At 43.1% G+C, this 71,361-nt stretch overlaps 3 protein-coding genes across 4 annotated transcripts; 1 reads left to right on the top strand and 2 right to left on the bottom strand.

Annotated features, from left to right (window-relative positions):
• Positions 1–1,601: 1,601 nt before the first annotated feature.
• On the bottom strand, positions 1,602–3,544 carry LOC105040656 (magnesium-chelatase subunit ChlI, chloroplastic). Its single transcript, XM_010917291.4, has 3 exons — positions 3,292–3,544; positions 3,044–3,159; positions 1,602–2,866 (listed from the first exon to the last, which is right to left on the bottom strand). Exons 1-3 carry the CDS (start codon positions 3,404–3,406, stop codon positions 1,814–1,816), a joined length of 1,284 nt encoding a protein of 427 aa, XP_010915593.1. The 5' UTR covers positions 3,407–3,544; the 3' UTR covers positions 1,602–1,813.
• A 19,744-nt stretch (positions 3,545–23,288) lies between these two features.
• Positions 23,289–36,836, top strand: LOC105040657 (protein SEEDLING PLASTID DEVELOPMENT 1). 2 transcript variants are annotated; one of them, XM_019848894.3, is made up of 9 exons: positions 23,289–23,858; positions 23,997–24,211; positions 24,966–25,116; positions 25,845–26,036; positions 27,042–27,204; positions 27,314–27,558; positions 34,832–35,008; positions 35,120–35,242; positions 36,447–36,836. In XM_019848894.3, exons 1-9 carry the CDS (start codon positions 23,418–23,420, stop codon positions 36,603–36,605), a joined length of 1,866 nt encoding a protein of 621 aa, XP_019704453.3. In that variant the 5' UTR covers positions 23,289–23,417; the 3' UTR covers positions 36,606–36,836. The 2 variants fall into 2 exon arrangements, with proteins under 2 accessions (XP_019704453.3, XP_010915594.3); XM_010917292.4 differs by lacking the exon at positions 36,447–36,836 and adding an exon at positions 35,354–35,806.
• Positions 36,837–52,108: 15,272 nt separating this feature from the next.
• Positions 52,109–60,759, bottom strand: LOC105040658 (GDSL esterase/lipase At5g45920). The gene is made up of 5 exons (XM_010917294.4): positions 60,513–60,759; positions 60,177–60,401; positions 58,878–58,945; positions 53,402–53,566; positions 52,109–52,449 (listed from the first exon to the last, which is right to left on the bottom strand). Exons 1-5 carry the CDS (start codon positions 60,609–60,611, stop codon positions 52,290–52,292), a joined length of 717 nt encoding a protein of 238 aa, XP_010915596.1. The 5' UTR covers positions 60,612–60,759; the 3' UTR covers positions 52,109–52,289.
• Positions 60,760–71,361: the final 10,602 nt, after the last annotated feature.

The following is a 71,361-nucleotide window of genomic DNA, read 5'->3' as shown; positions in this document are numbered from 1 at the left end:
CTTGTATTGACAGCTAAACTCCATTAATCTGCAAGATATGTAATGATATTAACAGCATCACAAACGTTAGCTTGGCAGCAGTGACAGCTTACAGCGACGACCTTCACGGAGCAGTTACCCATCGGTGCCAAACTGGTCTTCTCCTCTGGAGTCTGTTGTATGTAAGCAGGAGGATCCGAGAAGCTACCAAGGCTAGAGAAAGCAGGAAAAATGTGTAATTATGGGAGTGTGCTTTGAAGATTGGAAAGCGGAACACATCACTAATTTGTGGTTCTCTATTCTTATTCTTTTTAGCATACTATTCTCTCATATGAAACACCGGACATTGTTTCTGTGTTATTTGAATCCAGAAGGTACTGGCAGCTTATGCTGGGAGAGACCTGTTAAGTGAAAGGATTGGGAGGAGTACAAGAGCTAAAATTTTTGGCTCTGTGATCTGTGAATAATATAATTTATAAGTTGAATATGTGGTGGTATACCTTGAAACAAATCTCAAAAGAAACTGAAGTGGTATAATGGTGCGACTCATGAACTGGGTTTTGCCCCAGCAGTCATAACCCTCTGCATAACAACCCAAGATTCTGGGTTTGAAACTTGAATAGTGCATCTTCAAGTATTGGGATTTAGGAAATTATTAGTGCATGTGAGTATATCTCCTTCTCTAAATAATAATAATAACAACAACCGTGAAGAAGCACAAACAAAGAGTCATCATAGTGACAATAATGAAAAGGAAAGAACACAGTATGCTAAAAAAAATGTAGTTTCAGTAATTCTAAAACAACTGAAATAGCTGAGTTTGAAGCATTGACTTACCATTGGATGTTTTTTGTCACTTATAAATAATTGACCCGATGAAAAATATAGATTTCCAATTCAAAGAAGTGTAGTTCAAGGCAAATCATTCCCTGACTAATTTAATTTTTGTGAACGAAAAGGTAAAACTCCACAAAACTTGATATTGATAAGAAAAATTCTTGAACAATGAACATATTAGCCATCCTCTTTCATAGAGGCAAGGCTGATCATATCATGATCGTCCAGCCATATGCCGAAAGGGCTGCTGAACTGAACTATTTTCTTAAAAAAATAAAAATAAAAAGAGTAAAATTTTCACCAAACTTCAAAGGAGGGGCCAGTGTACCATGCCAATATTGCATAGCTTTAAGATAATAGAGCTTCCTTGTGATAAGCAAATCTTAGTCAATCGGTCCAAATAGATACATCAGGAAATATTTTGTGAACAAACAGTCAAAACTCTTCAGGCTTTACTATGATTATACTTTGTTGACATACAAATACAGGTACTTGATCATTATTTCATTTGAAACTAAGACCATTTACTGTATCTCAACTATAATAGATGATTATGCTAAGGTTTATTTTTAACTTGGTATACTAAACCACCAAAACATCCACAACTGAGATAGCTGAATGAATTGAGTAGATTGTTAAGTGGTAAGCACCTTAACCTTCATACAGATTTAATATTTATACCAAACCTGTCCCTCCCTTGCACAAGAAACTTCAGATTAACTAGAATCATGCTATGAGCAAGGAGTAATTTATCATGCAATAACAGTAATGAACTAGCAGTGGTGTTTGGATTCACAAAGGTGACAACTGATTTCTTAGAGAAAAAGAGGGAAAGCTACATACTTCAAGAATCATCTCGATCCATGCAAATCTGAATTTTACATTCGCTTGAAAATTACAGAAAATTAACTGAGAAGAACAAAGAATAATTGCCGGAAAAGGCAAAAACTCCACCAAATTTTTACTAAAGTATCACGTAGTTACCTGCTGAGGTTGTTTAGCTAAAAACCTCGTAGAATTTCTCTATGACCAGCAAACCTGAGTCAATAGACTCCAGCGGGTCCTTCCGAAGCCGATGCCTCAAGCAGTTTGGAATCACAGTCGCAATATCATCTGCCGTCACTTTGTCTCTCCCCTTCAAAGAAGCCAAAGCCTTTGCAGCCCTGTTGGTTACAATATCCCCTCTCAACCCATCAACATTCAGCTCAGCACACACTTTTGATATGTTCACACGGAGGTCATGATCAATCTGAACAGAAGCAAGATTGCTCCGAGCCGATGCAATTTGCTGCCGCAGCTTCTCCTGATCGGCCTTATACGACTCCCTGAACCCCCTGGGATCCCTATCAAACATTGCCCTTTCCTCCACAATCTTAACTCTCAGCTCTGCATCTCTCACTGTCCCAACCTGAGCATGCATTCCAAACCTATCAAGAAGCTGTGGCCTGAGCTCGCCTTCTTCCGGATTCCCTGATCCAATGAGGATGAATCGAGCAGGGTGGGAAATTGAGATGCCCTCTCTCTCCACAGTGTTCCAGCCGGATGCTGCAGAGTCCAAGAGCACATCCACCAAGTGATCATCCAAGAGGTTAACTTCGTCAACATAGAGGATTCCTCTGTTAGCTTTAGCTAGAAGACCGGGCTCGAAAGCCTTGACACCCTCGGTGAGAGCCTTCTCGATGTCGATGGTCCCGCAGACCCGGTCTTCGGTGGCGCCGAGTGGGAGGTCCACCATGGTGATCTTGGTGGTCGTGATGGGAAGCTCCTCCCCCTTCGTGACGCGCTCCCTGACCTCCATGCCCATGGACTCAGGGTCCTCGGGATCGGAGTTGAAGGGATCCCCGACAACCACTCTGATCTCGGGAAGCAAGTCCACCAGGGAACGGACGGTGGTGGACTTGCCGGTCCCCCGGTCGCCCATGATCATGACGCCGCCGATCTTGGGGTCGATGACATTGAGAAGAAGGCATAATTTCATCTCGTCCTGGCCGACAATGGCCGAGAAGGGGTACACCGGTCGCTGGCTTTCCTTGTCCGTCAGCTTCTTGGCCTAGGAGTAGCAAGATTTGCCGGATAGAGATTAACTCTATTTCTATTCAAGAAACCAATTCTTACACATAAGAACAGACTTTCTACGATTTAACTATTTGATGGAATGCGGTAGCCCCGGATGTGAACAAGAAAAATTAGATGCCGAAAAAATGGGGGGATGGATAAGGGGCATTACTGCTTCAGTGGGGCTGATATCGGGGGCTGCTACATTGGAGATGATGGAGCGGCGTGCTCTCCTTCTGAAGCCGGTTCCGATTCCACCATGGAAGTTCCTTTTATGGTGAATGTGGGCTGTGGAAGACAGCAAGAAAGAAAATGATGATGGTGGAAAAGAGCTAGAGCTTGTAAAAGGGTTTCTTGGTTGGTTTTATTGATAAGTTTGTCCATTCTTTCTTTTCGCTTGAGAGATTTGAGTTAACTTACCTGGAAATGATGCAGGGGAGAGAGGGGTGGGGGAGGGAATCAGAGTTCGCGCTCGGGAAGCAAGAATGGCGGCGGATGAGGAGGAGTTGGAGGAGAGTGCGATTAGCGCCGCCATAAGAGGAGGAACTCGAGCTGTGGCGTGGTATGGATAGGTGATCCACGGCGTTCCCCAGAGTTCTGGCCTTGGGGACGGAGGCGGTAGAGAGGAGAGCACGTTGGAATGTTGGATGGAGGAGAGCAGGGGATAAGAGGATAGGAGCGCTGGGCTCTTGGAGGACTTTGCCACTTTGGTCAAGCTTGTTGGGGGGCTTGGCGGACTTGGGTCCGCTGATTTGGACCGAGACACGCATTAAGCTTCGGGTTCAGTCGCAATCACACGCTTGGATACGTTATAATATTGTTAAATTAAATATTTTTGAGCGAAGTTTTTAACCGGAGTTGGATCAGGAGATTGCGCCTTTCTTCTTTCCCAGGTTCAAGCTGGAATAGCAGCGTTCCCACCATAAGATTTATTAAAAAGTGGCTAGATTTTCGTTCCTTCTCTGGCAAGGAGGCCATCACCTTGAAACCATACCTTTTCATCCGTTTACTCTCCTGTCCTCCTCTATTGGAAGTCAATATATGACCTTTAGCAACATGATATACATACAACGCAAGCATGACCTATATATGCTTTCCAAAAAAAAAAAAAAAAAGCATGCCCCATATATACCCCATATATCTGCGTGTAAAACTTTCTGGTTTATCAAAGACTAACAGAAATGCTCATGCAATTCAAATGAGTATTACTTCGAATATGTAATTTTATTTATTTTATAATTTTATGTTTTTTTTATATTAAACTTGTTCTTAAAATGTTACCACTATTTATGTCTTTCGAGGAAGAAATGTGAACCCAGTAACGGTGGCAGTGGCAGAAAAACAGCTTGGCAAGCTGCCATCCCCTACTTTTATTAAGATCAATTTTTATGGGAGTGTACATAGGAGAAGTGCTTTTGGTGAAGCAAGTTTTGTATTAGGGTGTGTTGGTAGAATCCTTTTAACTGTTTGAGGTGCGGGTTTTTGATACTATTCTACCATGGTGGAGTTACTAGCTATCTGGAAAGGATATATTTATGCTACACAAAGATTGTGTGCTTTTCACATTTATTTAGGAGGAGATTCCGAATAGTTTTCAGATCCACCTTTTAATAATGTCAAAATCTAACATCCATCCATTATTACATGTTTGCTTGTGGATAAAACCTGCCATAATTTTTATTGAGGTTTCACACATCTACAGAAAAGCTAATTGTACTATAGACTTGATAGTGAGCTATATGGTTAATCATATTGGAGTTATACCATGAGATTCTTCTACGTATCTTCCATCAATTTTATGAATATTTTATTCTTTAATTCTCGCATATGTATATATACTCATTTTAAGTACTAAATTCATCTGTCCTATCAAAAAAAAGGGTAAAAGATTTAATGTTGATTTATCATTTCATTCATTTCCAAACCATGACCATAAAAGTATTTTTATTGTCACCAATATAATTCTAAAATATGGATCATAAAATAATTAGAAACATATTTATGAAATTTATTATTAGTTTTCATAAATTTCCATATTTTGATTATAGTGACCAATAAATGGTTCCATGGCACTATATAGGAGTGCAAAGTATGAAATAATTTTGATGTGGCATCGAATAAGCATGGTGACATGGTATAATTATATTCATCTAGCTCACAATCAATATGGCAACCTGACTCCTTGATATGATTATACTAAGTCAACTACTCTTGCTAACTAGATGGTCAAGCCAAGCAAATTAAAAGCAACTGATCTCCAGAGTTGAGTTTTCTAGCTCGATCAAACAACCACTTACCTCGGCATCATGTCAACTAGGATCTTCCACCAAGCTAGAGCTAGTGCCCATTCAGTCAGATGGCTACATCACGTCCTGTTATAAATATGACACATTTCTAGGCCGTTACAACATGATCGCAGGAGATTACAACTAAATCTCATGTAGTTATTATTGAACCTTTGATGATTACAACACTCTAGCTTGTTAGAACGTAATCTCCAAGGATTCCTATCCCTGGCCATAAATAAAGCCAAATATCCTCCATAAAAGGTAATAAATCCCCAATCCACTAAATCTCAGTTAGAACAATATTCTGTCTTTATGATTCCTTATTTGTTCCTACATAAATACTCTCATTGACTTAAACATCAGAGGGTCCATTCAAAGTAAAGCTTCGATGAATTCTCTGCCCCTCCATTGTCCTGCAGATTGACAGAAGCAATCTACATCAATGATCCAAATATTTGAAGATCAGATGAGGATGGCCCAGCTTGCATCACTATTGAAGAGGGAAGCGAGAGTACAAGGCATGGAGCATAGAATCAAAAGTTACAGGAGATGGCATTGAGTGCAACGACCGGGGCCTCACCCAAAAAGATTAGTAAAAAGATATTGTTTAGGTTCTTTAGTCCTATATATGTATCTATAATATTTCTAATAAATAACCGTTATAAGACTAAATACATGTTCATACATATCCTCACATTTTTCTTCTGTTTAAATCATAGCATCCTCATCAGGCTAAAGGTCTAAATGCATGCAAATTTATTTATAAATATCATGATCAGCCGGTAATTAGACCAATAAACTTATACTGCAGTGTCCCTCCATATAGGCTATGAGCGTAATCAATTCTAATATTATTTGTAACGATCTAAGACCTCATCTAAAAAGTATTATTTATGCTCCTTAGTTTTATATAAATATCCAAGATTTTTTGAATAAATAAAATATATCAAACTAGATATATATCTACATAGGCCACACATGGAGGATGTAAAGGTGGAGAGGGGGAAGCGAATTGCATCTATTGGAGGAGAAAGGAGAGGAGGAAGGGTAGACGAGAAAAGTCTCTATGATCTTCATTTCAATTTCTTCTATGTGGGATTTGGAGGTCGTGATTTGGATGGAGAAAAACTACTCAAGCTTCTCGTGACCTGGTAGTAGGCAACAGTCTGCCCGTAGTGATGCTGAAGGATGTTGGTTTTGGTAAATCATGTGATGGTGGAGCTGGTAAGATGGTGAAGGGTGATGTGAAAATGATTGCACCTTATTTGGATACTCCATAGATTTGTTGTTTGGACTTTAGCAACTAACAACAAACTTTGGCATCGAAAGAGATCTCAATGCTCTATTGCTTGTTGGATCCAACCATATACTATAGTACAATTGCGGAGTTCATCATACTAGCATCGATATATATTATACTTTATATTGATGAATTTCTCTTCAATATTCTTTTTATGACCTAAGATTCTCTGTGGTGCGTGGCTTGCACCAAAGAGTGTTGTGCAGTGCTTGATGGCTGCCATTAGGAGATGGATTGTTCTCAACAATGATGCATTGTGATTAAAAGATGATATGTAAAACTGTCTTGTTTGATAGTCTTTTTATCTTTTGATAGTGGCCGTCAAATATTGTACAATACTCTGGGTACAAACCATGCACTATAGAATATCTATGTTCTTTTCTTATAAATCAACAAGAATCCTTTAGTGAGGCCTGTTATTTTGGTATATGACTGATTTGGCTTTTAAGGTTTGGATTCTCACACAGTTATATTATTTTCTGTAAATCTTTTACAAGACTTGGGCCTCCATTAAATAGATCACCATAATAGCTCCAACATACTAGCATCGATATATATTATACTTTATATTGATGAATTCCTCTTTGATACTTTTCTGATGACCCAAGATCCTTTGTGGTGCATGGTTTGCACCATAGAGTGTTGTGCAGTGTTTGATGGCTGCTATTGGGGGATGGATGGTTATCAATAATGATGCATTATGATCAGAAAATGATATGTAAAGTTGTCTTATTTGATAGTCTTTCCATCCTTTGATAGTGGCCATCAAGTATTGTACAATACTCTCGGTAAAAACCACCATCATAGAAGATATATGTTCTTCTCTTATAAGCCAATAGGAATCTTTTAAGGTTTGGATTCTCGCACAATTATATTGTTTTCCATAAATCTTTTACATGACTCGGGCCTCCATTAAATAGATCACCATGGTAGCTCCAACATGTGCTTTAAAACTAACTAGACATGCTATTTGCATAATGTGTGTTTAAAACATGTGACATGGGAAATGAGAGACCATTGCATGGGTCAATTCCCCCATTTTTCAGTCATCCGTCTCTGTCCATATTGAAGACAACAAGCTAATACATGCAGCATGCACCTGGAGGAGAAATACTCGCAGTCGTGCATTGTTAAGTAAGATATACATTATTGATCCATTTTCTGTCAACTCAGACTTTGTAGAATTAAATGATCAATCAAGTGGTGTTAGAATTTAGTTTTATTGGATGCAATGAGTTGAAATCTCTCCTGTATATCATCTATTTATCAAATCCACACCACCATTTTTTCAACTGGCTTTTTATTCATCCAACCTAGTCACCATCCATAAAAGATCTCTTTGTTAGTCTAGGAGTGAATTGATAAATAACTCAAGCTTGAAACATTAGATAACTTATCCATACTCGATAGTTAGCAACCTAAAGCTTGAACCAATGTTTAAGGCTTGCCTGAATCTTGGCTATACGAAGTATCGTTCAAGTTTGATTCAGTTAAGCTACTAGCGAGTCAATCACACATCTGATTCTTTTATGAAACCAGACTCGTGATGACCTAATTCTCACCTCGACACAGCTCGCCTTCAACCTTGCCACTAGGGTCTCTGCAAAACCATTTGGCATCAAATTGAATAATGCACTTCTTTGATCTAAGTGTGTATGCTATATATTTTTAGTTACGCTTATACTTGATGTTGCAACAGAGACTTGCATTGCAGAACCACAACATAAAGGTTCACATGCCAAGACGACATTGGCATTGATCATCATGATTGAACCATGAATTTCTTTGTGGAACTGAAGAGTCCACAACACTAAATTAATTTGCTCATAGTTTCTGTGTGTCCATGAGGACTAGGACAGCCGGAAGCTCGTCTAGAATCAAAGGTGACGGAGGTACTGAACCTAGCTAGATCATTGGTATGAATCTTACTCTTGCAACTTTTGATGATGCAAGGACATGATGACATTTATCTTATTTGACATGCCCTTGCCTGATCCATCCATTCTTTCTTTTTTTCTGTCACGTTTTTAGGCAGCATAGACATGCATGGGTAGCATTAGGTCATCCGATATATGGTGGATCCGTGGCACATGCGCCCTACTTCCCATGGAACTGGATGGTCGACAGATATCCATCAAAGGGATCCCCGCGAGGTGTACAATCCAACAAGCCACGTCCCAATTACAGAGGAAGTACAAATTTTTCCTGGCTCGCATTCGGGGACACGACAAGCACTTGTAAGTTTTGGAATTCATACGAGCAATGCCGCCGCGGCGAAAGAGAACAAGAAGTACCAAGCCTAAAATGATGGTATCCTTTGAAGCCAGGTCCCTAAAATCTAAATATTTCTTGATCGCAGGAGGTTTAAAACTTCAAAATATTTCACTTCTAATTCCCGGGACGGGAGCGGGCAGCCCGGGAAAAGAGCGGACGCGCCAGGGTCCGCCAAGTGGCTCGGGCTCGCTCCTATGCATGTCTTGTTTGGGAATTTCAAATCTCCCTCCTCCACGTCGTTCTTAAAAAGTTCGCTTTTCATCTTCCGCGCATTTTCTCTCTCTCTCTTTTTTTTTCTTTTTTTCCAATTTACCTCCTAACTTCAAACCATAAATCCATTCTCTTCCCTCCTGCATCCAAATTCCAAACGTCAAAAAGAAAAAATTTATGATATTCCAGAGTCAAATCCATTTCCCCATTACAAGTACCTCTCCCCCATCCCCCAATATCGCCACCAGCTGTCCCCATTCTCTTCCTCCGAAACCTCTCATTCGGATGATCATGGACCTCCTCTACGTTGAGCACCACGACAACAAGGAGAACCTCTTCCTCTCTGCCCGCCTTTCATGCCCTTCCAAAAGTAAGAAGGGGAGATGGAGGAGGATGAGGAGAGTTCCGCTCCGAGACATAACCAACCTCTTCGCCCCGCCAGATGATCTGGTCGAGGAGCAGCCCGTTCCCTTCGGTTTGCCGAGGGTGGGATCATCGCAGCAGCAGACGAGCAACGTTGGAGCGCCTCCGAAGAGAAGGGCGGTGGATCCCTTCGAGGGGGCTCGCCGTGTGTCTCTCCGGAAGGGATTCCGTTGATTGGCTCCTCGAATTCTCTCTCCTTCGTGCACTTTTCTTGTTATCATATTCTACTGTGCGATTGTGGAAGAGTTTGGAAGAGAATTTGGCCGGAGGGCGCTGCTTTGATTTGTTTTGCAGTTTCTCTTTTTCAATATTTTCGATGAAACAGATTGCAGTTCTATAATAATAATACATACCGCGGACAACATTGTTAAATTTTTACTGTTTTCTTGTCAATAAAAAGTATATAAGAGATGTTGCGACCAATCCCCTTGTCGTCTGGTCGTCGGAAACGAGCGCCTGTAAAAGGAAGTCCACACTAATCGGAGGTGGCTCCGGTAGGGATCTTCCGACGGTCAAGTCAGAGAGGAGACTGGGCAACAATGAAATGAAGACAGAGAGCTCAATCGAGAGAGAGAAAGAGAGGGAGCAAGCCTGAAGGTTTTTCGAAAGGCCCTCAGTACTGTTACCTTCCCCGATATATATAGTGGAGCGTGGCATGGCGCTATCATTAATGGCGCAGACAATTGATGAATTGTCAATTCACTGTAGAATGTCAGAGTCGCCGTAAAGATGTCAACTCGCCGTGGGGCCGTCAAATCACTAGGGTTGATCATGTCATAGGCGGGATAATGCCGCTAGGCGGTAGCGCCGCATGCCGTTGTCAGGACTGACAACCTCTAGCGGTAGTACGGTGCCTGGAGGAGCCGTCCGACCTTGGGTCGGTGGCCAGCCGAGGGGCGCCGGGTAGAGCTTCGGACTCCTACGATCAGTCGGGCATGTCGGGGGAGTCGGGCACCGGGTAGAGCTTCGGACTCCTCCTACGATCAGTCGAGCACGTCGGGGGAGTTGGGCACCGGACCCCCTGGTGCAGTCGGTCGGCAGGGCAGAAAGGGCCTGTCCGATCGACGTACCTTCGATCGGTCGATTGGTCGGTATACCCCAACAGTTGCCCCCCCCACTCCAGAGCCTGACGTCGCGTTAGCCCGCGTCACCACGCAGGCGAAAGGAGTGGATTCCTTGCTGCGTCTTGGACCGAGTTTGCCGATCTCACCGACAGATGGTCCGGTCAGGTCGACGTCAGACATTCCGTTGTTCGATGATGGGACGTCAAACAATCTGGTGCCAGGCGATCGGATGCCGGACGATTCGATGTCAGGCGATCGGGTGCCGGACGATTCGGTGTCAGGCGGTCGGGTGCCGGACGATTCGGTGTCAAGCGATCGGGTGCCGGACGACTCGGTGTCAGGCGGTCGGATGTCCGGCGCCTTTTGGGGAACGCAAACCGCCGCCCAGCGCCGGTTCTGGGAGCACGGGGCGCTGTCAGACGTCCCATCGGGAACGCGAATCGGTGCGGGCGATTTAATTCTGAACCGCGGCCCTTTCGCCACGTGTCGGAGGTTGTTGGGCCGGCGTCCTTCGCATTAAATGAAGGCGGTGCGGCCTTCCTGGGATGGGCGCGCCGAACCACCGGGCCGAAAGGGGGGCCCGGATGCCGCCACGTGTCGCCCATCCGAGGGATCTCGGTCGGCGCGGCGTCATCTCGGCCATCGAACGGCCCTATATATATAGGGTCACTTGTGCTTGAAGCTCCATTCTTGACGATTTGCTGCGGAGATTCTGCCCAAGTGGTTCTTCCGTCGTCGCCAGCGGCTGCCTCTTCCCCCACTCTCGCAGGGGTCCACCTGGGGTTCGTGATCCTTCCCGTTTTACCGTAGTTTTCCTTTAAACCTTCTTTCCTCCCTCTTCTCCTTCTTTGGTCTTGCCTTCCACTTGGTTCCGGTGTTATGCCCGGGACCTCATCTCAGGGGGCTCGGTCGGGAAACCCGACCGATGACCCTCGGTCGACTCCGAAAGTTGAGGTTTCCTCGCTTTCGAGGCCGAACGTTGATCGGCTTCGGGATCAATATTGTATCCCGAAGCAGTTCCAACTTTCCGCCCAAGGGGTCGGCGGTCGGGTTAACAACCCTCTGCCGGGCCAGGTGGCGCTGTACGTCGAGGAATTCCGGGCTGGTCTTCGGCTTCCGATTTCGGAGTTCGTCCGGAATCTGCTGGATTATTACGGACTTTGTCCGGCGCAACTGGCGCCGAACTCTGTCTGACTAATAATCAGCTTCGCCTTGTTGTGTCAGCTTCTGCCGACCAACCCTCGTATCTCTCTCTTCCGGATATTTTTTATCCTCTGACCCCACCCTAAGGCCCGAGGGTGGTGGCTCTTCAACCCCCGGAAGGGTCTTTCCTTCATCACTGGCCTTCCATCGTCCATCCACGGGTGGAAGAACCAGTTTTTCTTTGTTTCATCTTCTTCTCCCTGGGGCCTCCCTTCTCACTGGGGCGTGCCCCGAACCGAGGCGAACGAGAACAGCCGGGTGGAGGCGGACGACCGGGAGGACTTCCACCGACTCAAGGACATGTCGGTCCCGAAGCAGAGGGAGCTTGTTATCGAACAAGCCCTCTATGACGTTGGCCTGAGCTTGGTCCCCCGTCTAGGTATCGCCCGATCCGTCGGTTGTCTTTTCATTTGGCATTCGTTCTCGTGCCTATACTAAGATTTCTGTCGGTATCGCAGGGACACCATCGAGGATGAGGCCGACCGACGCTGAAATCTGACAGTATGCGGCGAGGAAGAGGCCGGCGTCGGGGGTCGGACCCTCACGACCGTCGAAGAAACCCTCCACAGCGGTGCCGACCGTCGCGGCATCGACGACCGATCAGTCGAAGCCGGTGATCGCACTCTCAGCTCCGACAGTGCAACCGGAGGAAAGGCCGGCGGAGACAGCGGCTGAAGGAACGTCGGCGGCTTCGCTGACGGGAGTGGTGTCGGATGCAGTTTGGGAACCCGAACGCTATCCGACGGCGTCTGCAGCTGCAACGGGGGGTGCTGCGTCAAACTCGAGCATCCCATCCTTACCGGATCCACTGGCTGGGGTGGCCGATCGGGGGAAAGCCCTGATGGACCCCGCTGATGACACAAGGTCGGGGAGTCGCACTGCGGCGCTTGGCGCTCAGTTTCTCGAAGGAGCGTCGGCACTGGCCGACCACAACCTGGCCAGGAGGCTGTGCCAGGGGATCCTCCTCCCAGCCGACGTGGAGGTGCTGAAGTCTCAGCAAGTGACCGAGATGCTATCTTCGTTCCACCCGACCATGGTCGGGGTTAGTTCCACTTCGCCTCCTCTTTTCTTAGTATTTTCATTGTTTCGCTTTCCTGACGTAACGCTCACGTCGGCAGCTGATCTACACCATGTCCGAACTTGAGGCCGGGTACCGGAGGTTCGGGAACGTCCGGGCGGCTTGGAAGGACAGGGCGGCGGCCGTCGAAGCCGACAGGGCGATGCTGGTCGAACACCTGAAGCAGTCGACCGATCGGGAGGCGAAGTTGGTGGACGAGATCTCTCATCTCAGGTCCGAGCTAAAGTCGGCCCGAAAAGAAGCCAAGCGCAAGGGTCGGACTGCGCACCGTCTGCGGCGCGAGCGGGACGGCATCGCCGCCGAGCTCGAGGGCGAATGCGAGCAGCTCCGGGTCAGCCTGGAGAGTCTCGCCAAGGCCGAGGAGGACTTGTCGATTGCCCAGGCCGATGCCGACATAGCGAAGGCAGAGGCGGAGTCGGCGAAGGGCTCCCTCGATCAGGCAGAAGCGGAGGCGAGGTCGGCGAAGGAGTCGGCGAGTCGGGCGGTGGACGACTTTCGTGGCTCCGACCGGTACCGAGAGGAGCTATTGGAGTCCGGCTTCGCATCGTACCGGGTGGGGTACGAGGATGGTCGGGATGCAGTCCAAGCCCTGTACCCGGAGCTGGACCTCAGCGGCATCGTCCCGTCGGGGGTCGAGGACCAAGCCATGGAAGAGATGGCCGACCAGTCGTCGGGAGGCGTCGCCGTGGCGGGAGAGGCCATCCAGGAACAGATTGCCGAGGGAGAGACGGCCGTGACTTCCGACCAGGCCGCGACCCGTGATCCGACACCGACCGCCAGTCCATCGCCGACCGACGATCCTGTTTCGGCCGTCGACCCAGTGCCGATCGCGGTGGACACACCGGTCATCCCCGAGCTTCCATCAGTCGAGGAGATTGACTCGGAAGGATGATCGTGGCCTCGTCCTCTTTTGTCGTTTTTGTTTTTCTTAGAACACTTGTAACCGGACTTCGGCCCGATTTTATAATCGAACGAACTTAAGAACTTTTTAGTTTCTCTTTCGACTTCATTTTCCTGCCTGCTGGGATGTGCTTGTAATTGCGGGGTCATAGCGTCGAAGGGAGCAGCCTTGGCGTGCCGTATTAGGGCACCCAATCGTCACCCCGGGTCGTTAGTTGAGATAGTCGGCGGTTCAGTGTGTGATAAGCAAGATGAACCCCGACCACCAATCGCCCGTTTCAGGACCTAGACCGAACATCCGTCGTTAGGCCGCGAACCAAACGCCAGAATCGAACGTACGTCGTCCTGGCGTGGGTCGGGGGTCGACCGACTTTAAGGCACGAGCGCGCTGAGTCGGCCGCACTGGCGGAGTCGAAGGTCGCTTGTGGGGAAGAAAGTCGACCGGCTTTTGGGCGCATCCCGATGATCCGAATGTCGTCCGATGTGATCGGTCAGACTGCGTCTGCTATATTATCGTGCGCAGTCGACGCGTCTGGTCGGAAAGGTGATGGTAAGTCGAGTTTCCCTCACCCAGACTTTGGTCGAGCGATTGTGTGACGCCGTGTGACAATCGGTGATAAGCCGAATATCGTCCGGCCGTCTGTATCTCGGTCGGTGAGTCATGAATGCGACAGTGGTCGCTTCGCATGATAGACGGTGGTAAGCCAAATATCCTTCGATCGATCGTAGCTCAGTCGGTAAGTCGCGACGTCGGCCGCGTAGGCGTTACGCCTTTCTTTGATCGGGGCTCAGCCGGCAGGTTAGCCGATCATTTAGCCCGAAAGTTCGACCGTAGAAGGAGCGCTAACTCTCGTTGTTGTGGGCGATTCGGCCCTCGTGAGCATCCGATGTGTCGTCGGTGATCAGGCCGTCGGTTCCACGTGGACATTAAGTCCGAGCCGGGATGTCGGGACTCGGCCTTTTTGGCGAGCGTCGATCGTCAGTCGAAGAGTGAAAATTCCGAACCTGGGAACCTGTTTTGCATTCCAAATGAATAGGTACAAAGCTCATTGGTGATACAACTTCAAATTATCGGCATTCCAGGTCCGGAGAATGGGTTTTCCTTTGATTTATGTCACAAATTGACATAAAAAGTATCAATTAATATCTAAATTATCTAACTTTATTAAAAAATTGATACTTGTTATTATATTTTGCAGAAGAAGAGATCATCAATAGAAAGAACAAGGAAAGAGGATTCCAACGGCGTAAATTTTATGCAAAACGGAGTTAAATTGACCCAGGAATTGAAGAATAAAGAAAGAAGACTCAATTGGGTCAAACCCGAGTCAAATCAGATCAAAATTGGTCAAAAATCAACTAATTTGGTGATCTGGTTAGCCGCTTGGTCCACAGCAACAGGCGCATGGACCATGGACCCATCGGCGCATCATAAACCCCCCTAATAACCCTCTAAAACCTCTTAGTCCCACATCTAAAGTTTTGAAAACCTTATAACCCCCAAATGCCTATAAAAAGCCCCCAAAGGCCCTTGTTTTATGTATTCTTCCTTCCGATCAAGCTTGTAACCCTAGATAGTGGGATTTTTAGCTCTCTTCTCAAGCCTCGAGCTTTGAGATTTTTGTAATAATTTTTTTTTATATAAAATCTTATTTTTATGCAATTTCATCACTTTACATTATGCAATTTATTTTTCTTGCAATTAGGATAGTTTAATTTATGCAATTTAATTTTATGCAATTAGGTTAGTTTAAATTATGCAGTTTAAATTTATGCAATTAGGATAGTTTAATTTATGAAATTAGGGTAGTTTATTTTTCTGTATTTAAATTTTGCAAGTAGATTTAGATCATGTCTAGCTAAGCATCCCTTCTAGGGTTTGCGATGAAGCTAGATCATGAGTAGGGATTTTACATAGGGTTCTTTCTTTTTCTTAGAGTTTCTTTTTCTTCTTCTTTTGTCAAGAATTTTTTATGAACTACAGTTGGGTCAGAGTCCCTTCATAGTTCATGCTTGATTCAGTGCATAGGAGGAGAAAATCCTAAGGGATCCTAGTTACTACTCCCCTGTAAAGAATCTTGATGGGTTATCGTTGGGCCTTAGTCCCTTCATAATCTATGCTTGGGAAAGACAAGAGAAGTAGTCGTTAGGATCAATAAGAAAAATTCTAGGTAGAATTTTCTAATCTAGATCTAGTGGATTCAAAAACCCTAGATCCTTAGTCTTATTGTCTTTAGCAAACAACTTTCGACTTTCGATTTTTGTTAAAGCTCGCTTGAGCATAGATTTGAAAATCATTTTTAAACCAAGTCTCTGTGGGATCGACCCGTACTCGCTGGTCGTGCTACTCTGTACACCATGCGCTTGCGGTTTTATTTACAAATTTTAAGATTTGCACATCACCCTTCCAAAGTTTTCAGTCGGTAAGCCCTTGGCTCGTAGGTGTCCGCCACCATGTAGGGCCCTTCCCAGTTCGGAGCCAGCTTCCCTCGGTCTAGGGGCTTCGAGACTTCTGCCTTTCTCAGGACTAAGTCCCCAGGCCTGAAAAGCTTTGGCTTGACTTTGGCATTGTAATACCGGGCTATCCTCTGTCGGTATGAAGCCATGCAAAGTTGAGCCTGGTTTCGTAGCTCGGGGAGGAGGTCTAGGTCGGCTCTCCGGCAATCAGAGTTGTCCGACTCTTGATACCGCTCGACCCTGGTGGATGGCAGCCCAATCTCGAGTGGTATCATCGCCTCCGTCTCATAGGCTAAGCTGAAAGGCGACTCCCCGGTCAGAACGCGGGGGGTCATCCGGTAAGCCCACAGAACGGAGCCCAGCTCGTCGACCCAGAGGCCTTTGGCTTCATTTAGTCGGGTTTTGAGCCCGTGTAGTATGGTTCGGTTGGTCACCTCGACTTCGCCATTGGACTGCGGGTGCCCGACTGAAGTCAGTCGGTGCGTGATGTGAAACCTTGCACAGAAGTCTCTGAAGTCTTGGTTGTCGAATTGTCACCCATTGTCGGTGATAATGGTATGCGGCAGTCCGAACCTGAAGATGATAGATTTTTGGATGAAGTCCTCCATCTTCCGTTCGGTAATCTGCGCCAGGGGCTCGGCCTCCACCCACTTGGTGAAGTAGTCGATGGCGACGACTATGAACTTTCTTTGGCCTGATGCTGGAGGGAAAGGATCGAGAATGTCGACCTCCCACTGAGTGAAGGGCCATGGAGCGACAATAGGGGTGATCTGGCTGGCCGGTCGGTGTTGTACGTTGGCGTACTTCTGACATGGTTCACACCTCCGGACCAACTCAGTCGCGTCCTTCCTCATGGTGGGCCAATAGTAACCCTGCCGCAGGACCTTGTGGCTAAGGATTTGCCCCCCAAGTGACTCCCGCAGATTCCTTCGTACACTTCTCAGAGAACATAATCTGCGTCGGTCGGTCCCAAACACCTGAGTAAGGGAAGGGAGAACGACCTTTTGTACAGTCGGTCGTTGATCATTACGTACTGGAAAGCCGCCCACCAGAGTCATTTGGCTTCCGCAGGGTCTTCGGGGACAGATCCATCAGTCAGGTACTGAGTGATCGGGTCCATCCAGCTCTGTCCTGCCACTAATTGTAGTACTTCCTCGATCTCGTCGATGTTCGGCCGCTCAAGATTTTGCACGAAGGTCTGGCCCAAGGCGCCATAGTCAGACGTCGCGAGCTTGGAGAGCACGTCGGCCCGAGCATTTTCCGTCCTGGGGATGTGGGAGATCCCGAAGTACCCGAAGGGCGCCACAAGGTCTTTCACCTTTTGGTGGTATTTGGCCATGGTCGGATCTCGTATTTCGAACTCGCCTTTGGTCTGTCCGACGATCAGTTGGGAGTCGGAGAAGACTTTGAGACGGTCTATCCCGAGCTTCAGTGCTAATTTCAACCCCGCGACGAGCGCCTCGTACTCGGCTTGATTGTTGGAGGCCTTGAAGTCGAATCGGAGGGCGTGTTCAGTGACCACCCCCTCCGAGTTGGTGAGCAGGAAACCGGCCCCGCTCCCTTGAGCGTTGGAAGCCCCATCGATGTGCAATACCCAGGCCGGATCGGGGTCACAGTCGGAGGTCCCGACCTCCACGGGGTCCCCCTCCCCCGATGGTAGGTCGGTCATCGAGCATTCGGCGATGAAGTCGGCCAGAACCTGAGCTTTGAGGGCGGGTCATGGCCGGTACTGGATGTCGAATTCACCCAGTCTCACAGCCCATTTCGCCAGCCGTCCTGATGTGTCAGGGCGGTGCAAGATGGCCCTCAGGGGCTGGTCGGTGAGGACCATAATGGCGTGTGCTTGGAAGTACGGACAGAGTCGCTGTGCCGAAATGACTAGAGCAAAAATCATTTTCTCTGCCTTTGAGTATCGAGTCTCAGCTTCGTGGAGCACCTTGCTGATATAATATATTGGTTGATGAACCTGGTTCTCATTCTCCCGGACGAGCACAGAACTAACCGCCTCCGGAGAAGTGGCCAAGTAGAGGTACAGGACCTCCCCGACCTCCGGTCTCACAAGGAGTGGCGGAGAGGTGAGGTACTTCTTCAGTTCCTCGAAAGCCTGCCGGCACTCGTCCGGCCAAGAGAATTGCTTGGCCTACCGTAAGGTTTTGAAGAATGGGAGGCATCTTTCAGCCGACCGAGAGATGAACCGACTGAGGGCGACGATTTTTCCGTTCAGCTGCTGGACTTCCTTCTTGGTGTCCGGGTGCCGCATGTCGATGATGGCCTTGATTTTTTCGGGGTTGGCCTCGATTCTTCGTTGCGAGACGAGGAATCCGAGAAACTTCCCCGAGGTTACTCCGAAGGCGTACTTGGTTGGGTTCAGCTTCATCCGGTGTCATCGTAGAGTGCGAAAAGTTTCTTCAAGATCCCGGACATGATCCGAAATCCACGCACTTTTTACCAGCATGTCGTCGACATATACTTCCATGTTGCGCCCGATCTGATCTTTGAAGACCTTGTTGACGAGTTGTTGGTAGGTGGTGCCGGCATTTTTCAGCCCGAAGGGCATTATCCGGTAGCAGTAGAGGCCCTTGGGGTTCACGAAGACAGTGTGCTCCTCGTCTTCGGACGCCATCCGGATCTGATTGTACCCGACGAAGGCGTCCATGAAGCTGAGCAGTCAAAATCCGGATGTCGCGTCTACCAGTTGGTCGATCTTTGAAAGTGGAAAACTGTCCTTCGGACAGGCCCGATTCAAGTCGGTGTAGTCGATACAAATCCTCCACTTCCCGCTGGCCTTCTTGACCATGACAACATTGGCGAGCCACTCGGGATATGTAGCTTCTCTGATGAAGCCCGCCTCGAGTAGCTTGTCTACCTCTTCGTCGATGGCCTTCTGTCTTTCAGGAGCAAAAGATCTTTTCTTCTGCCTCACCGGCCTCACCGTCGGGTCGACGTTGAGTCGGTGCGTTATTGTCTCCGGAGGGATGCCCGACATATCTGCTGCCGATCAAGCAAATATGTCGGCGTTGGCCTTCAGCAGCTCAGCCAGCAGTCGTCGTTCTGGGTCGGGTAGCTGAGACCCGACCCATACCTGTCGGTCGGGGTTTTCCACCATCGAAATGGGAATGAGTTGTTCGGCCGGTGAACCCCGTTCTTCCTCCTCCCGTTGGTCCAATTTGTCGATCGTCAGGGAACCCTTCAGCTCATCACCTTGGGTGGAGATCTGGAAGCATCGACGGGCGAGCTGTTGATCTCCACGCATCTCTCCGACCCCGTATTTGGTTGGAAACCGAACTAGAAGGTGGTACGTCGAAACGATCGCTTTCAGGGCGTTCAGTCCGGGCCTTTCAAGTATGCCGTTGTAGGCCGAAGGCACCTGGACGACCGTGAAAGTCAAATAGACCGTGCTTTGCCGTGGTTCGGTGCCGACCGTCACGGGCAGGGTGACTTCCCCTTCTGTTGTGACAGCGTCGCCGGTGAAGCCTACCAAAGGCGTAGGGACCCTCTTGAGTCGGTCGGTTGATAGTCGCATCCGGGAGAAAGTCGAGTAAAACAAAATGTTCGTTGAACTTTCATTATCCACAAAAATTTTTTTTACATCATAATTGGCTATTGTTGCCGAGACAACAACAGCATCATCGTGGAGAGTTTGAATGCCCCGAACATCTTCTTCTGTAAAAGTAATCGCATCGTCCGGGCGTGGCTTTTTCGTCGGCTCCCCTTCAGCAGACATCTCCGGGCCCAGTCGTTTAGAAATCATATTGATGACCCCGACCGTGGGCTGATTAGTCGCCGCTTCTTCAGTCGGCTGGGGTCGTCGGTCGGCAACGGGTTGAGTCGGCGGGTTCCTCCGGAATTTATCGAGATATCCTCGGTGGATGAGAGCTTTGATCTCATCCTTAAGCTGGATGCATTACTCGATATTGTGGCTGTGGCCCCGATGGAATCGACAGTACTTCCATCGGTCGAGGCCTTTTGCCTTCAGAGGCGGAGGCCGTCGCAGGTATTGTTCTCCCTCGATCTCCATCAAAATCTGCGCACGGGGAGCAGAGAGAGGAATATAGGAGTCATACCTGGGGCGTGTCGGCCTTGGAGTCTGTCGTCGGGGTGACTTCTGGTTCCGTCGTGGAGGCGAGACCCGACCGTCGATCGGGGGCCTGCTAGGTTCGACGGTGTCCCGACCCTTCCTCCACTTTTCCTTCGGGCCCTTGAACTCGATCGAGCGCCGGTCGGAGGCTCCTTCGTCCGCACGCATGTACTTGTACGCGCGCTCCAGTAATTCAGCGTACGTTCGCGGGAGGATTTTGTCTAGGAGTAAGTGAATCGGGATGCCCTCAGTCCCCATTTCATGGCCGAGATGGCCATGTCCTCATTGAGGTCCCGAACCTCGAGCGTGGCCGCGTTGAATCGCGTCACAAAGTGTCGGAGCATCTCGTTTTCTCCCTGTTTGAGGGAGAAAAGGCTGTCCGACGTTCGCGGCGGCTTCCGACTGGTGCTGAAGTGAGCCACGAAAGAGTGCTCGAGCTGCCCGAAGGAGTGGATACTTCCCGATCGAAGATCGGAGTACCAGGCCCTGGCAGCTTTGCGGAGCGTGGCGGGGAAGCCAATGCAAAAGAGAGCGTCAGTTGCCCCCTGAATCGTCATGAGAGCTTTGTAGCTCTCCAGGTGGTCGATTGGATCGGTGGAGCCGTCGTAGGACTCCACGTGCGGCATCTTGAACCGACTGAGGATCGGTTCGTCGAGAATGTGTCGAGAGAGAGGTTGGGCGGTCTGGAAGTCGACATCGTTTGAAGACTTCTGCCCGTCCACCTGCAACTGTGCAAGCCGACGGTCGATTTTCTCGAACCTACGCTCGTAGTCGTCCGTCCGTCGGTGCTGGGAGACCCCAAGAGTGGAGTCTCCTGAAGATTCCGAGAGGGAGGCGGACGGCATCCGCGGTCGCTTCTCCTTCCTTGCTCGTTCCAGCTGGGAGGGAGAAAGCTGTTGGGACCTGTGGGCATCGCGCTGCGGCCGCCCCCCTCCTCTCTACGGGAGCACTGCGGCAGGTGCTCCTGCGAAGGCGACGGGGATCGATGCGGGCATCGACGGCTGCTCCTGGAGGGCATCGGACGTGCCGCCGGTTGCCCGGCCGGTGATGGCGGCAGCCGTACCGGCTGTTGTTGGAGGCTTTTGACCGCATCCGTCAGCACGGTCATCTGCCGCACGATCGCCGTGATTTGCACCTCCGTGGTCACCACGGGGTGTGGAGAACTAGGTTCCGCCGCGGAGGGTGGAGGAGAGGCCTTTTTCCGGCGGGAAGAGCGCCTCGCCGACCCGGTAACCCTTGATCGCTGAGCCCTTGTCTTTGTCATCTCAAATTCTGTGGGGATAGTGTACCGTAATGTCCTGTGCGTGTCTTGCTCCGTACCCCTACCTGGCGCGCCAATCTGTTGCGGCCAATCTCCTCGTCGCCTGGTCGTCGGGAACGAGCGCCTGCAAAAGAAAGTCCGCACTGACTGGAGGTGGCTCCGGCGGGGACCCTCCGACGGTCAAGTCAGAGAGAAGACTGGGCAACAATGAAATGAAGACAGAGAGCTCAATCGAGAGAGAGAAAGAGAGGGAGCAAGCCTGAAGGTTTTCCGGAAGGCCCCCAGCACTGTTGCCTTCCCTGATATATATAGTGGAGCGTGGCATGGTGCCGTCATTAATGGCGCGGACAATTGAGGAATTGTCAATTCACTGTAGAATGTCAGAGTCGCCGTAAAGATGTCAACTCGCCGTGGGGCCGTCAAATCACTAAGGTTGACCATGCCATAGGCGGGATAATGCCGCTAGGCGGTAGCGCCGCATGCCGTTGTCAGGACTGACAGCCTCTGGCGGTAGTACGGTGCCTGGAGGAGCCGTCCGATCTTGGGTCGGTGGCCAGCCGAGGGGCGCCGGGTAGAGCTTCGGACTCCTCCTACGGTCAGTCGGACACGTCGGGGGAGTCGGGCACCGGATAGAGCTTCGGACTCCTCCTACGGTCAGTCGGGCACGTCGGGGGAGTCGGGCATCGGACCCCCTGGTGCAGTCGGTCGGCAGGGCAGAAAGGGCCTGCCCGATCGACGTACCTTCGATCGGTCGATCGATCGGTCGGTCGGTCGGTCGGTCGATCGGTCGGTTACCCCAACAAGAGAATTAAATGGTTGTGATTTAGAATTTGCAGTGGTTGGATTCTGAGAGGTGTTCTTAATTGTGATGTTTTTCCTAAGTCTCTGTTCCTTTCAAGCCTCTCGGTCACACTTAACGTTTGTGAATGACATATTTTTTTAGTATTATACTTATTGATTCTACTCAAAACTTATGCCTGATCGGTCATTTTCACAAAAAAAAATTGGGATAAAACTTGATTGGTTATTGGTTTAACCCATATGACCGTGGCAATGGGGATGAGCAACAATGTCAATGCAAAGAAAGGAGGGTAACCTCTCTCACATTTATTAAAATAAAAGGAAACTGTAAAAGAAAGCCAAGCTAAGAATAGAAACAAGAAGAGAGAGTAGAAAATTAACTAGAAGGAGAAGAAAAATTAATAGTGAAGAAAGAGAGAGCTTTTTATATTTTTTCATAGAACTAAGTTTGTTTCTTTAATCAACAAAATGAAGGATGTTGTTGAGAACTTAGATGAGTTTTTTCACTGAAGAAAAACTTGAGAGTTCCATTCATTTGAAATGAGTTGATCATAGGTTCCACAAAAAATCATTCACATAGAAAAAATTCATCATTATTATTATTTTTTTTTGGGTACAACACTAGTTTTATAGGTTAGACTGTTAAGATGATATATATATATATATATATATATATATATATATATATATATATATATATATATATATATATATATATATATATATATATTAAGATAGAACATCATTCAAAATTTCAATTTGTAGTCTAGAGTGATTGAAATTAGAATCCTCAAATTTCTTTTGATCTAAAAAAAAATATTTATCTAAGCACCAAGCAATTATAAGTCAAATGAATAGCAAGTGCAAGAGATTTTTTTCATGAGAATTTAGATCTATATTCTGATACATCATCACTTCATATAAAATTTCTTCCTGATTAGTCGAACTTTATTTTTTACTAAAATTTAAATAATAAATAAATAATATTCTGGCTGTCCAGCAAGATCAAACGGCTGCAAAGCCCCGCGGACCTATAAAACAGGAGAACCGGCATCGATGCCGCGGCAGTGCCGACTATACTCACTGCCTCTAGTTGACGCGCACGAATACCACCCATCTGGCAGTGGAGGGTACAAGGCTTTGCACCAAATCTCGTCTTCCCTCCACCCCCATCGCGCGAGCAACGAGCGGCCGGACAAAGCCTGTCCAATGTTTCTTCTCCGACCATCTCCTCCCCCACCACCATCAAGAAACGCAACCGACCTTACATACCCTCTCCCTTTCCACTTTCCCACACTCGGCCCCCTTCGATTGCCTGCTCCCCAAGGGGGCCGCGCCCTTATCAAGAACTTCGCTTCCGCTCCTGACTTCACGTGGAGGCGCCCGTGCTCCATTTTCCCTCCGAGCCCTGCCTCTTGGACGGCGGCCGACGGCGACCCCGGCGGTGGATTCGACGAGGAGCTGCGGCGCCTCCTGGTCCTCCTCCCGGAGGAGATGCGGCGGAGGGTGGAGAACCACCCGGAGCTCTGCCATCTCGTCGAGATCGTCATGGATTTGGGGCGGAGGCCCCTCGCCCGCTTCCCCTCCGGCGACTTCTTCCTTTCCGACCTCCCCATCTCCGCTGAAGATCTCCACCATGCTACCTCCCAGGTTTATAGCTTCCAAACCCACCCAAGAAACTAGAATAACAACGACAACGACAACGACAACAACAACAACAACAACAACAATAATAAACTAAGAACATCAAGAACCTCTTATAAGTGGAATTACTTTCCGTTTTGTCAGGTGGGGGATTTCGCTGCGGACAACCGTGCAGGGATTAGTCGGACTTTGCATCGGATTAGTGCTATTAGGAACCGGAAGGGCGCGATCATTGGTCTCACATGCCGGGTGGGGCGTGCAGTATCTGGAAGTGCCAATTTGTTGCACGATTTGGTGAAGGATGGGGGCTCTCTCTTGCTCATTGGTCCTCCGGGAGTTGGGAAGACCACAATTATAAGGTTTCATCTTTTTCCGATGCAAATTATAAGGTTTCCTCAGATGAGATAATGTATCATTGTTATGGTCTGCAGTCTTCGGGTATCAAAATGAGCTTCAATTTTCCTTGTTTTCCTCAACAGGGTAAAGAGTAAACTGTAGATTAGTATTTTCGTAATACATTATTCAATAGGGTGTTTTTGATGTTAATACATACTTAGGGAAGCTTCCTTTTTTTCTCAGTGTAATTTGTGCTTCAGTGAGTTGTAATCTGCATGTACTTGTTTGCAATTCTTGTTCATATAATGTGCTAATTGAATTGGTGGAATGCTTGACCGTAATGGTAATAAAAATATTATGATAATGTATGCTTTGCTGTAACTTATGGTTGTTAATTTTAAATTCCATTAAAATCATGTTGTTGGTTTAATGCAGTGATTATCATTTATCACTCTATCGGCTATCCTTTATTTCCCAATATATTTTTAGAATAAAGCTTGTTGGTTATGATTATGGTCAGCAATGTTGCTTAGTTTGAATCTCTGAAACTCTCACAACATCAAGGACCTGCCTTTTAGTTAGATAAATTATTGCTCATGCAATAGAGCCAAGAGTTTGCCATTACACCAGATTGTGGAACCGTCAATAAGTGCTTCTAATGGATGAAACTTCTTAAAATACTCCATTAGAAGATGTTGGTTTCTGCTTGTTCATTGGTTTGTTGTTCTATCCGCTTTTTTAGCTACCACTGGTTAACCTAGTATTCTAATTTTCCAGAGAAATAGCTCGGATGCTTGCAGATGATTACAAGAGACGAGTTATGATAGTTGACACCTCAAACGAAATAGGTGGAGATGGTGATATTCCTCATGCTGGTATTGGCAGTGCTCGTAGATTGCAAGTACCTAATTCCGACATGCAGCACAAGGTTGGAAGATTTTTCTGAGTGTCAATGCATTCTTTCACATACAAAAGATATTGCTGTACCAACTAACGGCAGCTTCTTTCGGGTCTTTATCTGTATTTTTCCTCTAAAATAACATATGCGTTAGCTTCATGTTGTTAGTTTCATGAGTTTTTACTTATTTTTAACGTGCCGAGCTGTGTATTGTGGTTACTAACTTTCTGCTATGCTTTCTTTCAGAACCAATACTCTTCTTGCTGTATCAGAAGCTCTCTTTCTTTTCTCTTTCTTTTGACTAAGAAAAGATATGAGTTAACTTAGTGAATAGGACAATTTTGGTTTTCCTTGGGCTGCTTAATTTTGCACTTATATTTTTAATGTGCCTAATCATGTTATTAGCCGGCTTCTCTCAGAGTAACTTGAATAAACCACATCAACACTCCAAAGTTGCACTGACAATTTCTGGATGATATTGAGCATCCATGATATTCTCTCTATAATTGAGCATTTGTGATATGCGATTTTCCAATTCTTTCTAGGCATTTGTGCTTTTGTGTTCATTTTATACGCATGATTGAAGATTATTTCAAACATCTGAAGTTATGGGTGTCTGATACTGAAAGAAATATGTGCAGATAACATGTTGTTAAAGATGACCCTTATATACATACCAGATATTAGTAGTTGTTCTTAGTGTTGATTTATTGTTTATGCTAATAAAGTAATCATTATTCAATCTACGTGCTAATTAGGTATTGATTGAAGCAGTAGAAAATCACATGCCCCAAGTAATTGTAATCGATGAAATTGGGACCAAACTGGAAGCAATGGCTGCTAGCACAATTGCACAACGCGGCATTCAGCTTGTTGCCACTGCTCATGGAGTGACAATAGAGAATTTGATAATGAATCCTTCACTAGAAATGCTAGTTGGAGGAATACAGGTATGCCTTGATTCTACCATTTTCCAGCATGGTTTTTATATTATTAACAAAAACAGATCATAAGGAACAAGTCAAGAAGAAACTGGCTCTTTTGCAGTGGGCGAGATACACTGCAGCGTGCGCGATGCACCGCAGCGTGCGGTGCATCATGCTGGCCGTCCATCACACAATGGATGGCCAGCAAATAACATGCGCCGCACAGCTTGGGCCTGGCATTCCGTTATTTGCTAGCCGCCCATTGTGTGATGGATGGCCAACACTATCCACAGCATGCTGTGGTGCACTACAGAGGATCCGCGCTTGGTCAAGAAAAATAAAAGCATAACTTGGATTTCTCATACGAACGGCTAGATGTTTAAGCTAAAATGCCATGTGTGCCACAAAGCAATGCTTTGTGTATGATTGCAGTGCTTTATCCAAAAGCCAACTATTGGGTTAAGACTTCAGTTTCAAAGTTATCAAGGAGCCTCTTAATGAAGAATAAAATATCATCCCATTTGCCAGTAAAAGAGTGTTTCCTCTGGAAAAAAAAGGAAAATTTTGAAACATCAAGGAAGGTTAGTGGCATAAATTACATGAGGCAGGGGAACACTAAGACACCATTTGAGTGGTCAGAAAAACAAACAATTATACAAGGAAGAATCACGATGTTTGTGCACAAGGATGATGAATGGTTTTTATAGTGCAGCCTGTTCAAAATCATTGATACCCAAAGCAGGGTGCGAACAGAAGTGGATGGCTAGAGGGCTGACCCTTTTGATCATGTCACAATTGGCATTGTGAAAACTTGGACATTGACCGAGTAAGGTGTGACCTTGTTCATCTTTCTCTGTCAGCAGTTTCAATAAAATTGAATTATACCAGCAACACCTAAATGGATTCCTTATTATTCATCAATAGAAAATAATAGTTAATCATATTTCAATAATGATTGTTGAATATGCATTTTAAAGCTAATTCCTAATCCTCCATTTGTAATTTGCTGCATTGTTGCATGTGTTTAAGAGTGTTACCTTAGGTGATGAAGAGGCTAGCAGGAGAGGGGTCCAAAAGACTGTTCTGGAGCGAAAAGGACCTTCAACATTTACTTGTGGTGCAGAGATCATTTCAAAGACTGAATTACGAGTCCATTGTAGATTGGAGGCTACGGTGGATGCTCTTCTTGCAGGTGTCTAGTTTGTTTTCTGTCCTCAATGAGGCCTAATCTATCATATTATGTGTGAAACAATAGTAATCTTTTCACAAGTTATGATGTTTTTATAGTTTTCTTGATACAGGCCGATCTCCAAACTTTGAAGTTCGCAAGATAGGCCCAATGGGGTCCACAAAAGACATGCTTCCTGAACAGAAGGATTCTTCGAACAATCTAGTATCTTGCATGGAAGATGCAATTATCACTGATGATCATTTGACAAGGGATGATAAAAAAATTAGTGATAATGTAGTCAATCTTGAGTTTGCAGGAAAAGGAGTAGAGAGATCTCATCAACTTCGACTGGATTTTCACCTCTATGTTTATGGGGTATGAAGTCATGATTTATTATATCTTCTCTTTGAACTCATTTATACTATCTTTTTTCAAAAATAATTTGAATTTTCATGCTTGGTGGATTGTTTTGTCTTTTTTTTGTTTCATTCCTATTGTGTGATCATGTTTTAGCATTATTTCAGGTCTCTTAATGGAAGTTTTGTTATGTCTTATTGCTAAAACTTGGTTTGCTTTCTGGCTTTCTTCTTCTGATAATTATCTTAGTGACTTCACTGAGCATATTCTCTTCCTCTTGGTTTTGTTTTATGCTGTATTTGCCACCTTTTATTGTTTAGTTTCATAAAGTAGCGCATCATTTATGGGTTTGTGATTTAAGTTGAAATTCAAGTTCTTGATCTGTGCTGGAAATGATCAAATGCCTACAAGACCTTGCCATATATGTGGACTTCTTTAAAGTATAGGTTCAATCCTTAGTTTTATGATATTAAATTACAAAATTAATAAGGAAATGGTTTCTTTTTCTGTCAACTGATCTTCCAAGAATTGCTGCAGGTTTCTACTTTGTCAATACTTGGCCAAAAGTTTGGCACTAATTACAAAGTGTTTATATTTGGTTCAGAGCTGGTCTTAGAACTTTGATAGGTTATATTTTTGTACAATTAAATTGTAGCATGCAAACTAACCATAGGCACAACACTTCCAGTCTAATATGTTGATTTCACATTTTGAAATCGAGCTTGCTTTGTGAAATTATTATAACAGCAGAGTCTAGCACATGTGATGCATATTCATGTTCATTGTGTGTAGGTGACTGCAATTTTTAAGAAAAATAGATACAAAACATCCTTGATGTTTTTAAATTATAATTTTGTGCTGCTATTTTTGTGCATGAGCGTTACAAAGAGTTTGGACATGTGAGAATTCTCATTAAAGAAGGAAAGCTTATAATATATCAAAAAATCAAAAATCAGTTTTTTTTTTTTTGCTTTCTCCATGAGGTGTGGGGTTAGGGTGTCCATGGGAAAGAAAGGAAGAGAGCATTGTATTTGGGGGTGCATGGCAAAAAAAAAAAAAAAAGAGATTATTGTAAGTTTTTTTATTTTTCTTGGGAAGCACAAATGTGTACCTTTAGGCTCTAAGGTCCATGAGGCTGGCCTCGAAACCTTTTCCATTACACACATACACAACCAATGTCCGTAATATGTAGTTGATCGATGAACAGTAGATAGTTCTTATCTTATTTAAAATTATTCTTCCCAAAGAACATTGAATTTCACATTATAATCTTATATGCAAGTAATAATGTAGTGCTTACTTTGTTCATACCAAGGATGACTTCACAAAGATACATATCAGACTGAGCCCCTTTTGGTACAGAGAGGGTTGATATGGGTAGGAACCACCTGAATTACACTCAACCTACCAGAACCGACCCACATTGAGCAATTTCAGTGTAGATCAAGGTTGGTTTGACCTAAGCTGGCCCTGCACCACTCCCAGCCCAATCGATATGTCTAGTTACAGCTTAGGTTGCATTATTTTATATTGTTTCTTACTTGTGTTCCACCATTTAAATAAAGGCGGAAATGGGAGGAAGAAGGTTGCTGTTAATTCATTTAAATAACAGAAATCGGAACATACCTAAATTCATTGAAATATTGAATTGGTTAGATACCATCCTAAATCAAGGAACAATTCAGATGCATTATCTCTATTACTTGAACAACATGGTAGTAATGGATACAAGTTCTCTCACAAATTAAAAAAAGAAAGTTAAAAAAATTAGAAATTAAATAAATATCATGCAATTCTATGGAGAATATTGAAATCAGTTTGAGTCTCCAAGGGAGAGAAAAAGAAACAGAGCAAGACATTGAGGGAAGAATTCAACATCATGGAAACGAGACCAGTAAAGAGTGTAACTAAATCAATAAGATTTGCATATTCCAATGATGAGTTTAGCACAAGCATATATATAGAGGAGAACCCTTAAACAAGTACTGTTAATGTCTTAGTTTTAACTATAGTTTGAAAACAAGTGGAGTTATTTAGAAGTGTGTAAATAAGAATTGATACCTCCAATCATTGACTAGAGCACAATACAAGTAATGGCTCTCATATTCATTATATGCAAAATATAAGCGATGATAGTTTGTATATTCTTATTAGTCAACAAGCAAAATCTTGGTTATCGGAAATAATATTAGTCTAAATCCTTGTCAATCTTGATTGAATAACAAAGTGATATAAGAGAGTTGAGGCCCCAATGATTCTTGCAAATTGATTTTATATACTGGAATGGCTGGAAGAATTGTAAAATGAATTAAGCATGCCATCTTTAATAGTTGCTTCAAAGTCAATAATAGGGCAAAGAAAGTCTTATCCTTTACCACTGGATTGTAAAGTACCCTGTTTCTTTCTTTGTTCACTAGCTAATTGTTTAGTGCTATTCAAATTTTAAAATGGATAAAATATGCCTTCTTTACTAGTTGCTTCAAAGTCAATAATAGGACAGAGAAAATCTTATCCTTTGCTATTGGTAATTGTAAAATACCTTGTTTCTTTCTTTGTTCACTAGTTAAATGTTTAGTGCTATTTATATGTTTGTTTACATCAATTCACTCATTGTAACTGTTGGTATGTTGCTTGTCTATTTGATCTATGAATCTTAGTTGCATAATTGTTTTTCAAATGCTAGTCTTAACATCTATATGTTTTGTATGTATTTTAGATTGCAAGTAGTTTGATTTATGTGATAAATATGCATGTCTCTAACTTTGACACACACAAAATTATGATTACGGTAATTTAGTTGATACTCCCAGTACTACCAACTTTTTTCTTGTAAAACCATACCATTGAGACAGGAAAACATGATTAAAAAAAAAAAAATCCAATATCAGAATTTAGGGGCCAAAAAATGCCATACCAAGGGTGTTCATAAATACCCTTTGTTGATATGATCCTTGATAGGACACGCACCATGCCCATCTTTGGTTAGTGTGGGTCTGATACTAGATATTTTGAACCTTGATTTGTGTTCCATTTGCAGCTACATGGTCATTATCTGACTAATATTTTGATACCCATTCCTCCCTATTATATGCATCATGTATGTAGAAAGATGCATTTATATCTTAGCCCCTGCAAGTCAACCCTGGTGGTGCAACATTCTTTTGAAAAAAACAATGTTTTACTTGTTAGTTATCTCTTTATGGTTGTTTATTAATTTCTTGGTGATGTATTGCATTGCTCTTGATGGTCAAACTTCTGTCATGGTGGACTGTAAAATTATCTTTCAAAGGTATTCATTGACAAATGAACAAATGCATTTGCCCCATTCACCTTACACTTCCTTTAGATCCCACAAAGTTCTATAATTCACTGACCTTGTAAAATATGTTACACCCTCACCATATCCTATTTGGTTTCACTTCAATGCTTGTCAATACTATTTATCTCGTGAAGCTGGTATTAGTTCTGTGTATTGATGTCTTCTTTCCGAAAACTTAAAAATCATCTCCATTTTTTGACTGAAACCTTGATGATCGGAAGTCCTAAAGACAATGTGGTTTAATTATTTTGCAATTTTTTGTCCTAAATATTGTTCAGTTTTTAGTATTAGTTTCTTCTTCTTAGAGTCTAACTTTATTTATTTTTTCTCTTCATATCCTTGACCTTAGCAGCTTGACAGCTTCCTTTTTTGGCTTTTGTATATGTTTTAGAGTTTCTCTTTTTTCTATTTATCATCACTTGTTCTCTTTTCATTTTTCTCCTTTTCTGGAATGTGGCATTGGCATTGCCTGAACCCTCATTATCTGTCATTATATCTCCAATAATAGCTCCAACAACCTACCAGTTAGTATCTTTCTCATTTACATGTGGTGGAACGTATGGTTGTAACTAAATTCTTCATCCCGCTAAGCTACCCTTGGGCCTTTTATTTTCATCTGCTCCTGCACTTTTGAAGCGGGCCTCTAAAGTCGCTTTTCTTGATGTCTAGTTTTGTCTATATCATAGCTTTGTGCTCATTGAGTATTTCACAGTATTTACCAAATAAGGTGATCTATTCCTAAAATGCTCAATATATTAGGGAAGTCAATATAATTTTCTCATTTGATAGGTTTATCTTTCCATTTTTGGTCGTAATCTGCATAGTCCACCATAAATCTGAGTGCTGCAAATCATTGTAAAGAATTTTCTTGAAACAGACATTCTCTGTGTACATAACTTTTTTTTTTTTTTTAAAAAAATTTTTGGTCAGTGAAGTGCTGCATCAGTATTATCATATCTGTTGGTCTTAGTTTATGCTAAAAGTAAGTGATGTTCCAGGCTAGCAAATATGTGGGCTGGCAAAGAAAGTTTAATTATGATATATAATTTTTGTTTTAGCATTCTAAAGCTATCTGGTTAATTACAAAGTTTTTCCTGCATGTTTTTTAAATTGGGATGCAACATGGGTTGGCTCAACCTGAAGGTATCCAGCTCAACCCACTTGTTTTGTTAGAGTACAATGAGCTTTTATGAACATGAGTTGCGCTAGGCTCAAATATCCCAACCTGACCCCAGATTGGATTGGAAATTTAAGCCTAATCTGACCCAATCCGATTGATAAATAAATTTATATTTATGTTTGACATAAAAAATGCATATGTTTCAATTGACTATATATTTAGTCCTATTAAGTTGATGAATTTGCAAGTGCAGCCATATAAGAACCCAACCAACTCAATACTAAGCTAACAAAATTACCCCCACACCTTTTGCTAGTCTCATGTTACCTGCGCAACACAGATTGACCAAGTAATCTGTCTAAACCCAGCCTAACCTGACAGTAAGCCACCCAACTAAAAGTTTAGCTTAAGAGAGGGCTAAGTTGGGTTGGTTGGAGAAATGCCAACCTGGGACCAGGTTGGGCTGGTTTATGTTTGGAGATATAAAGCTAGGAAATAGAGACTGGGTATGGGTTATGGATAAGATATGGTTGGGGGATATGGATATGATATGATATGCCAATATGACGAATCTTGAGAAAAAAAACATGATATGGTCTGTCCAGGATACAACATAACTAAATATTACTTCTTTACACATATGCTAAAAACATCCAAAAAGCATAATTGCTCTCTTATAAAGCACCAATATATTAATATATTAGAAGTTCAAAAATCATAAATTTCAAGATAGTTCACAAAATGAAATTTAAAAAAGTAATGAACAACATAGTAAAATTCAGTAAACATATCTAAGTTACTAAAAAGAGGTTACAGGAGGGAAAAAGAGGTTAGCTTCATAACCCACCTGGCCTGAGCCCAATAACCCACTAGCATATCAGTACATGTCCCTAGAGTACCCAGAAGTATATATCTTCGATGTATCCAAATATATTCTGGGAGTATCCAGGAAGTATTCAAATGTATATGAGGACTATTCAAGCCCTATTTTAATTAGAAAAAATTCAGGATATTCCTTTCCTGTATCGCACACGTATCAAAGTCATATTGGGAACATATCCATATCCAATACATATTGGAGATGGCCATGGGAGGTGTTTTGGAGTATCCATGCTTCCTCGTTAGGAAGTTAAGGTTGAGCCCTCAACCTGACCCAACCTGCCTAAGGTGCTGCCATACTTTTTGGTATCCAGCTTTATATCGAATCTCCCTTCTTCACCATTATTATCTCTTGGATTGTTGTCTTCACACCATTAATTAGAAAATAATAGATAATTTTCCTTAGGAACTAATTTGGTTGCTCAATTACTGAAATCTCACTGTTGCCTTTGCACCCTTTCATGACATTTCACCCTTACTCAAGTACCTTCATTTCTAACCTATTATATGAAATGCATCCATGATTATGGTCATTGAAAGATTTAGTGGTTTGATGTTTTGAAATGCCTATGCCGTATGTATCTTACAAGGCCGGTAATTGGATCACTTATCTGCGATCTTGGTTCATTTAATATTTTGCAAGCATTCTTGATAAATGCATTCACCTTTGACACATATGAGAACACTGGTTTCACAGACCAGCACTCAGATCCACTATCTTGCATGCTTCTGAATCAGGCTACTCAGCTTGGATGGTCTTATAAAGAGCACAGATCAGGGATTGTCCTCATCTTCTCATATTTTGAATAGAGATCCTTAGCTGATCAAGATCATCATCATCTCAACTGCAGAATATGATCAGCTGTGGAGCTGAAATATACATTATATATATCTATATATCTATATCTATCTATGTATCTATGTAGATAGATAGATAGATAGATATTCAAATATGCATTATGTCAGGAATTATGAAAGAATGAAATGCCTTCAAGCCTCCACCGTCCCCCTCTCTCTCGGACATTGTGCATAACCGTCGTATGCTACATATATGCCTATTTTGTACTCTGTCTATTACCAATTTTTCTGGCACCAATCTAATGTTAGTTTTTAATCTCTGAATTGAAATTTTCACTGCCATCTTTGTAAGTTTTTATGTTACCAATGCTTCAGTTCTAGGATATGAATCTATGACCATCATCATTTTGACTTGTTTTTGTCTTCCCTGCATGTTGAATGCAACTTATGCTAGTCTATTCTGTTGTTGTGTTTTACTATAGGATCCTCATTACAGGTGAAGCAAAATGAAATGTGCTTTTGCTGATAACTCTAGTTTCTCTTTTTCCCTCTTCTTTTCTTTTCTTTTTCTTTTTTCCCGAAAAAGACGCCTCCAGTTTCTCTCAAAAAGGAACAAGATTCAGGTGATGCTTCATTTTGTTGATTTCTAATGATGCACAAAAAAGCTTTGCAAACATAGAGGAGATGAACTACTAGCAACCTAAGAGCAAGCAATAGTATTTGGTTGCTGTATGTTGTGTTATACTTTCTCAACTTTAACAACTGGATATTGGTTTCTTATTATTCTGACAGTTGTCATAGCTGACATGTATCATTCTGTTCATCTGCAGCCTGTCATGGATTCTTCAACATCTGCTCTTATTTAAGTTTAGGGAATCCATTTTTTTTCTTTTTTTACCTTTTTTATGAGATTATTTCTGACTAATGTGGAACATGAGAAGCAGGATCAGTTAACTCAGAAAATATCTTGCACAGTCATGATTAAGCAGTTACTACTCTATGGACCATTACCAATTAATAGCTTCTAGGTTCTGATGAATCATTAGAACATTGTGGCATATGCTTTTTATGTGGATATCTGCCAGTTAACATGATACCTTCATTATCATATTTTGAAGCTGTAATTAATTGAAAGAAGCTCAATTTGGAACTTATTGGTTGAGCAGTTGTTCTAGATCACAGAGACAAGCGTGTTGCAAGCAATTAAGCAGCTGGAAATGGGAGAAATAATTACTCTAACAGATAACATCAGTGAAGCAGATGCATTTCTTGCCTTACACTCCAAGCTCAAGAAAAATCCTCATATTCAAGCATTTGCTAAATCTCACAACAAACCAATCTTTGTGACAAAGGTAATACTGCAGATATATGAGGATTTTTCTAGATTTTTTATTATTTTTATGAAATTTTATGGGCTATTTGATGTTGCTTTTTGGTTTCTGTGACTTCTCTATTCTTTGTAGACAAACTCTTTGGTGCAAATAACGAAGGCTATTCGTGCCCTTACAAATCAACATGCTGATGGATTCAGAGATTTTGAAGCAGAAGAGAAAGTCAGTCTGTCAGAAAAGACTGATGCTTTAGAGGTATTGTTAATTAAATCTTTTGGTAATTTCAGTCAATCTCTTTCATCCTAGAACTCATTTTTGCATTTGAGACGATAACATGGAGCCAAAAACATCAATTGCCATTCTTAGGAAGCAAGATTGGCTATTGAACAAGTGGTGGTTCCAAGAGGGAAGTCTATACAGCTACTTCCGAGGCCATCACACATTATATCCATTCAAATAGAACTCATTGAGAAATACAAACTGAAGTGGGAAATAGTAGGTAAGGAGCCAGGTGTTTCTCTGCAAATCCTTCCCTTTCAGGTTGGCATAGAAGAGAAGAATCCTCATCTGGTCGTTGATGGTAGTAGCACATTCGAGGAATTTAGCAGTCCTGATGGTTTAAAGAGTTCACAAAATGGTGTGGCTAGATTGCCGCTTCTGCCTGAATAGTCAAATATTCTTATTTGTATCATTATTTTCAAAACCAGAATATCCAGGGCGCTTTTATCGTTTAATCTTCCAACTACTTGATTTAGATTTAATTTTTTATTATAACATGGACTGGTTAAATTTTATATATACAGTAATGCTTGATCTCAATGTGGATTTGACATTTGAAGGGATCAATTCTATGACATGGTATAAAGAATATTTGATGGAAACAAGATGATTGTAGAAATAATTAATAACAAAAATCTGTCGTCACTGTTTGGGGTGGATTTTATGAATGCTCGGTTGCCAATTATTTTCATTGAGGGATGTCAAAATGCCAGGTTAAGATCAATTTCAATAGATAGCCAGATATCATGTCAGATTCTGTCTACGCAGTGCTTGAGTGAATGTGTCCCAGCAAAGTCCTGGATGAGATGAGAATCAGATCTAGAAAGATGTGGAAGCAGTGCTGCCAAGTCCAACTGCTGTGTAAGTTGCATACAAACTTTTTGCGGTCCAACCTTATTCCCAAGCTTAATAAAGTGAGCCCTCGTAGCAGGAAGCAGCACTACAGTAAAGTCAAACATAGGATTCAAGTTTCAATGCTTTAATAGGGCTTAGCCTCCACTTCACAAGCTTTTAGTAATGGAGTGTCACATTTAGTTTGCGGGTGCGGGGGATGTCATTGCAGACACTAGATTTTGGAGGGTGATCTCTTTTATCCTTGCCGACATCTTGTCCAAGCTTGTTTTGTGTTTCTTTTTTTTTCTTAAATTCGATTTTTATTTTTAATTATTTTTTGACACAGATAAGGAAAACCAGCCAATGTAATTATCTAGGTCCAGTGCCGGGGGATGCGCTTATATTGACTTTTGCCCTTCTTTCGGTGGGTGATGAAGGAAGTTTGCTTTACTACCTCTTTCTGGTAACAAAAGTGTGCTCTTTCTCGTCGATCCCACAACAATAGATGGCAGTTGGAGCCCAGAAAGGATCCAATCTATTGCTGCAATGGTGGCTGGGAGATTCAACATTACACTGAAGCCTCTGGATATCATGAACATCTCTGTCATGACGACGTATCTTTCCTATAGTGCTTGTTTCACTATCGTTCATGAATACTTATCCGAGCTGTGGCTTAGCAAATGATGCGCCTGTCCACTCTGGCCGACTAACTTTCTGAACCGCACGATTTGGAGTCTTCATTGTATTCAACTAGAATTTATATCAAATAAGTTTTATATAAAAGTTATGTTTATATAAATAATGAAGCCCTCATTGCATCATTATTTTATTTCTAAATATTAAAAAAAATTATATCCATTTTTATTATTACAATGAGAGAAGGTTTCTCGATTGGATCCTTTTGACAAAATTTTTTGGTCTTGCTGGACTTTCTCATGACTAAATTATCTTTCTTAGTGTTTTCATGCAACCAACAAAAAACATTTTAGGTATCATTTAATATAACTTTTATTTTTTATATTTTTAAAATTAAAAAAATATATTTTTAGTATAGTTAATTATTTCTAAAATATGTGCAAACTATAATGGTAAAGATAATGGCAGTAGCAGTGGAGATAGCGAAGGCATTGATGATATTAATGGTAAGGTAGTAATAATATGGCAAAGATGAAAATGATGATGACAGCAATGTCGATGATATTACGATACTAGCAACATAAAGAAATAAACAAAGCCAATGATGGTATGATAGAGGCAGCAACAACAATTATGATAGTTGAGATGTCAGCTGTGTGAGGGAGGTAGAAACAACAGTGGTGGTATGATGGTGGCAACATTGATAGTGATGGCATCCGTGCCAATGACATGATGAAGGCATTGAAGATGGTGGTGTTAGTATGGTGAAGATGGTGGTAACAACAAGGATGGTGGTAGCAGTGGAGGTGGTGACAATAGTGAAATAATAGTGGCCATTGCTGTTAAACTTTGCGGCAAGATAAAAGCAATAAGATTGACATCAATGAAGCTGCCATTGCTCCTCAGAACCTGAAACAAAATCTTCTTGTCGGAGTTTTTTAGAAGAAGATTCTTTGATGATTCAGTCAATTGAAATCGAAAAAACAATAGAAGAAAAAAGAAAGATTAAGAGAGAAAGAGAGTTGTAGAATAAGTGTTTAAAGACGTACCTAAAGGTCTCTTATCCTTTCTCTATTTATAAAAGGAGGTCGATAGCCTTTTTCGTGATAAGGGGGACATATAATAATTGCATAGTAAAAACTAATTCATGGTTAAATGGGTCATTATAATGATCAACGTGCCCCAATTGTTACGAGCACCTTATTCATGAGACAATGATTGTATGTATAACTGCCATTGATATTCTCGATATTCTCGGATAGGCATGATAATGCCTTAAGGTTGTCCAAGATGATGAGGTTGGATATACCGAGTTGGTTCTATCTTGGACAATACCAAAGTTAATCGGAATATCTTCCACATCAGTGATGATAATGTTATTGAATGGTGGCGGTAGAATCATAAATTTTTTTCAAAAAAAATATTGATAGCAAAGGTTTTTTATTTTTATTTAAAAATAAAAATAATTTTTTAAAATAGAAAGTAAAAATAATAGCATGGCCCTTACTTTCAAAAATTCTAGAATCAAGAGTTCTGCTCTAAATAGTAGAAAGCACTTGAAATCTAGGTACCTTTAATCACAATCTTTGCAATTCCAAAGTTTTTTTTTATTTTTTTAGAAGGAATCTCAAATTGTAATCTCCCAAATCCTGAACCCTCCGACGTGCTCTCATCGCTTGGAGTTTTATCTTCTTCCCTCTGACGTTATCCGGCTGTCTTTTTCAAGCGACGGGCATGGTACGTGCTGAATGCCAATAATTAACAACTACGAGAAGGATTTGAGTCTTTGGTCTACCAGTGAATGGTGGGGAAATAAGAGAGTTGGGATGAGGAAATGATGGGAAAACGTACGTGGATGAGAAAAGAGGGGAGGGGATGAGGAAATGCGACTAGTCAGGCATGCCTCCCGCATGGAGGTAACATGGTCACATCAAGGGAGTTCAGTTGCCATTAATTATATACTATACTAGAACTAGAATAGATGAGAAAGAAACATTGCATCTATTCATCACCGTAATATTTATTTGATTGTTTCCCCGAAAAATATGAGAATTATTCCCGAATTTTTTGTGTTCACTTTACTGTTGTAATGGTCGTCGATGCCAAATTCCTCAGCTGCGCGCGTTTATCCATCCGTTCCTCTTTAAAGTCGTAATGTTTTCTTTAGCAGAAAAAAGTCGTAATGTTTAATTTCCAATGGAGACTCCATGGATAAGTACAGAAACCTTGGCTTAGGTCCTCCCACTAACTAGCCAGTTGCGTGGTAGGAGAGCAGGACGCGTTTTGACCACACCGCCCACCCTCCACTAGATATGTACATGGACACTAGAGGAAGGGGATGAACCGGCGGTTCGGGATAACTATTATCATGATCAAAAGTACGCAACAAATAACACAAGGTTACAAAACTGAATTATCTTCAAAAAAAAGAAAAGATTATCGACCGAGTGTTATTTAATTTGATATTTGTTGTGGATCACCATTTCCACGCCGACATCGATCGAAGATGTTGGAGATCAGACTCCCGCAAGCATGAAAATTGTTTCCAGTTGGCCTAAAGGCGTCAGGTATATGCCTTGGAACCGGGGTGTATTCGCGGGGAATGCATGGGCGGCAGCTCGGATCTTAACTTCAGTCGAGGTGATTTTATCTCGGCTATGGGCGAGATATGTTCAGGTTGGCCTAAGCCAACTTCCGCATTAGATATGCGACATTCTCCGTGGATTCTGGCCAACCTCCTGTTGAGATATGCGACATTCTTTATGGACAAAATCCATCCTTTTTTTTACTGTCCAAATAAGAAAGGATATAATTAAAAATAACTGTCGCCGAACTTAATTTATGCACAATAATTAAAAATCATCCAGACTCTAAAGCATGTACGACTCTAATTCTCCTCTATAAATAGAGCGGCATGGAAACTCTCAAAGTAAACTCTCAAAAATCATTCTCTCCTCTATTCTTCGTCTTTTAATTTGAACGTCGGAGAATTCTTATTAAAAAATATTCTAATTGGACTTCTCTAAACTAAAGCGTTAGAGTGTCCTTATCAAAAACAATCCTGGACCGTTGGAGGGTCCCCCTCATGAATTCCTAGTGGTCGAGCCTACAAATGTATCAACAAGCACTTAATTATTTATTAATTAATTTTCCATATCCGCCTATAAATAGCACTCAATGCGAGAGCCTAGAGGCCATAAACCTCTCGAGCTCCAAATTGCAGTTCAACTAAGGAATTAATGAGCACTTTGAGGCCAGGTTTTTGGCTATGCACCATCCTGATTTTGTCCTCCTCTGTTTGGATCTCAGAATCTCGTTTGATGCACCAGGAAGTCTCGGAAAACACTGCCGGAGGGCCGAGGGCGAACATGACAGTTGCGTTCGCAGCAAGCGGCGGACAGGAGATGTCTGATACTACATACAGTCAATCCAAGAGGGTGAGCCCGGGGGGACCGGACCCTCAGCACCACTCCAGGGATCTCTCCTAGCTCGTCCTGGCGAAGCCTTCGAGGACTAAGAAAATAAACCTTGTACTGGAGTCTCTGTTGGAATCCATGTATGAGTTCTCTTTTGTTTTGTGTGTTCGTTGTCTAGCGTATTTCAGTAGTCTTGTTTGAGTTTCAGAGCTGTGGTTGGCGCTCTGTTAACAGTTCGTAAGTGTATCTTAAGACGGTGTTCGCTGATCAGTTTGTTGGACCCTGAAACTTAGCTGGCCTATCAACAAATTGACCTTAATATAATATTTTATGGGTTATGTACTTCGGCGCATGAGCTTATGAGGATGATGTTAGTGCATCCACGGTCAGATATTTATGTTTTGAAGGATCCATTTTGATTGAAACCTTTGTAACCTTTTTATCCATGAGAGGAGAATCTGCATGAATCTCTTTGGAATATACAATCTGTCGCCACTGGGAACCAGCCCAATCAAGATGTCAAATTGAGAAGATAGCTTGAGAGCTCGGCTCATCCGCCGTTCAGGTCAGAAAGCTCCGCTAGGTTCATGGCGTGCCTCCGCTGTAATAGTCCAATGGTTGCCACACTTACATAGCAATGGCTTCGATGCCATGCATCTTTGATCTTGCTCGGATCATTGCTCCGATGCTGGATTGGACATAAAACAATAAAGATAAAGAAATTCAGACACTAGAGCATTTCCATTGAGGGGTTCTCCGATGTTTAAATCAAATATGACTCTCCGAAATAGGAGGCCTAAGAGTAGTAGAAAGGCAATATAAGAGAGTATAAAGAAAACTTACCTAGAGGGGCCCGAAGCTCGCGCCGAGTCGTTCGAGCATATACACTGGCCGTTATGGTAACAACCAGTGTATTTCAGTTGTTAATCATGCCTGCGCTTCTCAACTGTATGGATTATCTCGCGATCACGGATAAGTTGCTGCTCACTGAAGGGAGAGTAAAAAATACGGGAATTTAATTGCCGCTCCCTCCTTTGTTGTTATTGTAACAAAAAATTCCTGTTAACTGAAAGTGCAGCTCCCAGTCCCTCTTTTAAGTTTAACGTAATAGTACATCCATTTGACGTTGTTTTAGTTTAGAAAATACCTAACTTACTTTTATCCTCATCTTTTTTTTCTTTCTTCCTTCATTCCCACGTCACTCCTGTCCCTCAAAATCCTATCTCGCCTCTATAATCCACATGCTCCCTCCCTGCCGGTGAGATGACGGAGCTACCGATCGCCACCACCATCTCCACCTCGTTCCCCATCGTCTTCTTCGACGAAGAGCCGGAGGTCAAGATTGACACCGTCGTCGTTCATCCTATTTTTGACTTTAAGATGGAATATCCCAATCCCATTTAAACCTCCACCCACACGACTCTTGGAGCATCCAAAAAAAAAAAGAAAGGAAAGATAAAGACTCTTGCTGGGAGTCTTCTTCCACGTGAGTCCATCGAAAAGAGAGTCAAATCCAGGAAAGATTCGGATTCTCCTTCGCTCTATAAACTTTTCCTCCCCCTCTGAAGCTAGCCACGATGATCACCAGCCCTCCTCTCTCTTCTCTCTCTCATTTCTTCCGTTGAAGCCGCAGACATTCTCATTGTGCCTGCCTCAAATCCTCGCTGGAGACACTGTCGGAGCTCGAGGTAAGCTCCTCCCTTCTTCCTCTCTTTCTTTCCTTTCTCCTTTTTCCCTTAGGCCTAGTCGTCGGCCATTGGTTTTATCGAAAATCACCCTCAAAGCCTACCCTTATTTTTCTTCCTTATTCCACCCTTTTTTTTTCGATTTTCCGACATCGGTGGTCACCACCGACCACTGGTTTGGGTGCTCTGAGCTGCACCGTCACAGCCCTAGTTGCCAGTGGACTGTTTGGGTGCTCTGGGCTGCACCGTCGCAGCCCTATTTACCGTTGGCCATAGCCCATGATCCAAGAAACAATAAGGGACCTCATGGTCTCCTGTTCCACCAAAAACAAGCCATAGGAAGAAGAAGAAGAAAAAGAAAAAGAAAAAAAAAGAAAGAGAGAATTTCTCTCTCTTCCCCCTCATCCTTCGATTTGAACCCCATTTTATCTCTCTAAAAATTTCTCTCTCTAGAATTATTGCTTTAAAATAATTTATCTCTCTAAGATTGATTTAGTAAATGACTTTCTTACAATGATTTTGGTTGAGCTTAGTGAAGAGTCCTGATTCGCAGTCATCAAATAGCATGCCAGCACTCATCTTGAGTAGATCCAAATACTATCAGATTTGATCTCTTTGATTGTCTGTGGAGTCAATTATATCATTAATCAAGTTATTTGATTGAACTGAACTTTTGATCATCGAGCATCGTATTGACTTTTATTGGCATCGCCATCGCTATCGTGTTGATTTTTCTAAGAAGAGAGATGGGGGTGAGGGGCCATCAGAGTACTTGGCCCAGGAGGAGTTAAGTACTCATTGTCCAATTATTCTAGCAAAATAAGGTTTTTCCAAGTTTTGAGCATAAAATAATCAAATATTTGGGGGGCTTATATTCTATATGGTTGTTTTAGTAATAGGGGTTTGAAGTTAAGGCAAGAGCTTGTCTGCATGCGCATCTAGCATCCATAGGACTCATGATTGCATGTGCGATGTTTGTATGCAGTGCTCGACATATATGATGTAAGCAAGAATTTATCCAAATTCCAATGCATGGTTCCCTTGGTCCGTGTACTAGGTTCAGAGGAAGATGTGTTCATCAATGGTCCTAGGTGTTTTATGCCCAATGAAATTGTAGGGGTCTTTTGAATGCAATGAACTTGTCGGGGCGTAAGGTTACCACTTAATTTTGGAATAGATTTAAATGGAAAAAAGTATCAGAGCCCTTCAATCGAGTAGCATCATGTGGAGGAAGAGACCTGCTCGTGGAGGCTGGCACCCAGCTATTGTCACCCTTTTGAGAAGAAGACGGCATCTATAATCAAAGTCCCCCATCATAATCTACAGCAAGAGTCTTAGGAGTCTGGGGAGAGTAGAAGAAGGAAAGAACAACTAATGCAGAAATATATGACATGACTGGCGTGCAAACGTTATGTACATGTTATGGGATTAGTTCCCTTTCACGGTTTTAGTTGCAAGAGGTCACCAGATGAAGACTCCTACAAAGGTTTATATGAGAACCCTCGTTATCCTCCTTTGCCAAGAGAAGGGCTAAAGATGTATCGGTTGTAAAAGATGAACAACGATCTCTAAATTACACCAACAAGTTGAGCACATCTCAGTCCCTCAGGTCGTCTGAAAAGGACCCTCTTTAGAGAAAGATCGAATGCGCTTTGTCACTTTCAGCATAACTTCCTATGGATAAGATTCATCATGTTAATAGTTGAGTTCTCGATTCAAGCGAGTTCTTTCTGAGTTGCTATTTCACTCCGGTTAGATTTATTTAAACGTTAAAAAAGCTTGAAAAGGGAAAAGAAAACCCACCTGTAGGTTTGGTAGGTTCAGTTGATAAAGTTTTTTGAGCAAAATGGAGAAAACACCTGGCACTTTCGGAGTAATGAAATGAGAAACGATCAGCTTTTTTTCTTTTCTTTTCTTTTCTTCTTCTTCTTCTTATTATTATTTTGGGGGGTGATGTTACGGGAGGCGAGAGAATCGCCTCCTTCTCTCGCCTCCCAGTTTATTAGATTAAAGAGAGGAGATAAAAGTTCGTACGTACAAAGAGATAAAAAGAGCAGCTCAGCTGACAGAGCTCTCCAGGACAAGCTTTACACTTGCAGCAGCGGAGAAAACAGAGAATAAATTAAACCAACAGAGAGAGAGAACAGATAAACGCTCCTGTTGCTGTGGTGCCGCATTCCAGCGTAGAAGATGTTAGTGCGTACGTATCAAGATGATCGTCGAAGCGGCCGTCTCAGACCCCATGAGGTATTATCCGCTCTCCCCAGGCGTCCAGGTGCTTCGGCCCAGTAAAAACCCTCAGAGTCACGATTTTGTCTTTCGACTTCAGACAGAAGAAAAAGTGACTCGTAAGAGAATGCGTGCTCGTATCCCACTTAAGCATATGACACTACAGAGTTTGCCCGATGTGAGACTTTTAAGGGAGGTCCCTCCGCGGCTTGCCCACAACACAGCCTCCCACTCTGGAGAGGTCATGTGCGTGAGTCAGGGGGCGGATGGCCCCTACCTGGCGCGCCACTGTTAGTGTGCACGTGTCAAGATGGTCGTCGGAGCGGCCGTCTCGGACCCCACGAGATATTGTCCGCTTTCCCCAGGGGCCCAGGCGCTTCGGTCCAGTGAAAACCTCCGGAGTCACGGTTTTGTTCCTCAGCTCCAGACGGAGGAAAAGACGCCTCGTGAAGGAATGTGTGCTCGTATCCCACTTAAGCACATGACACTACAGAATTTGCCTGATGTGGAACTTTTAAGGGAGGTCCCCCCACGGCCTGCCCATAACAGAAGAGTTGGAGCCCTGAGGTCGGCATAAGAGATCCTAGCGGAGTGATAAAGCAACCAAAAAGAAGCATTGCAGAATTACCATGAATGGGTTGGATTCAAGGCCAATTTCAAGTACTGAGGACGAGAGCAGTTAATCATCCAGCTGAACAGAGGATAAACAGTTGATCCTGTTCCAGACCTTTGCAAAAACAGGAAGTAACTTTTACTTAATTCCAGAACAAGCATAGCCATCTCTTTAGCTTTCTATACAAGATGAAACTTCTCTCTTTATCTAGTACCTATATTTTGGTATTAATTCTAGTCTCCTTTCTACTTTAGCGCCCTTAGCTAGAGTTTTAGGCAAACAACGGCTACTAATTGTACCTACATTCTTTCTGGTACTTCGCTTAGTTTGATTAGCACATATATGTTGCTCAGGATCCTTGGGAAGTCTCCGCTTGCTCCCGAACTGGACTATATATAGCCGTTTTTAACAGTTGCGCCTCTTCTCCATGGAGGTTCTAACTTGAATCCTTGGGAGGTATTTTCCAGTTAATCTACCCAAATAACGTTAATTGATGGGGCTCCACTGGTTGTTCATTAGCGGTTAGGTTGGGGGGGTGGGGCGGTGGTGGTGGTGGGTTGGTGGAGAATTGAGGAAAGAAAGAAGATAGTCTTTGCTTGCTCAGAAGCAGCTCCACAAGCTGGTCCCGGAGCTGTCACCATAAACCAATAGAGGTTCATGATCTAGCTTTTCTGACACCATCTGAATGGCCACTTTTCTTGCTGTCATGATCCTTAACTTTATGCCTGAATTGGAGCTTAGACATTCTTGCATATTGACCATACCATATCAATAGAACTTAGATAACTTTATCTCAGAAATTGCAGTGGGGTGGGTCATCCTCTCAAAGGAAATCTGTAACTTTAGTACTCCTCCATGGTGCCAAAACTCATATACTTTGAAAGGGATCGTTTACCAGTGATACATATTATTTTAATTTATCCATGAGTCAGCTATAATTAATGGAGTCATCACCCGGATGGTTCGTTACTAAATTGTAGGCACCACTTGAGCTCACGATTGAAACGTCGAGTGGCTTTCAACTTCCAACTAATTAAAGAAGCAACCAAAAGCTGTTGTAAGCTTAACGAAGGTCAACTTTTGTGCAATCGCCTTATGTGGTTCAGCATTAGTATATTCCATATATAGGATATGTTCTCCAATCAAACCTTCTCTTTATGGCAAAATAAAAACCATGCAAGGCCTCAGAATCTCTGCAAATTAACTCCATAATGTTGAGATAGTTACAGCTTCAATTACATGCTTATGTTGCATACTTTTAAGAAGTGCATGATACTTTGATCCATGCAATAAGCTCCCCATAGTGGATCAATGTGGACGTTTGCTTGAAGCTTTTGAGTCAACACATTTTCTTAGAACAAATTTGGCCCGATCACATTTGTAGCTGGAAAATGGGATATGTGAAGTGGAGTTTATCTTTGAAAGATTGGGTTCATCCTGTATGAAAAGCTCAAATCCAATGTCACATTTTGCAAAGCTCACATTTTGCAAAGCTCACTGCATAATTGAAGTGCAAATTTACTCACAAGGATCTACATGCAGGAGCTAATGGTTGATGGGGCAAAAATGAGAACTCATAAATAGAACCTTCTTGCTTTAACTTGCATTACACATGATGGGGAGAGGCTGGCAGATTTTTTGGAGTCATGATAACATGCAGTCCCAAGGACAGAGCTAAAGGGTCTCAAACAAGGTATGCCATATTGTACCAAATCGAGTAAAATGGAACATACCATATCATACCATATGAGTACACCGAATTGGACTCTCTGTATCAGATTACTAATGGCACTAATGTAGAACCTAGTACCAAGACAATGTACCTTGATCTTAATAGTGGAGTTACTCAGAAGTGGAGTCCCATTATGAAGCATTGGCATAACAATAGTGAAAATAATGTAAAATTTTCACTGCTCCATCTTTTTCAATATTTTTTCTGCACCATTGGACCCGAACTTACATATTTTAATCAGTTTGCAGACATACAATTGTTTTTGTAATTGTTTCTATTCATATGGTTATGATTTGAGATCACCGAAGAAGAGTTACTTCTGATGAAATTTATATAAAGTTTGACGAAAACGTGGTGGCTATAGTGCTGATCCCCTCAATTTAGGTGACCGCAGCAAAAATTTGGTATCCAAGTTTGGTGGCTCTAGTTGGTAGAACTTCGTCCTTGAGGTGACTTATCACTTACCAGTGACGAATTTTGTACCGATGATTCATTTAAGTACTTTCATGGATCCTTTTTTTTTTTTTTTAATTCACTAATCTCTCTTCAGTTCAGTACTGTGCTGCGGTGAAGAATAACACTATGGTTTCTCCATGATTTTTTTTAAAACGAAGTCCGAGGCAGCTTCCACGTTTCAACTATTAAGCAAAAGAATTGAAGGTTCGAGGAAACAATGACTGAATTCTCAACTGCAATGAATCCCTTGACAACTTTTCTTCGATATGTCAAAAATGTTGAAGGACAAGCAGGACTGTAGCCCAGTAGCTGCATTGCTCCTTTGCTGGGAGGAGGTTCCATGTATGACTCAAGTGTTCAACAAGAATTTCTTCTATCATTCTAAGAAATTACAACAGAGACAGAATGCACAAGCTAAGCTTATACCTGCACACTATTACTCATTTTGTTTTCGTTTGTGTTTCTTAGCCCCCAACACTCATCTTTCTTAAACAAGTTTGAGAACCATGGTACTCCCCATTAAACCAGGGGTCGCCCTCTGGAAGGGATTATTCAGTCGTTTCTGATCAGTCCTCCATGCTGCGAAGGGTCACCCTTTGGAAGGGTAGGGCATCCTGGTGCCTCTGGTCACGAACACCAAAATGCTATTTAATGCAAGGCTGTTTATACCTGAAGTATTTTACTGAAGTCTCCGTTGGATTCCGACCTGCAACCAAGCTAGCTATGGAGCACCTAGATTTTACCTCCATGCAGCTCAAGAAACATGCTAACTATCTGGTCGTGCAATATAGCACTAAAGAATAAAGATTTAGGCACATTAGTTTTGTCCAATCAACCTTCCCCATTATGGCCAAACAAGAGTTAGTTTATTCGTTCTAAAAGGCTGGAGATGATCCAAATTGCTTTCCACGCTTCTAGTACACGTACAGTTTATTGTTCTCTCTGTAGGTCCAGGATGTAAGCTCGCCAGCGTCCTAATGAACACTCACAGAAGGCACACAAAACCTAGTTACAGGAAGTGGAGTGTGGAGAGTATTCTAAAACCACGTATGCGAGTCCATAGAGATCTTTTTTTTATACTGTAGGGCAATAATCTGTTTAGGATAAGAACAGGCATTAGTGATCCACGCAGAAAAATACAGGGCATAATCGATAGCCTTGTGGTGGGCTCAGGTAAAGGTTAAAGCAATCATGTGGTTGACCTAAGAACGGCAGGAGTGTTGGCCAATAATCGAGTCCATATACTCTTATCCATTACTGTTGAGGAGCTTCGGCCAAGCGTCAACCAAGTATGCTGTAATTCTTTCCCTCTAAGCCACTGATCTCTTGCTCTCTTATCCTTTACTTTATATCACGAATGAAAAAGAATAAAATTGCCCGATCCAAATGCAATGTGTCGACTCTTTATTAGTCACCAATAGGGTTCTCAGGCACATGGCAATATATATTCGGATAAACTTCAATCAATAGAATTGGCCTACAATACACCATTATTTGGGTGGGGCCGGGTGATAGTCTTAAGGCTTTTTCTTGTTTCCATGGCCGACTTTTTCTTGTTTCCATTACTGGGGATGAGAGATGCATCCAAAGATCTATTTTTTTATAGATAAAAAATTTATCTGAAAATCTATATTTTTTAAAATAAATATTTTTCAGATAATATTTAAACAAAAAAATAATTTATCTTTTTTTTTTATATATGAAAAAGTGGCTTCAAAATCTATTATCCATGTTTTATATCCATCTTCTTTTATATATCTTCTATTTATCCATTTTCTTTTATATATTTTTGCATTATTATTTTTTTGGATAGATTATTAAAATTTATCCATATTTTTCATAGTACTCTTCATCTTTTTTAGATTTGGAGAAAATTGATGACTGAGTTATTGGGCATTGAATGATAGAGATATCGAAAATGAGGATGTGATATTTTAAGAATAACATTAAATATTTATTTTATTAATAGAAAATTGATTTAGTCATCTTCTAGGTGGATAAGATTTTTTTTCATTTCATGGATAATGCTATCTATGAAAAAGTAATCTATCTGTTTAAAAAAATATGAGAACATAAATAAGTTGATCAATAAAAAAATTGATCAATTTTTTCATAATATTTATTTATAAAAAAATAAGTTTTTAAATAACTATATCCAAGCCAGGCCATGCCTACGATGGTTCACATGGCCTAACATCTTTGGCAGTAGGAAGGTACTTTTCCTATCCTAGGTACACCCAAAAGCATTAGGCCCAGGTCATATGTCAACAAACTAAGACTCCATCTGGGTGCTGCATAATTACCCAGGAAATATATAGATCATTCATACCCATGCACTATTTAGATAACCATGGCTCACAATTATGCACATGTCAAGAGACTCTCTCCTCTCTCTCTCTTTCTCTCTCTCTCTCTCTCTCTCTCACATTTTCTGGGTGCTCGATGGGGATGGATGGGGATATGGGCAAATTGGTGTGGCGACTCGGGTCAAACAAGGACAAAGCAGTAGGCTTAGGCTCTTCAAGGAGTAGATGCTCTCTGAGTGGAGTGTGGGCCGAGGTCCGTGGATGATGGCACTAAGGACAGCCCACGTTACGTCGAAGCAAATCCAGCGAGGACGTGACTAGATGGTCAACTACAGAAAGTTTTCTCCTTAAAAAGGGATTTGTCGCAATGCCAAAGGGTGCTCTTTCTTCGTAGGAATAACTACGCAGTGGATTTAGTGATCTTTCTTTTAAAAGCATGTGGGCACATCAAATCAAAATCTAATAGTCATACGTTCATTGTGTATGGTGGCCTTCACTTTTCAAAGACCTAGAAATTTAGAGAAAGAATAGTAGATAGAATTCATTCACTCCATGGTGCCTCGTGGCCTGGAGATAATTCAAGGTATGCATTTTCCTTTTAGGGACTATGCCTGGCTTTCTTCATCCAATTGGTGAAAGTGGCCCGGCCTTTGGACCATTGTTGTGGCCTGTTGTCTGGCCGGAATCTTCAGAAAACTGGTGCCCATCACTGTCGCGGCTAGCAAAATGGTCCCTGACATCCAAAACTGGTGCTCGGACACTCAGAGAATAAGCCCAGAATCCAAGACTCAGGTTAGCTTTTTTAGTTAAAGCAGGCCCAGGCCTAAACCCTTAACCCAAGGGCCATGGCCTAAATTGTGCCCAGGCCAACTCCAGCCCATTAAAACCTCCCGTTCTTTTTACAAAGTACAAAACGTAAATGATAATCGGCGACTCGACACGTAGCCTAGACAATTTCGGATCTATTCGTCCCTCCAGAGCAATTTCGGAGTGTTGAAAGATTAAATTCCTTCAACTCTGTCTTGGAAAAATCATGAGAGAACACAATCTTCTAAAGTAGCTTAAACATTGTAGCATCGGGGCCATGGATGGCGACAATTTACGCGCCCGTACGCTTGCACTGAGTTCTACTTTGGAAAAGAAAGACACTCAAAACCACACCGCTTTCTAGCTATAACCACATATATTGTGAAGTAAGAACTAGAAAACTGGACATATAGAGAACCTCAAATCAGGTTCAGGATAATGAGTCGATTCATATTGACTGTTTGATGGGATGATGCTTATCTTGAAAAAACTGCCCATCGATAGAATCCGGCAGTTGTGATCGTCATCGTATCGCCAATGGAGGCAATCGATGGCGCACAAAGAAGGCAGTGGACGAAGTCAGATCATAACTGTCCGCTACGCTGGATTTTGTCCGCAAGCGCGGACATCGGTCACAAAGATAGCATTGCCTAAACGACCTCCATTACTATGACAATAAAAGCTTATCCACTAGATTCTAGACACCAGCTCTTCTCCTCCTTTTTGGTTCTCTCTTCGTCTATATATAGATGTTATCACGATCACTGGCTACTAAGATATTCCAAAAGCTTAACATGTATAAGATCCGGATGGAATTGGTGTTCCTCTTGGTAGTAATTAGCTTAAGGCTTGTCACGCTTGAAGCAAGATTGCAACGAGCCGACGGGCTTCTGCGTAAAGATGGTGGGCAGAGCGGTCGGTTTTTCGTGCATGAAGGAAGTGCTCGGTCCATGATGGGAGCTGATGAGGGTGAGAGGGAAGTGCCGGGAGGTCCGGACCCTCAACACCATGTCCTCTCGCCAACTATTCCTTAATTAGGCACCCGTGTGCGTGCATCACGCGCGTGTGAGAGAGAGACTTCATATTCCACTCCATGCTTCTTGGAAGCTCGTGATAAGGGATAATGTTTGGGTAGTAGTTTATGAAGAGGAGAGCCATGTATCGAACAGCATCTCCTTCCCCCCCATCGGATTAAAATATAATATTCCATAAGTCTTGTTGTTGCAATGGTGATGAAAAAATAGTGCCATGTCGGAAAGACAAACGCAGGTTGTAAACTTGGTTAAAGCATGCCCTTTCCACCTATCTCAATTTCATTCTTGAAATAACAATTAGGATAACAATTAATCTATCATCTCCTTTCTATTAACTTCAACCAGCATGAGCAATTCACAAACTTCTTGCAGAGGCTGAAAGTGATGTCCATTCTCGCGACAAATTCATTGGAGCAGAAGTCTTTGGAAGCCCTCTCTCAGGAAAGGAAAGAGCCAGAGCTGATTTGTTGTAAATTTCACCAGCTTTTCACTCCTATTTTCCTCACTTGATTGTGGTTTATTCTTCCTGTGTAACCACGGAAGCCATCTGCTACGACACTGGTGCAAAACATAATCCATCCGTGTCTAAGCTTAACTACATCCATCATCTCTCCTAAGAGAAAATTATCATTTTTCCCCTCCTAAGAGCAGCGTTCATTTAATGTCAGACTTGACCGTCCAGCTCGACGCATCGGTTTCCCCGTATTTCGATTATTAATGGTCCTGAGAAGAGGATCCTTCCGAAAAAGGAGGAATTTGACAAGCAAGAGTCCTTGAATTGCAATAATATTCCAAAGGAATTCTGGAGATAAACCCTCCCAATACATTATCCATCTTTGACACTGAACACTATCAGATTTTTCATGAATCATTTTTTTAATGAGCTTTGTTGACTGAAGTCAGGAAGAGAAATACCATAACAGCAATATCGATCCAATCTTAAACCTATACCTGCAATTCGTAATAGCTGGGTGGTTGGAAGCTGATGAAATAGAGAAAAATCACAGCTCGATTTGTAAGGGAGAATACTTTCTCCATGAAGGAAACCAGGAACAAGGGTAGAAACCATCAATCTACAAAAATCCAATCAAACATAAGACCAATATAGCTTGCATTCAAAAGAGATATTATGTCAGCAAAAGCAAGCGCTTGCATTGTAACAAAAGGGACTTGGATGCCAGCAGTCTATGATGTTTTTTCCTTGTACTGATGTAATGTTTTTCGACAGTCAAGATAACGCCCACAACCAACATCCTTGTCATAATAGCAAGAAGTTTAATTGCTGAAAGATTTGAGAGGATCATTGGGGTCAATATCATAAAGGAGAGGTAGATCAGCAGGCAGGGTCTCGAGGCTCAAGCCTGCATTTCTAAGCCTCTCCACCACTTCCTCGAACAAAACCCTGTTCCCACCAGCAGTGAAGTGCAACCCATCCCTGCAAACATATATACATTTATTGAAATAGCATAGAAAGAAGGCATATGTTTGTGTTGTTCTAGAGTCAAGCAGAAAAATGCACACCACCTGATTTTGCTGGTGTCTAAAGAATTAGGGCCGGTGAGTCCAATCATTCAAGTCATCTAACAAGGGGAGTTTCTAAACAGCTAGGCAACACTAACGGGTTCCATTTGATTGGTCATTATAGAAGGCCTCGTCCATTTAAATAAACATAAAAGGTAAACAGGAAATTCTTAAGATGGGTATCAATTTTTGAGTCCACCAGAAGATGAAGTGATAACGTAAACCAGTATGTGCATCTGCATAGCCTCAAATTCACTTTTCTTGACTCTTCTTTAGCCCCTATTAATTGTCTTCATGTAATACAAAGCAAGCTTTGCTGAATGCCCATGTTTAAATGAACATTTGTGAGTAAGTATTTTGCCAACTTCTTGGAGTCAGCTCAGTGAAGTCGGTGGTTGCTATTCAATGCCAAATACCCCAAAACGAAAGGGTACTGAAACCTTTATTAGTTACTCTAGTTATAATTCTAAGTGGTCTCTCTATCTCCTTTTAGAACTCTACAACCTGAACACCCCAAATCATAACTCTTCAGGAACCCTCTGTGATTGCTAGACAACATTACCTAAGCATGGTTTTATCTTTAGAATTGCATACTTATTGTTTGTGGTCACTTAAATCATAAGGTGCATGCTAAAGGTGAAGCAAAAGAATCTTTTATGTAGTCATATTCCATCCTAACTAAATAAGTTTATCATCACAAAACCCAAATTATTCTGATCATTGAAGCTCCTAACAAACATAACAAGCTCAAAGTTGATGGGTCATGCATGTGGAGAAGTTGTTTCTATGTTTCCAAACCATGACATCTAAGTCATAATGGAGCAACCTTACCGTCGCAACGGGGACGAGTGCAATATGATGCATACCTTAAAAATATCTTCTCCCAATTAGGAAACTGCTGCATTTTAGACCAGATATCTATCACTGGAATTCCAGATTCTTTAGCAACAGCTATGCATGCCTTTGCATAAGCGCCAGCAGACTCGTTGGTTCTTTCTGGCAGACCTGAGGGGTTGTCGCCAAATGGATACCTGCACAACATCCAACTGAACCATCAGTGCAAACTTTTTAATTAAAATAATTTAAATTCTCCTGTTTGAATTATATGTTTCGTGTATGAAATGCATACCATGCTTACTATGTATGATACGAAACCTCAAGAACCCAAATATGATCTATATTTCAAACACATCTTATACATGTAGACGTAGTTCACATGTTTACAACATTTTTCAATTCTATAAAAAACAATGCCCATACTTTCCTAGATATTTTACTTTCCTCTTCAGGGTTTAAGTTACACATATGACATATGGAAGTTTTCACAGCTGATTGGTGGAATACAGAAGGCAGAGCGGGATTGTCATATACATAAATTATCAGTTGCTTACCAGATATAAACCATGTTGACTGAACAGACCAATAATGAAGTCTGTTACCCTTCTATCCTATGGTTATAATAAGTCCCTCCACCTTTTAGTGTAGATAGGTCGCTTGTTGAACCCAAAACAGTCAGACAATACAAAAACATAACTATAGTAGACACCAACAAAAGAAAATAAAATGAAAAACACTTTGAAGAAAAGAAATTGTAACTCTCTCTTTCTCTCTCTCTCTCTCTATATATATTTATATATACATACATACATATATATACACAATATGTAAATGTATATGTATATGTATATGTGTGTGTGTGTGTGTGTTATGTACATATCTATCATCAACAACTTAGTTGATCTCTTAAGCTTAGACATAGACCCAAAATTATGATTTACAATGCCCTCTATATGTTGAATAAATGGAACCTCTACAAAAGAAAAGCTAAATGACTCAATGAAAAGGACAAAAGAAAACGTCCATAATTTCGTTGGTGGAAAGTAATGAACAAAGTTTATAGGTACATCCAAAAGCCAAAATATTCAGTATTTTTTATTTGTATTTCCTAGAACCAAAAGAGCGAATACTGAATTCCAAGGAAAGATCTATATAAAGATCACTGGACTAGAAATTGAATGAGCTCCAATCCACTGAATGTATGCAAACCATCATATTGGAATTACTTGATGCATTAATACATGCTAGCATGGGGCACATGCAATGCACAAGAGATATGAAGTACAGGTAATTGCGATCTTTTTAGTTTTATTCATGTGAGTTGATAAATTCATCCATACTTTTAGAGAATGCATTTCTTTATTTCTTTAAACCAGCCACCCACCTTCCTCAGGAGGCCCCAAAGCCAAAGAGAATAAACATTGCAAACGTGGGATGGGTTGGTGGGGAGATGTGGAGTTCATTGTCCGGTTCTCTGAACTTGCTGCATGTGGTTAGATGACTTCCCTGTCCAAGCATGACGCAGGCACATAGGCATTCGCTTTATGGTGTTAGAGGTGCAAGTGTGTGTTCATTATATACAGGGGGCAGTGTCTACCAGGCTTGTAGAATGTGTTCGTGACTAATATTATCTATAAGGATTCAAATAAAACAAGTTATTGGAGACATGGCATTAGTTTGCTAAAACTGGCAGCATACAAGTAACAAGTATCAACCATATTTCAAAGATTAATGCATCTGAGCAAGGCATTTTTCTTGATTTCATAATCACTCTGCATAATAAGCTTTGTTTCTTAACAGAAAACAGAAGCAATCCCCTTCGAAGCAATCAGCATTTTAGATTTTTTGCACAGATTGAACTGGCAACTACTTCATTTAGAAATTATGCATTTCCTTGTTCTATCGCAAATCAACACCAATATGTGACAGAAACCCGCCAGGTCACATCTATCAATTCTTAAAAAGCTCCTTACCCAAAAAATAGAGAAAAATCTTAAAAAACTTGATTTTACCGAACACAGTTAAAAACCTTTCTCTGCAATCTGTACTGTTATTAGAAACATTGTAGGTTAAATAAATTAATCTTCATCCTGCCTTATTGTTAAGTTAAAAACCTGCCTTGTTCGACTATTGAAAGGTCAACCTAGAGATACTGGAACCCTTGATTATCTGGCTTATAATTTGTGCCTCGGAGATGGAGGCACTTAATATCTTAAAACTCTCTAGTCTATATTAACTCAACTTTCTTTTTTCTGATAGATTTTTATACAAGCAATGAAGATTCTTGGAATTCTATTGCTTGTATCTAGCTCTTTACATAGTTCCATTGTACTTTGTGAATGGAGGAAAAAACTAACTTAGAAAGGAACTCAAACTCCAATATAAGGTTTATGTTTTTGTTTTTGGTACAAAAAGGAGCTGAAGCTGAAAACAAAACAAAAAGTTACAACCAGTTCATGCAGGCATTTAGAATGTTTAAGAAAAGTAACACCAAAACCATCAGCTCTTAGGAACTGGGCTAGAGCCGGATGGATACAGTCAAAAACTGCCTTGCAATGATTGGGAGAATATTAAACCAGCAGCCTGATTGGCCTCCCGGAATATGTGAGAAGCATAGAAAACCTGGCAAGTAGCTTTCCATCCCATTATGTCCTTCAGCAAAGGTTGATTTCTGTGACAGACAATCGAGGGTAAAAAAAGCATTTGAATAGTGGTCTTCATTTAAGCTTCTTTTGTATGACCATATCTGTCTAGAAAAGCTTTTTGTTCTCTATCATGGACATGGGGAAATAATGGTCCTCTTTAGAACCCTCTAGCTTCACTCACGTTGTATAAAAATGAAATTCTAAGCAGATGCCTTTTCCACATAAATTGGTGCAGGTACAGGAGAGGAGGGGATCAAGGTGGAACCATTGAACTATTTGAACTCAAACACATAACAGTGCAAAACAGTTCAGACTACAGTGTTGGTCTGCACGCAGATTTTAAAAGCTTCCCACCACAACAATTTTGTTACCCAGTTCTAATAAGTTTTCATATCTTAATTGAAGGGGAGAAAGGATTTTGCAAGATTTTCTTGGGAGCTAGATGTGAGAGAGAAAATTTGGGATGTTTCAATCAAGCAAATAATTTTAAAACTAATAAAATAAAACCAGAGTTCACTTATAAGATGAGAAAGCAACCACATGATGGAAAAATTGCCCTAAAATTTAAGCAATATGAAAAATATCAAATGAGTGATAGATGACATAATTTAGGACTGAGCCAAAAAATTCCAGTTGAAGTATTAAAGTCATGCCAAAGATCAGTGAGGGACAAACCAGCCAGCCAATGAATGATAATAGAACCAGAACATGCAGCAATAAGTATAGAAGCAAGCTTGGGCTTACATTTTAGTATCAAGAAAAGATAGAGAAGACCTAAGAAATTCTGGAAGAACATGACAGCTTTTGAATTGATAATGACCAGCATTTTCAGAACCGACCCGAACCGCCCGGTTCGAGGCGTTCCGAACCGAACCGGCGCCTAACCGGTCCAGTTCAACCGTGGATTTCAGCACCCAGACCAAAAAAAAAAAGGAACCGTCCGGTTCGGACCCCGAACCAAGGTATGTGGCCTGAACCAGTCGGTTCGGCCCTGTTTCGGACCGAACCGCCTGATTCGGTGTGTTTAATAAGAGAGGGAGGCAGAGAGGACTCTGTATTCTTCATTTCTCCAACTAGATCCCTCGCTCTCCCACTTCAAGAACGGCAAAAAAATGAAGGAACAATGTGGATTAGAGGTAAGTTTTCTTTCCTAGCTCCCTTTTTTCTCTTCCTCTCTTGTTTTTTTTAAAAAAAATTTGTGAAAAATAAAAAAAAACAAGGAGAAACTATGTCAAAATTTAGTATTTTTAGATTTTTTAATTGATTTAAGCATTTTAGGATCCAATGATATCTTGTCTATGTCTTGATTATTTAGGAATTAGGATGTTAAATAATATTATGACACACTTAGATTCATATCGCATGCGATTAACGTTGTATCCGAGACTTCCGAGTAATACAAACATTAATTAATATCACTAAACAACAATTTGAATACTCCTTTCTCAAAAAAAAAAAAAACAATTGAATATTTCTTTCAAAAAAAAAAAAATAGCGTGCCGATTTGACCGACGCGCCTGATCGTACCGTGTGTCGGTACAATATGGAACCGGAACCATACCGTACCGGCTGGCGACCGACACGGCGGTCGGTACCGGTTCTGAAAACATTGATAATGACCCTGAACAGGAGTTGGGAGAAAACATATATTTGTAACATAACCCAAGTTAAAGTTCATTGATTATAGTAAAAGGCTGAGAATATTTTTACAACTCATTTAGGATGTTTTTGGATACACCACCATGAGAGCTTTTCGCAAAATTTATGAAAACTAATTATTGTTTGATAATAATACCTGTATGGATGCTTTGAGAGACCATTTTAGCTCCTCACCTTTGCAACCAAGCTTATTTCATATTAGCTTTTTAAATTTCTAACCAAGGACATTGAACGCAGATAGGAAAAGAAATAACAGATACCAGATAGTATTAGAAATTTATTTAAATATCATTTCATCATATAATTTACAGGTTATGACTCCGAAACTGAGCCACACATCATAACAAAGCATTCATTAAGCCAGCAAGGTACAGCAGTCTAAGAGGCATGATATATCCAATGTGTTCCATTGTTGTTAGCTCTAAATTGATAGAAAAATGGGGTTGCCAAGCAATGGTAGAAAGGCATGCCATGTGCTCCATCAGCTTTTCTTAAGGCCCTGACACTGCTTGCCAGGTTATTTGACATACTGATAAAAAACTAACATTTCAATAAGACAACAGGAAACGCTTATGAAGATGAATTAGATCAGCTGACAAAAATATAGTGGCTATATGGATCCTATCATATTCCAATGAAGCAGAAAAATTCCCCAACATCACATGGAATTCTTCACATAGACCAACCCAAATAAAAATGCTTTTGTAGTTATAATAATATGAATAGAAGCATATTTGTAAAGCCACATCCCTTCCCTTATTTCTTTTGTAAGTAATGCCAGCAAGATACAGAAATCTCACACAAAAATGTTGGCAACTATGTGTAAGCCTTGTACTGCTCCCTTCTCAACTGACACTTAGGAAGACTGCCAGACTGGCAATTAAGAAGTAACACATCAGCTGATGTAACTTCATCATATGAAGCATGCTGTTAATTTACAGCCCAAATTGGATGTCAGAAAGGTCGTTGTCACATCAATGTACAGCCTAAAATGACAAAAATTCCACAAGAACCGTGCAGGTACCTATTATTCATTAGCAAGTACAAGAATACTACAAAGGAATGTTTCCATACAAACTGATCCAACTCGTTTGAAGTTTGTTGCTAATTTAAAACCAATTCACCAAGCTTCCAAGTATGACAAGAGCAAAATTCTGCATAGTGATTCATTTAAACAGTTTGGAGGGACTTATAGAATTACCGGAGTCGCCCCTCCTCGTCGATAGGTGGCGGCGTGATAAGGATCACAACAGTAGAAGGCCATCGCTCCTGTACCAAACATATAAACAAAGGTACAACAAGTAAAAGGACAGCAAATCAGCTTCTATACAATCTGGGAACTGATATAAATTGCCACCCACTATGAAGTGAGCGTTAGTCTTTCACTGGTAATGATCAACCAACAGTCAGAGCGCACAGAAGGGGCTCTGTATTAACAGTCCTTTACAGCAATATCTTTATGTAATTGATTATTAGCTCTTTAACTAATAGTAATAATCATAATAATAATAACAACAAAGAAATGAAGTAGTGGAAGTTTGTGAAGGCGTCAGAATATCATTATATTAAGCCTTTTTCTTCTTTAATCATCACATGCCAGCTTGACTGTTGGATGGGGACCATCAGCACCCTAGTCTAGGCCTAGCAATACAATCCCATAAAAAGATGATGCAATGAATGCGAGATTATACAATAAAAAAGAAAAAAAGATGGGTGCAAATATCAAATTTCTTCTGTAGAAAAGAGTGATACCGGAGAGTTCCTGCTGCCAAGCATGCGTTGAGAACGATAAGATGTTACGTGAAAAACTTTTGCAACCACCAACACCTCTATTAGGATATATGATGCCACTGACAGCGGTGGTGTGGTGGCAGCGGCAATAGTGGTGGACGGATGCTAATGATGGAAGCGGTGATGGTGGTGGTGATGGTGTGGTGAAGGCGGCGATGGTGCGATGGGTTCGTGGTGGTGGCGACGGTGGCGAGGTGATGACGGTAGTGGCGGAGACGACACCGGTGGTGGTGTGGAGGTAGCGCGCTATAATTGGAGATAAAAAAAAATGATTTTTTTAACTTTAAAAAATATTAAAAGTATAAAAGTTTACGGTTTTTTTTTCAAGAAATTAAAAAAAAATATCATCAAGTATGGTTTTTTGGTTTTCTATGATTTTATTTTTAAAAGTAAAAAAAAACAAAAACAAAAACAAAAACGATCAAATGGGCACTATATGTTCTTCTTAAAGCATTTTAAAAAAATATATATTCAAACAGCCAGCATTAACGCAGCCAGCGTCCGGCGGCACCCGTTCCGTTCCTCACCCTTCTTCGTAGGAGAAGGCGGTACAGTGTACACAGCGTCGGTCAGTGAGGGGGCGAGAGGGCGGTACGATGCCGAGGAATGTAAAATAATTCTACCGCACGTGGAGGCACACGTGTTGTATGCTTGAGTAATATACTAGCTAAAAACTGAAGGAGAGAGTCACGTGGTGGCGGTGTCGTACCTTGAGAAAGGAACATATGGCACGGAGGTTGTTTAGGTACTCCGGGAGGGGGACGTGCTGGAAGCCGCTGCTCCGATCGGCGAGGGAGGCGTCATTGGCTCCGAAGAATACCGTCACCGCCATCGGTGGTTTACCCTCCACGCACACCCCGTCCATCGCCTTCTCCACCATCCTCAGCGCCCACCTCGTGTTGTACCCGCTGTACCCTCGCAGCACCACGTCCGCCTGATCGCCCACCATAAAATACTCCAGATCTCAAAAATAGAAAAGAAATCGGAGGGAAAGGGACGGAGACCGAGAGAACTCGGCAATCCCAGATCTCAAGGGTGAACTCACCGAGCGGGAGAAATGGTGGGCGAGAGCTGCGCCCCAGCCCCCATCCCCAAAGGACTCCTCCGTGATGGAGTCTCCGAACAACACCAACTTCGGACGCATATCGCCTCTCCGTGAAGCTACTACCACCACCACTCCGTCGAGATATCCGATCTCTCTGGTTATCTCAGCTTTGGTCGGTCTGAATAGATGTACAGGAGAAATAATAGACACAGAGAAACAAGGATACCGTTCTATGCTCTGTACTCGCTTTGGGATAATTTTATCTAAATAATATTATTTTTTTAAAAATATAAAAATAATATTTTTTATAAAATATTTATTAAAATATTACTCAAAACAAAACCATCCTACCATAAGATTAATAGGATGATTTTATCCATAGCCTCCTCACCAGAACTGAAAGTGGGCTCGGATCGATTCGAGACCCAGCGGATCGAGCTGACTTTAGGTCAAACTTCAGATTCGGTCCGAAATTATTTAAATTGAGCTTGGACCAAAAAATAGGATTCATTTTAATTTCGAACTGAACTCGGGTAAATCTTTGGTCCGATCCAAACCTAGTTCGAAGTTCAATCCACGAATAACCGACTATCTGTTCGGTATTCAAGAGTAAGAATATCTAGAGCATGTTCGTCCGTGCCCATTCGAAGATTAAAACCCCAGGAGCTCTAGTCTCTAATCTGTGTCCATTCAAAGATTAAAACCCCTTCCCATTTTTCGGTCTTCCATCTTTCCTCATCAGCGATGTACTTCATGGCCTCCTGGCCTTCACTGTCTACCGCCACCCTTATCCGTCCACCACCTATAGACCACCCCAATCTATCCTCATATGATTCCCAAAAGACTGACAGAGCAGAGAGCATCATGCGGTCTTTCCTATGGAGTACTCTGTAATCTCTCTCTTTCCGACAAAGGAGGGGAGGAGAGGGCCAGCGATCGGGGAGGGAGGCGGCGAAGCGTGTGAAAGTTTTAAGAAAGAGAGAGAGAAAGGAGAGAAAAATGGAGGGTGAGGAGGTCGGGCTGGGTCTCAGGCTCAGGTTTGGATCAGTCCGATTGGGCTCGGGCCTTATATTTTAAATTTTTTCAGGCTTAAGCTCAATCCGAAACTCGAAAAAATATTTTCGATCGGACTTGGATAAGGGTGTGGCTCGACCCAATTCGGTTTATTTCCAACCTTACTAACCACAACTCATGCCATGTGGATAATAGATTTAGCAACGTAGAGTCGTCCTATCATAGAGCAACTCTATAAGTCATTCTATGATAAAGCGAATTTGAGTAACTACTGATTCTGCACTGAGAAACTACTAGACTTTCCAACCACTGGAGGGAAGTTAGGGGGGCGTGGGGAGAGACAGCGGGGATCGAGAGGAAGAGGATCGGAGGATCGAGAGGGAGAGGGGTGGGGTATTTGGATTTTTTTATTTTTTTTCTAAGTTATAGAGAGAGGGGAGACAGGGATTTAGTTGAAAGAGAGGGAAGATTAAAATCTTCTTTTCCCTTTTTCCGTCACTTAGAAAAAAAAAATCAAACACCCCACCCCTGTCCCTCTTGGTCCCCCGATCCTTTTTTTTTTTGACCCCAGTCATCTCTTTCTATGCCCTCTCTAACTTTTCTCTCGATAGTTAGAGAATCTAATGATCTCTTGATGAAAGTCTATGGTCAAAATCGTTCTGTACAGTCATCTTTTAACAGGACAATTTATAAAGCCATCTTTTGATAGAACGACTCTATGCTGCTGATACAATTATTCATATGGTGTGAGTTATAATGAGTCGGCACATAAAATCATGTTAGAATTATTTTATTTTGAACAATATTTTAATAAATATTTTATAAAAATATTATTTTTATATTTTTTTAAAATTAATATTATTTAGATAAAAATACCTCCCTTCTGATTGGGTAGAGGGAGACAGAATCCAGAGTGTCCAACTCGCTACGACTCTGGGATTCGTTTCTTGTTATGTAGTCTACATCTTGGCCTAACAAGCAATGAGAATTGGTACGATCCTTTTACCGAGATACCCCGACTTCACACCGTGAATTACGAGCCGACTTTGCACAAAATCTCTCTTTTCCGTGTACGCCACAAACATTGACCTATGATTTCAGCATTTCGGTCCGTGCCGGTTCCAGTTACCGATGTAGTCTAAATTTTTCATCGTTCCCCCTCTTGATAGTGTTTTCTATTTTCCCTTTGTCTTATTTTTAGGAGGGTATAGGACGAGAAGAATAGTTGCGGATGGATAACACCACCAATGAAATTGGTATAGGTGGAAAAAACTGAACAGAGTCAGATGATTGGGCCACCCTTTAAATGTCTACGGATTCGATATAGGCTTTTGGAGTAGATGTCATATGGTGATTGTTGGATTTTAGTGTATGGTGCGAGGCCACGAAAAGGAATAAAGAGGAAACGTGAGCTTCGAGAAGAGCGGAGTGGACCGGGGATGGGCGAGAGCGACGGGTGGAGATGTGCGGCCGTCAGAAGAGGACGACGATTCCAGCAGCGGACAGTCCTTTTTTTCTTTTTTTCTCTTTTTTTTGGTACAAGTGGAGAGCCGGTTGGCGGGACACTGGGGGAGCCTTCTCCGGTAGGAGAAATTATTGCCTGCACCACACCCAGCTAGACCAACGCACATCTCGGAGCCGTGCACGATGGATAACGCGCAATCGAGAATTCGTGAAATACAAGGGCTGATGTGGCGTGTTATCCACCGTGGGATCTGATTGGTCTACCTAGACCACAATCAGGCAATTAGATTTCCTCCGGGTGGAAGGTGATGATTTTGGTACGATTGCACGTGAGGCGCGCGTACGTGTGCGCTAAAACCGTCGCTTCGTACCTGCGTTAACCTGTACTTGGCAAGACTGATGGGAGAGTGAAATGTTTGATGGACGGCTGATATCCCAAGTCTCTGAAATCTTAGGTGTAAAGTGCAATTCATGACGTACGTTCACCGAATAGACTTCAAAACCCTGGAACACCGAGATGACCAAAGGATACCAGATACACAGGTATCACATGGTTAATAGTAAAAAATAATTTTAAATATATAATAAATTAATAAAAAATATTTATCAATATATTAATTATATATATAATAATATTTTATAAAAAAATATTATAACGTTGTTAATTCAAATAGTTCAAACCCTTCCAGCGAACCACATGTCAACTCTGAATGAAAGAGGAGAACTCCCAAAGGAGTTCCCTTCCTTTCTTCGATTGTTGAAGCTTTTCTATTCAGCCGTCGCATCCTCTAGAGACTCATCCTGTCGTCGTTCCTCCTGTTCCCTCCATCAATCTTGACGAATTCAAGCTCTCACAGCTCCGCACAAGCACTAATGAATCCCAGCCACCGTCCAAGCTTCTCTATTCGACCACTCCAAACATCCCACTACAGCCACTGTCCAAACTTCTCTATTCAGCCACTCCAAGCTTCCCACCGTCCAAGATCTCCTTAGGTGCTCTCTTTCCTTCCCAAAGTTGGAGAGGAGAGGCGAGGGGGGTTGGTGGTGCTGGAGTTGGGAGAGGGGAGGGGGATTGGCGTCGGAGCCGAGGGAGGGGAGGGGTAGTCGCCAGTGCTCATGCCAAGCCATGGGTCTTGGGTTCACTAGGGCCGGGGGAGGGAACAAGAGAGGACGGCAATAGGGCAGGGCCACAGAGGGGAGGGGAGAGGGGTTGGTGGCACTGGAGCTAGGGGAGGGGAGGGGAGGAGGTTTGGTGGTCACGCGAAGCCGAATGCGGTGCGGACGGTAGGTGTGGCATGGACGGTGGTGGGGCGGGGCCATGACGGGGGCGGTGTGGACGGCCGCGACCATGGCCTCACGTGGCTGGGATAGGGGAGGCGGCAGGAGGAAGGGAAGGGAAAGGAAGGGGGAAAAAAAGAAAATATTTGGGGAGTGGGAGGGAAAAAAAATTATTTTGAAAAAAAAATTATTTTAAATATTTTTTTAAAAAATATTTTTTAAAATTAATAATTTATTATTATTTTAAAAATCTGTTATGAAATGAAAGAAAAAAAATATATTTTTTTGGGTGACACGGGATGGACAAGAAAAAAGAGAGGAGAGGGAAGGGCATGTAGCGGAGTTATCTTATCTTTTTTATTAGGAGAAAGAAAATCGGACAGTTTGGTTTTAATAAAAGGGAGTAAATTTTTGAAGAAACATCCGGACATGTCTGAGAGAAAGATTATTGCCTTATTTGTTTATTAGGAGAAAAAGAGTTACATAATTTAAATAAAAAAGAGATGGCTGTTCGAAAAGACGATTCAGAGATGAATAATGGAGTTGTCAAATCGGAATCATTTTTCATTTTCATTTCATACCTATTGTTCTATATATGTATGTATTATCAGGAGGTTAAAGTATTTGAATAGAGTAGCGGAGGAAAAGATACTGAGAAGGCCAGCAAAAGAAAGGAGGAAGAAGAGTTGGAGATGAGAGGAGAAAAGGTAAAGAATTTTGTTGAGGTGATTTGGAAAGAGTATTCAGATAAATTTTTTTTCTTATTTAGATTTTTTCTCTCATTAGTTTAGATAAACTGTTATGACAAATCATAAAGCACTAAGACTTTCTTTAGATAAGAATATTATTTGAGGGATATTTGGATAGTTGCTGGTGCTGATGTAGTAGCCGTCCAGTCCCAATTAAATGAGGATCTGAAAATTACTTGGATTATCCAAATAACCTTCGGTACAGATTAAAGAAAATTAATAGAGAGGATAGGATTGCTACTGCAGATGCAGTAGCCATCCGCTATTAATGAAATTAAACTCTCAGGGTTGCTTCGATTGACCAAACATCCTTCAATAAAGAGAAAAAATATTTGATAATTAGGAGAGAAGTACCGTTGGTTGAGCGATCGGAAAGAAAGAAAAAAAAAATAGAGAAAAAAAAATAAACGAAAGATGAAAAAAAATTATATATAAATTTTTTATAATATTTAAATAATTAAAAATAAGATAATAATATCTAAAAATTAATTTTATATATCCGATTTCATGTAATATGTGGATCTTCGACTAGTTGTATTATAATATCAACCTATCAAAGCATACCTATATATGCTAGCCGAGGTAATACAATATCTCATTCAAAATTTTCAAGGTGAAAACCTTGATAAACTATTGGTTGAGATTTTTTTTCCTTATTAGAATATAAATGACTGCAAAAAAAAAATTAGTAACATGGAGAAAATAGAAATAAGTCTTATCTTTTAGAATCTTTAATACAATAATAATTTGCTGATATTTTTAGGGAAAGTTTTCTGATAATTTGTTTAGAATCAAATAAAATCCTGAGCAACCGATGAGGCTTTTTCTATTATGAAAAATATTAAAGGATACCCCACGTAGAAGATTACCCTTTGATGATGGTGCATCTTATGTTTTTCTTTAATTAACGAATTATTATTATTATTATTATTATATTGTATATTTGATATATCTTTAAAAATTACTTTTTGAAGTTTCCAAATATCTCTTACCAACCTTTCTTACATTGTGCTTGTTAATTACCCAATCCACGAATGTTATACATGCCCAACAACCGAGAACAGACTAACCAAATAGTCTTGATAAACTTCTTTAACCGAAAAACTAACATCCGCATATTGAACAACTAGCTACTTGAAGTCCAAATGTGTGCGCTGCATTATTGATTTGAAGCTGGGACTACTTGCTGATGGAGCCCTGTCAACTCACACATATTTTGAGCTGTGATATTAATATGAATACTCTAATCATTGGCTCACCTATTTTTTGACGAGTACTACTTGCATCCAGCCTTCCAGAGGAAGCATCATGAATTATAGATGATGAACTCGGTTGCACTTTAATAGCATCATTCTTCTTGAACAGGTCTGATCCCGGATTCTCCTCTGTAGCATTTCTTGGTCCTGCATCTTCTTAGTGATTGTAATGTTACAAGTCATGGCTGATAAAGAACCCAACAGATCTTAAGAGAGAAACAGAGCTTGTCCCATCTAAGGTAAGGATCAAACTCAAAGACTCATCATGATAATTCTCACTTTATCCAAACAAGCTTCGAGACCTATATGAATCAGAGGATCCGTTCGGGCAATGATAAATAACAGTTGCCAGCTTAGTGTCATATTCTGGTCTTACCTCGCTGTGATGAATTCATCTTGTTTTCCACTGTGGGACTGGTAGGAACTCCATAAGCTGATGCTACTCGGGACTCAACTGCAAAACCAACAGGAGTTATATGAATTTCAAGGCAATGCTAAATTTAGATTGTCATACCACAGCTTCAAACTGTGAGATTGTTAGGATTTGACGCTTCGAGATTCAGCCCACATTGAGCCCACAGCGAGGTTCGCAGCGAAAAACGGAGTCAAACGAGACCAAGATCACCTGAAACGGAGCTCGGATGGAGGAGATACGAGCTTATGAAGTCGGCACGAGAATCGAGGCGGCGGAGGACCGCCGGCGACCGGCGGCGGGCGGCAGCGGCGCGGCCGCAGGCGGTGGCGCGCAGGACGCGCGACCCAGGCCCGCGCGGTGGGGGCCTGGGGCCCAGGCGGGCGCGCGGCCCAGGCGCGCGCAGGCCCACGCGCAGGCGCGGCCCAGGCCCGCGCGCGCGGGCCGGCCCAGGCCAGCGGGCTGCTGGCCCCCTTGCCCCGGTCCACCGTGGACCGGGTGGTCCACGGCGCGGTCTGTGGACCGCGTGGGCATTTCCCACGCATTTCTCGCGATCCACGGCACTATTCCATGGACCGGAGCGCGATCGGAGGGCCCAGGTGGCTCCCGGTCTTGATCCGACGGTCCAGAGGATTTTTGGCTTTGTTTAGGATTCCTAATCCTTCTCTAATCGTGTTTCAACCTATGTTTAAACCTTTAAAAGGCCCTGAGACGAAACAGAGAGCAGTGGTTTTCGGTTTTCTCGCTGCCGTACGAATCAGAGGAGAGAGAGAGGCGTGAGGCGCTGTGAGAGAAGGAGCAGGAGGCTCCTGGACAGCGGTCGCCAGGCTCTTCAGGGGTTCAGGGGGGTCTCCAAGAGAGAGAGAGCTTTTGTGAAGGAAACTTCATGTGAGAGAGAATTGGGTGTACAAGGGTTGAGGGTGAGGTCTCTTCTTGTAAAATTTTCTTTTCATAGTGAAGTTTGCATGCCCCGTGGAGGCGAGCCCTTTTGTGGCTGATCCACGTATTTTGATTGTTTTTCCTTTTGTTTTGTTTCTTCTTTCTTCCTGCTGCATCGCGTGGTACTGAAAGGATCTTGGGAGGTGGTGTCCTGGCCAGACATCCACCCAACAAGTGGTATCAGAACAAGGCGGTACAAGGACGCAGATTGCAGTGGTGGTGAGCAAGACTGAAGATGGAGAAAACAGGAACAATCAAGATGGAGATCAACAAGTTCGATGGTAAGAGCAATTTCTCCTTGTGGCAGGCAAGGGTGAAGGACGTGCTCATCCAACAGGGGTTGATCGATGCTCTCTTGTGCGATGAGAAGCCGACCACCATAGAGGTGCGGGATTGGAAACGGCTACAGATGCAGGCGGTGAGTACCATCCGCATGTACCTGACGGATGAAGTGGTGATCCATGTGCTGAGCGAGACTTCTCCGACGGTGCTGTGGTCGAAGCTCGAGGAGTTGTACATGGCGAAGTCTCTCACCAACACTCTTTTCCTCTGGAGGCAGTTTTACCAACTGCGGATGACTGAGGGACAGAGCGTGCAGGAGCATCTAAGCCACTTTCAAAAGATCCTCACCGACCTTCTCAACGTTGGCGAGAACGTTGAGGAGAAGATCAGGGCGCTGGTTTTGCTGGCGTCGCTTCCTTCTTCGTACGAGTCCTTGGTGACTGCTCTTTTAGTGGGGAAGAGCACTATCAAGATGGACGAGGTCACCACGGCGATACTCCAGAACGAGGTTCTCAGGAGGGAGAACCCAGCTTCGAGCTCAGGTGTCGATAGCTCAGCTTTGGTGGCTTCTGGAGGTGCAGGAGGCGGTAGACGGAGCGACAGGAGATCTCATCGAGGGCGGTCTAAGTCCAGGAGGGACTTGAGCAAAACCAGGTGTTACCGGTGTGAAGAGTTGGGGCATCTAGCCAGAGATTGCCCTCAACTGAAAAATCGGACGGTGGCTGCTGTAGCGACGGCCGGCAGCGATTCAGATGGAGATGTCCTGGAGATATCTGACGAGGTATCTACTTCTTCCCAGCAGTGGATATTAGATTCTGTATGCCCCTATCATGTGTGTTGCAGAGAGGAGCAGTTTGACTCCCTGGAGAACAGTGAAAGCACTGTATATCTGTCGGATGGATCGAGCTGTGCGATCAGAGGCATTGGGACGGTCAGCTGGAGGACACATGACGGTGCAGTGAGGAGATTGGGGGAGGTCCGATACATACCCGATTTCAGGCAGAATCTTATCTCACTTAGCAGACTGGATTCGAGAGGCTACAGGATGGTAGCTGGTGGAGGAATCCTGAGGGTGCTACGCGGCGATAGGATTGTGCTGGAGGGGAAGAAGGGGAGCAGAGGACATTATTACCTGGCAGGGAGCCCAGTGCGAGGTGGAGCATCGGGAGTCAGGTGGAGCCCAGAGCGAGGTGGAGCTCCAGGAGGCGAATCGGGCACGAGACAGGAGACTCGGGAGGACGAGAGGCGACGTCGCAAGGTAAGATTCCTATTGCCGCAGGATGATGCCCCGAGCAGGTCTCAGGTCAGGAGGAGCATAGCATACGATGGAGATGGGATCGAGCAGCCTGGCTTGACTCCCATGTTTGCCCATCCATGATCAGCAGGCGATTGCCCCAGGGCATGGGGACGAGGAGATCCAGAAGCTCTCGGAGTTTGGAGGAGGCCGAATATCGAGTCGAGGTGGAGATTGTTAGGATTTGACGCCTCAAGATTCAGCCCATATTGAGCCCACAGTGAGGTTCGCGGTGAAAAATGGAGTCAAACGAGACCAAGATCATCTGAAACGGAGCTCGGATGGAGGAGATACGAGCTTATGAAGTCGGCAAGAGAATCGAGGCGGCGGAGGACCGCCGGTGACCGGCGGCGGGCGGCAGCGGCGCGGCCGCAGGCGGTGGCGCACGGGACGCGCGACCCAGGCCGGCGCGGGACGCACGACCCAGGCCCGCGCGGTGGGGGCACGCGGCCCAGGCCCGTGCAGGCCCGCGCGCAGGCGCGGCCCAGGCCCGCGCGCGCGGGCCGGCCCAGGCCAGCGGGCTGCTGGCCCCCTTGCCCCGGTCCACCGTGGATCGGGTGGTCCACGGCGGGGTCTGTGGACCGCGTGGGCATTTCCCACGCGTTTCTCGAGGTCCACGGCACTATTTCGTGGACCGGAGCGCGATCGGAGGGCCCAGGTGGCTCCCGGTCTTGATCCGACGGTCCAGGGGGTTTTTGGCTTTGTTTAGGATTCCTAATCCTTCTCTAATCGTGTTTGAACCTATGTTTAAACCTTTAAAAGGCCCTGAGACGAAACAGAGAGCGGTGGTTTTCGGTTTTCTCGCTGCCGTACGAATCAGAGGAGAGAGAGAGGCGTGAGGCACTGTGAGAGAAGGAGCAGGAGGCTCCTGGACAGCGGTCGCCAGGCTCTTCAGGGGTTCAAGAGGGTCTCCAAGAGAGAGAGAGCTTTTGTGAGGGAAACTTCATGTGAGAGAGAATTGGGTGTACAAGGGTTGAGGGTGAGGTCTCTTCTTGTAAAATTTTCTTTTCATAGTGAAGTTTGCATTCTCCGTGGAGGCGAGCCCTTTTGTGGCTGATCCACGTATTTTGATTGTTTTTCCTTTTGTTTTGTTTCTTCTTTCTTCCTGCTGCATCGCGTGGTACTGAAAGGATCTTGGGAGGTGGTGTCCTGGCCAGACATCCACCCAACAGAGATTATCAGTTCGGTTGAAAGTTTCTTACCAGTTAGCAGAGGAGTTACGTAACGATCAGAGATGGAGATTGTTGGGGGATACCGACCGACCGACCGACCGACCGGGCGACCGACTGGCGTCCCGACCGGTTGCCCGGCTGACCGACGACGTACCGACCGATAGACGGTCGGAACGGCCGACTGACCGGACTGACCGACCGACGGCCGGGAGCGCCCGACTGACGGATGCCACTACCGGCCATTTAACGGTCCATCGCCGACCGAGGGTATGTCGGACGTATCTCCTCCTGACCGATTGGACTCAGAAGCCTGATGGCCGACTTACGGAAAGCTCGCCGACCGACCGGAGGAACCCGACGCCACTCTGCTGGCTGCCGACCTAGGGTCGGCTGACTCTCCCAACCGCCGTACAGCCGCCAGGCCTTGTCAGCTCTGACAGCAATATGCGGCACGGCCATTTTGGGGCATTGTCCTGCCAGGGGCATTGTCCTGCCAGAGGCATTGTCAACCTTGGTGATTTGACAGCCCCCGCGGCGATGTGACATCCCCACGGCGACTCTGACCGTCCACAGTGAGTTGACAGTTTCTCACTTGTCCGCGCCATTAATGACGGCGCCATACCTGGCTCCACTATATATATCGGGGAAGGCAACAGTGCAAAGGATCGATCCGCCCGTCTCTCCCACGTTCGCAGGCTCGCTCCTCTCTCCCTCTCTCTCTCTCTCACTTTCTCAGAGCTCTCTGTCTGCATTTCACTGTTGCCCAGTCACCTCTCTGACTTGACCGTCGGAGGGTCCCCGCCGGAGCCGCCTCCGGTCAGCGCGGACTTCCTTTTGCAGGTGCACGCTTCTTGGCGATCGGGCGACGAGGCGATTGGCCGCAACAGATTGGCGCGCCAGGTAGGGGAGCAGTATGACAAAGACAAGAGCTCAACGATCGAGAGTCACTGGGTCGGCCAGGCGCTCTTCCCGTCGGGGAGAGGCCTCCC

Source organism: Elaeis guineensis, chromosome 3 (genome assembly GCF_000442705.2).
Source record: "Elaeis guineensis isolate ETL-2024a chromosome 3, EG11, whole genome shotgun sequence".
NCBI classification, from domain to species: Eukaryota; Viridiplantae; Streptophyta; class Magnoliopsida; order Arecales; family Arecaceae; genus Elaeis; species Elaeis guineensis.
This window is presented reverse-complemented; position numbering and strand designations above follow the sequence as displayed.

What these genes read in the sequence shown, in the direction of transcription:
- LOC105040656 (XM_010917291.4), bottom strand. Translation starts at nt 3,406, where the DNA reads ATGGCGGCGCTAATCGCACTCTCCTCCAACTCCTCCTCATCCGCCGCC. An exon ending in CTCCCCTGCATCATTTCCAG is followed by an intron (nt 3,160 to 3,291) that starts GTAAGTTAACTC and finishes TGTCTTCCACAG; the next exon opens with CCCACATTCACCATAAAAGG. An exon ending in ATATCAGCCCCACTGAAGCA is followed by an intron (nt 2,867 to 3,043) that starts GTAATGCCCCTT and finishes TGCTACTCCTAG; the next exon opens with GCCAAGAAGCTGACGGACAA.
- LOC105040657 (XM_010917292.4), top strand. Translation starts at nt 23,418, where the DNA reads ATGTTTCTTCTCCGACCATCTCCTCCCCCACCACCATCAAGAAACGCA. An exon ending in GGGAAGACCACAATTATAAG is followed by an intron (nt 24,212 to 24,965) that starts GTTTCATCTTTT and finishes CTAATTTTCCAG; the next exon opens with AGAAATAGCTCGGATGCTTG. An exon ending in AACCAATCTTTGTGACAAAG is followed by an intron (nt 35,009 to 35,119) that starts GTAATACTGCAG and finishes TATTCTTTGTAG; the next exon opens with ACAAACTCTTTGGTGCAAAT.
- LOC105040658 (XM_010917294.4), bottom strand. Translation starts at nt 60,611, where the DNA reads ATGCGTCCGAAGTTGGTGTTGTTCGGAGACTCCATCACGGAGGAGTCC. An exon ending in CCCACCATTTCTCCCGCTCG is followed by an intron (nt 60,402 to 60,512) that starts GTGAGTTCACCC and finishes GTGGGCGATCAG; the next exon opens with GCGGACGTGGTGCTGCGAGG. An exon ending in GACGAGGAGGGGCGACTCCG is followed by an intron (nt 53,567 to 58,877) that starts GTAATTCTATAA and finishes GATGTTGTGCAG; the next exon opens with GTATCCATTTGGCGACAACC.